Raw genomic sequence first — 72,089 nt, forward strand, 5'->3', positions numbered from 1 at the left:
TAACTGCTCTAAGAACTTCTGTCTTACCTAGCAACATTGGTGGTTATAAATAATTTAAAATATGCTTAACAATACAAAAAAATCTTATATATTGTTATAAAATTTTAAATTATTTGATAATAGGAGTATACATAAAAATTCACGACTTTTCTAGTTGTTCTTACTATTATGAACTTGTTTTCTGCTTGCTTGTGTGTGTTATTATTTCACATCTTAAAATTGAAATGTATTTATAATTTCTAGGTACTGTGTCATAGCAGGGACCCAGGCTCTGTTAATGCTTTACAAAACCTACACTCCCATATTTTTATAAATCAGGCACAGTTTTGTAACTAATAAATGATTCTTCTTCCTAACAGAAGTATCAAAATAATGCTGATTCATCTGTGTTCCAATTAGGAATTTTTAAAATCTGTGGCTCCTAGCTACTTTTCCACCCCTCTAACAATTGTTCAAATTCTTCCTCTGCAGAAGTGTATTTTATTTATTTATTTATTTATTTTAATTTATTTTTGGGACAGAGAGAGACAGAGCATGAACGGGGGAGGGGCAGAGAGAGAGGGAGACACAGAATCAGAAACAGGCTCCAGGCTCCGAGCCATCAGCCCAGAGCCTGACGCGGGGCTCGAACTCGCGGACCACGAGATCGTGACCTGGCTGAAGTCAGACGCTCAACCACTGCGCCACCCAGGCGTCCCTGCAGAAGTGTATTTTAAATGAGACTTCAGTTGTGAGTTCCACTTTTGAAATTGCCCTTAGCTCCTTGGTTCACCATTGAACTTAGTAATAAGGTCTATGCATAATAACCATTCATTTTCCTTTCTGTATGTCCATATTCAAAATGATACTTTAGGTCACCAAGATAATCATTTTGGTAAAGAAAGCAAATGTTACTTTTCGAAACACTAAGCAGTTCACTACAAAAAAAAAATAAATAAATAATAAACTATGTTTCTCTTTGACCTACTTGTCTTAAAAATAAGATTCTGTTTAAGAGATCTTGCTGTCTTTGATGCCCAATTATAGATCAAAATCCTTTTTGAGGGAATGGCAATATAGTACAGTTTACTTCCATTAATATATTAATTCTCAAAGCCATTCATGTTTTTACAAAAGGCATTTCATCTATGGAGAAGTACCCCCCCAATGTTTTTACCTAAGTATTATCTAAGTAAATGATACCTGAGGTTTATAATGTTGAGACAAGTTTTAACAAATCAAACAAGAAGGCACATAACACAGATCACTGAAAGTAAAACAGTGGCTATTTTCAAACACTTCAGTGAAGAATCCAAGGGGGGAAAATATTGAGAAAAAAAAGAAAGAAAACAAAACAAAAAAAACTCCAGTGGACTAAAGCTTGAGTCTGAAAGCAACTTTATATTCAACACAATTGAGTAAGTGTCTGGGAATCTCCAGTCTGGACTGAGGAATATTTGGATGATCTAAGCTTCTATGTTCCATTTTAGAATTGACCAGGAAGAGAGTGGTATGGGAAAACGGTGATGACGAAGCTTCCCACTCACCAAAATTGCAGGCCTGGCCACTGAGGGCCGAGAGCTGCTGTGAATAGGCCCAGTCTTCATCATTAGGGGCAGAGATCACCAGCAACCGCCTCCTCCATCGGAACCTGGAACAGACAGGAGGCCGTGATTACTGCTTCAAACAATAGAGGCTAGTGTAAGAAAGCAGACTCGCTTTGGCTGTCGGGTTTTTCTTGTGCCCAGAATATAAAACACCGACCCTTAGAAGTATCTCCTAGCTCATCAAAGTCATTAAACTGCATTTCCACATTTCTTACTCTCTTTCCGTTGTAACTTCACGGTCTGCTGACTGGCATTTGCACGAAACATCAGGCGTGAGTCTGGCCACCGTGCCTGAAGAAGTCACTTCCAGAGACTCAGAGTTTTAGACGCAATGAGGACTGGCCCAAATCGTTATGTTATGTTGTAGCCACAGAAATAGGGAATCCAAAGAAAACTGAAGAAAACTCACAATCTAATAGAGTTTGCTCAGGCTTGGAGGGGGTTAAGAATCAAACGTATGGACTGGAAACAGAGTAGAAAAAAGAGAACTAAGTTTTAAGGCGGTGACAGTGACAGGAAGAAGGAAAGTGGCAAAGCAGTTCCAAGGGCCAAGGAGAATTCCTGGGAAAACAAAGCCCTGTGTGCCTTTCTCAGTAGCCAGTTGTTCTTCCAGAGGCAAATGCAAGTCCTAAAACACAGCCTACTCTCATTAGTAAGACCCAACATTATAGAGTCCTCTGTGAAGTGGGATGGGGCTACATCTCGAGCCTAGGACCGTAGCATATATAACAAACTTGCTGCTCCAACACAGTAGGGTAGTAGAAAGAGCTTTTGTCTTGTAACCTAGAAACCCGAGTTCATGTTTTGTCACTGCTACTTTTTGGGTTCCTTGAGCACATCGCTGAGTTCATCTGAGTCTCAGTTTTTCCTTATCTCTAGAATGAAAAATAGCATCAGCTTCAAAGAGGTATTATAAGACTTAAGCTAAAATCCGTCAGTGTAAGTTATTCATGTGATTACATGGGTATAGATGGTGGCTTAATCTGTGGGCTTCTTAGATGTAGACGTTTGTCCGTTAATAGACCTTGGACGTTTGTCTCTCATGCCATATGATAACTTAGTCAATCCTCATGTTTGTGTATCATTTCACAGCTCACGTTCATCTATACTGACAACATTAGAGGTCAGTGAAGGCACAGCTTATTGCCTTCATTGTACAGATGACAAAATGGGCCTTAGAGAAGTAACCTGCCTAACTAGTACATCTAAGAGGTGGTACCAAAATAAGATTTCTCTGACTCCCAGGCCAATGGTTTCCCTAGTTTATCCCCCTCAGAGATCCTGAGGCTTGGCTCATACAGTCAGGGTCCCAAAGGAGATACGAAGTAGAGAGGGAATGCATCCCAGGGGCAACTGTATGGAGTTATCTCAAACTCCACCTTCACTGGAGGAGGGGTTTTGCTTTCTGCCTACTGTGCAGACCCCTGTGGGGTGTTAGTACACTCACTGAGCTGGAAGCCACTCGATTTTATTCGTGACTTCTCTCCCTACGCTCATTCTAGCCTCACAGTGAACATGAGAGTTTTCAACCCCGAAGAAAATGGCCTCTTGGGGGAAAAGTGGTTTGGGTGAATGAGAGAAAATGATAGTCTGATGAAATACAACCTCTGAATGGACGCCTGTAGGAAGGCTTGCCAAGAACTGCTTACTGTGACATTACATTTGCTTCCTCTGCTTGTTTCTCTTCAAAGGGAAAGAAAAACTAAAATCTCCACTGAGGATAGGGAGATGAGTGTATCTGGCATGGAGGAGGGGAGAGGAGTGTCTGAGATTGTCCGAGGTCTCCTGGGAAAGGGAACAGTGATCACAAACATGGTCTCCTGTACTCTCCCGGCTTCCTTAGGAGGCATGCCAGCCCAGCTCTGGCCCCCCAGCCAGCATCCAAACCAGGCCAGCCTTCCTGGCCTCACACAGAGCTGTAGGGTATCCTGGAAGGAGCTATTTTGGGTGAGGTATATTTTGGCTTGTTTACCTGTGTGCACCACTGAATGCTGTCCTGATTGGATGGGGACAGGATCTGAGACTCCCTGTCGCAGACAGAACCAGGCAAAGGTCATTCCCCCTAAGTAATGATTCTTTCTCCCACGGATCTTCACATTGAGACACAAGACTCCAGCTCACAACACTGAAGGAAATAACTTCCAAAGGATGTAACAAGAGATGTCAGTGTGGCCCACCCAGATCCTTATTTCGGGCAAATAGATTTTCTGTCACTTTAACTTATCAGTAAATAAAAATTCTAAGAGCTGTGTGTGTGTTTACTTCCCTTAACTGGCATTCCCAGATTAGTGTGCATTTGCCAGTCTTTGGGGCTTCTGTCTCAGAAGAACGTAATTATAGCCTGAACCAGATGAGTGTCACTAAAGACCAGACTGGCTTTAGAGTCTGGTCAGCTGAAACCAGGCTGTATAGACTCACCAACAACTCAGCAAATTTGAAGGAAAATTCCCATTTGGATACTCATTTATTTATAGAACTGCTATTTAAATTTTTTTTCCTTCAGTTCTCTTTGCCTGGGTTTCAATCCTGAGGTGTTTACTAAATTTCCTCCTACCTCTTCCTTCATGACAAAATTCTCTAACTAGCAGCTGATTAACTGGTCCCAATACTAATAGCCAGCATTTATCGATTACTTACTTTGTACTAGGTCATGGGCCATTGTTGTGAATTTACTTTTCACAACTCTTAAGAATAAATACATTTCTTATCTGCCTTTCACAAATGAGAAAACTAAAGCCTGGAGAAGTTAAGTAATCAGCCCAAGGTCACACAGTCAATAAATGAAGAAACCAGGAATCAAACTCAGGGCTGTCTGACTCAAACCTTTAGGTTATACACAACTCCACATTAATTTTTAAGATCAATGATAATCATCAGCACAGTGATTTCATGAGTTGTGACCACAAATCATGCATAGCTACAGGACATCTAAATTATAATCATATCCATCCTGAGTATCCACAACAGATGCATGTTCCGAAAATGGTACAGAATATGAAAGCCCGTAAGGCTCTGACATTAGAAAGGAGATACATTTACACATCACAGTGCCCTAACCAGTACAAAAGACTTTAGAGGCAAAATGTGGGTACAAGTCTTAAAAATCAAAGATATGCCAAATTCAAATCAGTTATCAACTGGAATGAGCACTGCAAGCTTCAGGTGTGAGCAAAATTGAGATAATGTCAAGCTTTCCCTGTCATGTTTTGAAACCCATGACACAGTCATTATAAAAAAGGCAGCCTGCCTGGGGATGGTAAGAAAAATCAGGATGTCTGTAGCTGCAGCTCTCAGAGCTGGCCCAAATCCTTGGTTATAAATAACATCAATGGACTGGGTGGTAACTGCCTGCTGTAGAGGTTGGGCAACCTGAGTTTACGAGGTTGGTTCAGCAGGTATGCATCTTATAGTCCTGGAAGATTTAGAATTAAGAAGAGCAAGTTTTCAAAGAATCAATCATAGTGATAATTTATACTTCTAAGAACGATCCTGGTCTTCTTTATATACACAATATATGTACTTGTGAAACTTAAGAGAATTTGGCTCAATAAAATGACAACCTTGAAACTTTAAATTAGAATTTATAATTGAGTAATTGGTTTAGATGTGTGGTTTTAAGTGATTGGAACTCCTGAGAAACTCTAGATTCACTGTATTTACAAGATTAACTAATTAAACTTATGGATCATTAAAGTACTCAGAAAGATTTTGTTTATTTCAACAACTCAAAAATATATATTAAATATAAAATGACTGTTTGAAATAACAAAATTGTTTAATTATTGAGTTTGTAAGCCAGATCAAACATTATTCAAAGCCCCATAAAAGTGATGGCTAAAATTTGCTAGGTTCTAAATAGAATAATAAGATTAAAAAGCCTAACTTAAAAGTTTAAGAGAGAGCTAAGGAAGAAAGCAAGGGAAGGAAGGGGTAGGGGAGAACGGGGGAAGGAAGGTAAAGGAAGAAAAACACCTCAAGGGCAACAATAAGCTTTGACCATCCATCTTCTAAGTCACTGCCATAGAGAGGGATGACCTTGGATCAGAAGTTGATGTTTCAGTGCCCCCAAGACTAGACAAGGAGCCACCTGTCAGGTGGAGAGTTAGAGCCCTTTCTCAGCTAAGAGAGTGGACTGAAGACTGGGTTGAGCCTCAAGTCCTTATAAAGTCAGGCACCTTCCATCTCCATTCCAGATGCTTGCATTGCACTGAAAATTGGGATGAAGGAAGAACCTCAGGTTCCTTTCAGCTCTGAAATCCTGTGGTTTTAGGGATATCTCTCTTCACTTCAAACTCTGGGATCCTGGGTCCAAGACTAAAAATAATTCAAGTTATATTTTCAAAAGGAGTATTTGAAAAGAATACGGGCCTTGGGTGGCGCCGTGAGTCCCAGAGCTGACACTAGCTGGGTGATGACCGAAAGTTAGTTACTTGATCTCTGTCAGCCTCAGTTGTGCCCTCTACAACTCAACAATAGTTACAGTATTCAGCTCATAGGATTGTTGTAAAGATTAAACTTGGGAAGGTGAAGTGCTTGGGACAGAGGTGAGCATACAAAAAGTGATCCCAGAAACCCTGGGATGGAGTCAGGGCCATAGAGGCAACATAGCTAGTAAACTGCAGACCCCAAACTTGGATGAACAGTAAGTCCTGTGCCCTTTACACATCATGAGGTTATCTTTTAAGAGACCCAAGCCTCCTGAATCTAGAGGAGTTCAGATTACCTACTTACTAAACAGAGAATCCTTGATTCTCTGACTCACACATAAAGAACATGCTTTATAGACACAAGTAAGGAAGTTCACAGCCTCCAAGTTAATGAGCCTCCAAGTAAATTCTTGCTCCATTTCTGGAGCCTCTTGGCCACACAGTACAGCTGGGCGGGGGGGAGGGGGGGGAGGTGTTGGGGAGGGGAGATGTTACATGGCGATCTCTGTGCATTTATTTGCTGTAGGTGGAACTTCTGTAGTTTTGCATCTCCTAGGGCCCCAAAGGCCCTGTAGAATTTCCATCCAGCATGGGGGAAGGGATGGAGAAGGGAGGAAGTGGAGCAATTTTTTTTAACAGTCTTCTCTGTGTATTTACTGAAGTTTCCCTACAATGGTTTTCAATAAACCCTCCTCCCCAGGGAATCAGGGAGCTGGGTAAAAGGCATTTCTCCTTCTGAGGTCCTAGAGGGGCTTTTGTTGTTTTCTGCAGAGCTGGAGGGAAGCAGAAAATCAAGCAGAGTGTTCCAAATCCTGTTTGAAACCAGAAGGGCCTAATAAATAAATATGTAAAATAAAAATGCAGTATATAAAGCCCTCTAAATTCACTGATGGAATAAATTAACCCTCACAGGTCAGAATTATTTATTCTGTGCCAAGAAAGAAGCAGAAAAGAGAGAAAAGGCCTATCCAAAGCCACCAAATCAACATTCAAGCTTGGAGCTGACCCCAGTCAACCTTGTGACCAGAGCCCTTTTGACAGGAAAAGACTAAGTCCAGTGGCCAGAGGACCATGAGGCAGACGGACCTTTCAGCTGGGCAGGTCTGCACACACATCTACTTTGTGTTTCCTTAGCCTTTTCATTAACTCACTCAGAACACATCCCCACCTGCCTCCTCAGGGACTCCAAAGGTGAGGTACCTGGACAGGAAGTTCTCCAATGACTGCTTCTTGTCTTCCTTGCAAACAATGCCCTCCTTCTTCTGCTTTTCCATATCTTTGATTCGGGACTGGAATGTATCGATCAAATCGAACACAGACTTCATTGCTATGGGTACCTCGTAGTATTGCTGTTTAAGAAAGAATAGAAAGCATATAATGTTTAAGGGTGTTTCTTCCCTCTGCTCAGAGGATAGAGGGCCTGGGAAAATTCATGGGAGCGCTGGAGAAATCAGAGTCTCGAGGGTTCATTGATTTACACATCCTCCTCTGCAAAAATACCTCTGCTGATGTTTTGGGGTTCAGAATCCATGAAGCAACTGCCCCTTATGTTTAATGAGAATTTCTTAACTGCGTGCCTTTTATGGGAAAGGGTCCATGACTTCCTTATCACACATATCCTAGGCTCACTTCCCTACCTCTGGGACTACACTGGTTCCTGTTCGCTACACAACTGAGGAGAAGGTGAGAAGTGCTGTAATTGACACGGAAACGGAATAACCTGTTGGAATATCTGACTTGAACTATCAGGGTAATTTTTCACCAGAAGGAGCACCGTTCTCTGGCCATCAGGAATCTAGATAAACTCTTTGTGATTCCCAGAGGCTGTTTTATTGAGCAAGCATCACTTACAATTAGACCATGTTTCTATGTGTATCCTTAGAAAAAAAGTTGGAATCCACCTTAAAGATAATGCAATTCAGTTTCCTGGATCAGAGCTTCCTGCACTTATAACAGCAACCTAAGATGGATTTGATGGCTGGCTGAGCATTGTCAGCATAAACTACAGGGAAGTCTGGACATGGCTTGGAGATATACCCCCTGTGGCAATTCAGTAAGCTAGAGTGTAAAAGCTGGCAGAGACCTTTGGGCCCATCCAGTTCAGCCCCTCATGTTATAGGTGGGGCAACGCAAGTAAGGAATGCATTAAAGAAGGGAACTCTCTCCAGATTCAGAAGAAGACTACAGGTTGAATGACCTATTCTGATGGCCCAGGTGACCTTTCTCCTGATGATCTTCATATAAGCATGGTATGCTATTGGTGCACTAGAATAGTAAAGACAGTGCAATCTGGAGCCAGCCTGTGTGGGTACCAAGCGCAATGCTAAGTGGGTAAACTTGGGCATGTTACTTAACCACGCTGGGCCTATCTTTGTTCTTCTGTGAAATGAAGATAATACTCATTATTTATCTCAGAGATTTGAGATAGGGATTGTAAAGGGTTGAGGTAAGTGCCTGGCGTAAGGAAAATACTTAATAAAGTTAGCTATTTTTGTTAGTATTATTAGTATTAGTATTAGTATTAGTATTAGTATTATTAGTATTACTACATGGCACAATTTTTCATGGTTCAGAACTTCTGTCCCTAAGCATAAGAAGAAAGTAGGTATAAAACCCTACTGTCTTGTCCATGTGGGATTGAGAGGTAAAACTTCCAGGCCCTTCCAGAGTGGGTCCATGTTAAATCTGACCTTCCTGAAGGAAGAAGCCAACTACTTTTCACCTTTTATCCCCAGGGCCTGGGACATCATAGCTACTCAACCAGTGTCTGATGAATGCATGACATTGATGTTACAGAAGAGTTTAGTCTGAGTCAAACAGCTGGGCCATACAAGGTCATCCAACCCAGTTCTTTCCATAGACTACATTTGTAGGCACAAATTCTATAAGATAACGTGGAATATCTGGACCTTTTCAAAACCTTCCCACTTAATAAAATAATTTGTGCTTATTCATACGTCTAATAGATTCATTGACAAAAAATTCAGAGTTGCTATTCTAAGGAATGGAACTGTACTGTCTAAAACAGAAACCCTTACCTTGACTCTCAGGTCCACATCTGTGAGCACCATGAAGAAGTCATTATAGGTCATTCCATACTCTTTCCTCAGCTCACCAATGAGATGCTGGTCTACCAGGTCCTCATCATCCACCACTCGCATGGGTTTTTCATTATCTTCAAGGAAATGAAATGTGAATGAATATGGGTGTGACAAGACCAAAATAAGTGGGAAGCTCTGAGTCTCCGTCCTGAGTTAATTAGAACAGCTTTCATTAGTTGCACACATTCAGCCAACATTTTGTTTGAACACAAGTTCCCCAAGTGAATAAGTAAATGTAGAAATAAATGAATAAACTCATTTTGAAAGTCAGTTCTCTACAAATAATCAAGCCCCATCTGTGCCTACCCTGATGGTAGGTAGTGAATCAGAAGGAGCAAAGTGAGAGTGAAGGCCGCTGACTCACCCCTGGAAGAAGATTGCCAACTCTATCCTGGGAATGAGTCATCACCCCATCTCACCAAGGAGCTTTTAAATTTATTTTAGTTTTTGTTTCTGTTTTTAAAGAAAAACGTTTTTGTTTTTTTTCTTTTAGTTTTTGTTATTTATTTAGTTGAGTCTAAAATCTCTATCTTTTCCTCACTTTTATTACAGAATCACTTTGAGACTCAGTGAACCATGTCATTGCTATAGAGAGAAACATGCTTATGTTCAGGCCTGCCCAACAGGTTCATTTTAGCTCCAAAAATGTAGAGCTCTCCATAATACAATTTTTTAAGTTTATTTATTTATTTTGAGAGAGAGAGAGAGAGAGAGAGAGAGAGAGACACTATGAGCAGGGGAGGGGAGGGGCAGAGAGAGGGAATCCCAAGCAGGCTCCGAGCTGTCAGTGACAAGCCCAATGAGGGGCTTGATCTCACGAACCATGAGATCGTGACCTGAATTGAAATCAGGAGTCGGACACCTCAACCCACTGAGCCACCCAGCTGCCCTCATTATACAAATTTTGTAAGTGAATACAATTTCAAGCAAAGTGTTACTAAATGTACAGAAGTTTTTAACCATTATATATATTTTTTAAACATCAAGCCCTAAAAATAAATTATTATACTTCGAAATGGTTCTTGAACATGTCACTAGGTGGATGGGAAGTTTGAATATGGCAACTCTTAAGTCTGGAAATCAGTTTAACATCTCTGAGATGAAAATGTTACATCCCTCCCAGGTCACAGTGTTTCCCTCAACCCTACAAAAATTTTTATCTGCCAAATGACTCCCTGTATTTAAAAAAAAAAATGTGAAAAAAATAAAGTCAGCAAAGATGTGATCATAGATATATTGGTGAAAAGACTCTATCACTTACTGCCCACATTGCTACCCACTGAATAGTACTACAGTAGAAACAGCCATAGTTTTACAAATACAGAGGTTATAGGGCTTGAGTACCACAGACCATTGCTCTTTTCCTCAAAAGGGGATGATTGCAATTTAACTATTACTTTGGTTTATTTGATTAGGATCACTGAAAGTACACAAACAAGGAACTTGATTTCCTCTAAAGCAGATCAAAATGCAAAGACAAAGAATCTGCTTTCTTCCCCCAAATTGTGACAGTTCTTCACAGAGGCAGTTCAAAGGCATGGGAGCCCATAGCTTATATGAGGACCAAGCGCTCTGCAAAGTGAAAAATTATATGCTTCGTATATATAAACTACTTTTTAAAAATTTTTTAAACATTTATTTATTATTGAAAGACAGAGAGACACAGAGCATGAACAGGGGAGGGGCCGAGAGATGGAGAGACACAGAATCGGAAGCAGGCTCCAGGCTCCGAGCTGTCAGCACAGAGCCTGATGCGGGGCTCGAGCTCACAAACCGCAAGATCATGACCTGAGCCAAAGTCGGATGCTTAACCCACTGACCCACACAGGCACCCCCATATAAACTATTTGTTATGTTTGCTTATTTATTTTGAGAGAGAGAGACAGAGACAGCAGGGAGGGGCAGACAGAGAGAGGGAGAGAGAGAATCCTAAGCGTGGGGGTGGATGCCACAAACCGTGAGATCATGACCTGAGCCGAAATCAAGAGTCAGAAGCTTAACTGACTGAGCCACCCAGGCATCCCTAAACTGTTTTTTTAAATGTACATTTTTGCTGTCATGAATTAATTACAAAGTAATTAAAAAAAATTGCCAGATTCATGTTGTTGGTTTTTGTTTACTATGTCTCATTGAGCTAAAAAAGCAAGTTGCTGAAGAAAATGCATAGTAGACATTATTCTTGCTTAAAAGGAAATAAAAGAAAATACATCTGTACAGGAATAGACACTGGAAAATGTCCAGAAGGACATCTAGTTGGTAACAATGGTTGCCTCTAGGGAATGGAAAAGGTGAGTGGACACTTTCACTATTTACTCTAAGCATGTCTATATTATGTAAAATTTAACAAGGAGCATATTTTACAATTAGTAATAATAATAAAATAAATAATTAAAAACTGATTTAAAAATGTTTTTAATAACTAATGATTCTGAAACTTTACAAGCAAGATTTTCTCTTGAATCTAAGGATTCCTAGTTTTAATTCTCAGCATACTTTTGTTCATTCCACAAAGTATTTGTTAATACACTGGAGTGTAATAACAAAGTATTTGTTAATACACTGTTAATACAAATAATAAAGTATTTGTTATACACTGTTAATACACTGGAAATGCAGCCAGTGTCCTGAGCTAAGTCTATGCTGGGTGCTGGGTTCAGAAATGAGTAATTTGGATAGAGTTCAAATTCCTAATTAGAATCAAAATGAGACCATTATCTCTACCTCACAGAGAAAGTTACAAAAAGCACTAAATGGCTCGGATGGAAGGAAGTTGGAGAATGTAGTAGATTTCAAAAAAATGGCCCCAGTTCTTCACCTTTCTCCATACCTACACTCTTTGTCCAGTGACTGTGGCTCCTCTTTAAAGTGATGAGTTAAACTGTCGTGCCTCTCGATTCTGAGCTCATCTATACCACATGCTCCGGCCAGTGCTAGGTGATGTTAGCAAAAGTGACATAGAGGCTAGAAATGAGCCTGTACATTTGGGATTGCTCTTGCCTCTACCGTCGCCATGAGAACAACATGCACGCTAGACTTCTGAAGAATAAGCTAAACCAAGTTACCCTGGCCTCAGCCCAGACGGGGCGACACCAGTTGATCCCTAAAGTGTGCAAGCCCAGCCAAGATCAGCAGGACCACCCAGCCAACCAGCAGCTGACTGGACATGCATAGGCCAGCCTCACCAAGGCTTGCCCAGCCCAGCCCAGCCCAGGTGAGCTGAACCCTACAGGCTTATGACTGAATGTTTAATAATTACACACCACTGGAGTGTGTGGGTCGTCATTACACAGCCTTGTTGTGGCAACAGAGAAGTGATACGGACATTACCTAGCAGAACCCAGTCACGTTACTGAGAAACAATAATATATGGAGCATTAGATGAAACAGGGACTGAAGCAGACACTTTGGTGTACTGTCCAGATCCTGCCTTCAGAAGCAAGGCTGCTGTGAAGGTTAGCCGCTGACTCCCTCTCTGAAAATCACTGACCTTAGAAAGGAGGTGCCTTTCTGCCAAGTCACACTCTTCCTAGGGGACAGCCCACATTCAGCGGCTGATGCAGTGGGGTAGATCTAAAAAACGTCCCCGTTGCCTCCAAGTGAACTGCTACTCCGAAGGGTTCATTGCATTACAACTAAAACTCCCTCTCTGTTCTCTCGTATCCCTCCCCTCTCATAAGCATTATTCCGAAGATGACTCCCCCATTAACCGCATGTATGCAAATCTCAGTTTCAGAGCCTGCTTCCCAGAGAACAAACCCATCACAGAGCCCACAAAGGAGCAACTGGCTCAAGTTTACCCTACTAGTTAATAACAGAGTGAGGGTTAAGGCTCAGTTAATACGACCTCATTCTTATTGAGTATTCTCTCTACTTGACCAAAACATATCCCACCCAAGGACAGAGAAGACCTAGGACCAAGATTTAAGCCAACCTTCGTTCTAACTGGGATATAGCAAGAAACCGATGTCATGGCCTGTTTTCTCCTTTCAACTAAAAGATCTTCTGAAACGTTTTGACCTGACATTAAAAATAAACATTTTACACTTCCAGACTGCAGAGTATCTACATCCCAAATGAATGTTTGTGCTGAGGTGGAAAATCACAGTGAAAGCACTGATCAACGGTGGCTCCTACAAGGGATGACAGCAGCTCTACCATAAGACAGTGTCCACCTCTGGCCCAATTTGGAGGAAGGGATGTGTGAGGCCAGCTCCCAGCTCCAGCTGCCTGCCCCTGCCCCAGATCTCCACTACGTTCCACGTTCCGTCTCAGTCAGGGCTGGGTGAACACCAGGCTCTCCTCGGTCTGGAAATGCAGCATCAATTTGGCAGCTTCTTGTTACATTTTTGTAACAGTTTTGCCAAAGCTCTCTAGTCCTTTGCAGGGCTTAGAAGCAAACATTCTTGAGGACGCAATCCTATAAACAGTCCGCATGGTCTTGATCCAGCTAAATGGATTCACAGATCCAAACTCATGTGGTGGGATTTGGTTATGCCACACAGCCTGTCCTTGACCTAAGATGACTTAGGAGGGACAGAAGGGAGCTTGAACTCTGTCACACCCTGGTGGGGACTGGTCCTGTAAGTGGGGCATTGGCCTGGGTTTCCATCCTTTAAGGATCTCAATTCCCAAGTTGAGGTGGTAATAGATTTCTTCATGTATTTGTTCTTCCATGTCTGACCATAGACAGCAATGACGTTGCAGAAAAATTCAGCTCCAGCAACAACTTACTAATCACCAACTGTGTGCCAGGCATTACATTTGAAGTTTCCATCTGTGACGGCTCCTTCTCTACGATATCTGTGGTATCTCCTACTCCCACTCTGTCTCACCTGAGTTCAGGCATTCTGCCAATGTTCCTGGACCATTTCAGCCTCTCCCATTGCTTCAGAAGTTCTATATCTCCTCTAACAGTTTTTCAAAGCATGATCCACTGTCTACCCTCACCTGGGTAGACAGGCGGGGCACAATCACCTGGGGCACTTGTTAAAATTACAATCCTTGGGTCCAGACCAATTTGATCAGAATTTCTAGAGGTGAGGCTCAGGAACCTGCATGTTAACAAGTTTTCTGGGTCGCTATGTTGCCATCTAAGGACAGGGAACAAGGACAGGATAAAATCCAAATCCTAGGCATAGCGGCCAAGGCCATTTCTGCCCTGGACTCAGTCTATCTTAGTGAGCTGATCACTTAACTCTTCCATACAATATGCTCCAGCTTCTATTTTCAGTTTCTAGAAATATGCCTTCTCTTCCTGGAATGCTATCCCTACCCGTCTACATGGGAACTCCTAATTACTTCTGTAACCTATCTTTACCTCACCTATGCACTCACAATACTTTTAGCTGCTTCTGCAATAATGCTTATCACCCTGCATTGCAACAGGTTGTTTACACATCTTTCTTTCCACTAGATACGAGCAGTTCATCAACAGGGACTAACCTTTGATTGTCTTCTAAATCCCTGTAGCCTGGCACGCATAGACACTAGGTACAGATTTGGTAACCATGACATCTCTCCCCTAAGAAAGATGCCACGTGAGAAAAAAGAGGGTAGTGAGGGGTAGAGTGAAGGAGGTGAGCAGTTCTGGGTCCACATAGAAAATGCATCATCAAACCCTTACACTTCCTGTATCTTGTGAGCTTATAACACAGCCAGTCTAAGTGTAATTTGAGAAAGCTCATCATATAGATTTATTTTCTAAATTTGGGTTTTCACATATGAGGTCTTATAATTGTATTAACCACATTTAAAAATTTCTATATATTATGATATTTTGACATGTTAAAAACCCTTTCTGACTAGGGAGAGACTGCCTCTCCCAAAACTAGCCAATTCTTAGAGACAGCAAATCTGCAGCCTGCAGTAGCTCTCTGAAATGCAAACCAACCAACCCAATGCCCTGCCTCCTCTCTCTGACACGTGCACGCCAGGAAACAATATTCCTCTTCCTTAATCATCCAGGGTCAGGTACCAGGCAACTAGGGACCAGACCTATAGCCCAAAGCCTGGTGAAATTATTCAAACTAGCCAATCAGAAACTCTGTACTTTGTCCTGCCTCACCTTTCTCTTGGGAACCCCAATAAAGACAGTGACCTAGGCTCTCCCCTCCCTGCTCTTACTGCTGCTTTCTGACCCAACCCTGGCTCCACTTGTGGGCCTAGGGGGCGTGCTGCAATTTCCTCTCTGGCACCCATGAGCAATAAACTCTATTTTCCTTTGGCATTCTGATCTCTTGAGTGTCATCCACTGCGCTGCACCATTCATCACCTACCTTAATAAACCCTTTCCGGGGTAACACACAACATAGATAAAATCTATTTATATGGCATTTAAAATATAACTATCCTGGGGTGCCTGGGTGGTTCAGTAGGTTAAGCACCTGACTTCAGCTCAGGTCATGATCTCGTGCTCTGTGAGTTCGAGCCCCGCATCAGGCTCTGTGCTGACAGCTCAGAGCCTGGAGCCTGCTTTGGATTCTGTGTCTCCCTTCTCTCTCTGCTCCTCCCCCACTTATGCTCTGTCTCACTTTGTCTCTCAAAAATAAATACATGTTAAAAAAATTTGTTTTAATAATAAAATATAACTATCCTATTCAAGAAGTCAGCACAGGCCAAAGCTATGGATAAATCTGAAGGCAAAGACTCCATAAAAAGCTGAATCTTTTATTTTAACGATATTTCTGAGATTGCTGACGATAACCCTGGCCTCCAGCTATGGGATTTACTTTCTTTTGATTGGAAACAGATTAATTTAAATGACTCTGTAGTCGATTCTCTTGCTCCTATTTTACTATATGAATGGGTCAGTCGCCTGCCTACCAACCCATTGTGAAATGAGTGTCTGGATCAAATTGATAGGGGAGACTAACCTGGCCATTCCTGATCACAAAGTTGCTGCTTTCTTGTTCTCTAGAAAGAGCAACTTGTCCTATCTATGAAGAAAGCATCCTGCCAGATTCTTTTCTGTCCTACAGACTGACTCCCCCAAACCTGGGAAGTTATTTAAAATTTATTTGAAAAATATATTTAGAAATCTTTAGTGACTTCACATGGTTTACCAAATAAAATTTGATTTCTCTGTGCTGGTATTTGAAATCCTTTAAAATCTGGTGCCAACCTCTCTTTCACTCTGTCCTACACTTAACCGTCTGCTCTCCACCAAACCTAGCTGCAAATCAGAACCACTTGAGCAACAGTTTAAAAATATAAATTCCTGGACCTTATCCCCAAACTGGGTCAGTATCTTGGAATTGGGAAGAGAACTGGAGTCTCAATTTTCATTCTAATTTAGAAAGAGTACCTATAAATTGATATTAAGAAGAACAATCCAATAGAAAAAAAAAAAAAAGGCAAAGGACACTAAAAACAAAGTATGAATGCTCCTCAAACACATGAAAAAATGTCCAATCATACTCATAGAAAGAAAAATGCAACCCACCAACACACTATGCTAAGATCTCATTTTTCTTTACCACATTGGCTGAAAACATTCACAAGCTTGGTTGTACAGTCTTTTGGAGAGCTTTAGGGAAACAGACACTTACACATTGCTGGTGGGATTGCAGTATGATACAACTTGTGTGGAGAGAAATCTGCTGATATCTAACGAAATTAAATACATTTTCCATTTGGCCCAATAATCCTGATTCTCAGAATCTATTGTAAAGATATACCCACATAGATAGAGTAACATATGTATAAGGTGATTTGCTGTGAAACTGTTTATAATAGCAAAATACTGAAAGCAATCTAAATGTCTATTAACAAGGGTACTAGTTAAACAAACTATGATAGGATCTCACAATGGCTTAATAAAAAATTAGGATGATTTTTGTATACTCATAAGGGAAGATTTCCAGGAAATATTTTTTAGGTGAAAAAAGCAAAGTCCAGAGTATTATATATACTATATTTTGTACTAAAAGTGTGGAGGGAATACAGATGTTTATATTTATTTGTAAATATAAAGAAGCACTAAATTCATAAATAAGGAATCATAAAAATACCTATGGGGCAGAGATCAACAGGGTAAAGGGGTCAGGAATGGGTGTAACATTTGTCTGTGGATACCTTTTTGTGCAGCTTTGACTTTGGAATCCAAAAATCCAATTCTCTTTAAAAAATTAAATAAAAACAAAAAGTACTTTGATAGAATCATCATCTATCAACAAATCTACTCCATTTTCAAGGCCCCTCCAATGAATCAACCCACTTTTTGAAATTTTCTGATATTTACACCTTCTCTAATGACTGCAACTGGAAGAGCTAATTCCTCCACCACATTCTCCACGCACTTGTTTTGTATGGTTGGCTTATCAGGTGCTTTTCACTCCTTGATCATCAGGGGTTGATCTTGACACTGACACACTTGAGAGGCAAGAGGGCAGTGAAATGGGATGATGGACAAGCTGGGGGCAGGCTCCTCCGCCTCGAGGACACAGCGTGATTGATAATCAAAGACGGAATAAACAGAGAGGGACGCCAAGCCAGTGTCTGGAAGTGTGATCACTCCCCCAGCCTTGCCTCCCTGCACAAAGTGGCAGGGTCTGAAGAAGGCAGCTGCCAGGCACTGTCACTACTGACGGAAGAAAGGAGGAGTTGGGGCAAAGGGTCAAATTTTCAGGTGCTCCTGAGGAAAAGTGACACTCTACATTGTTATGGAGCCTATGAGGCTTGTCCATAAAGAACAATTCTCTTCAACAGGATCAAAGACAGAAAGAGAATATTAGGCTGAAATGGAGTCTATCATTTTCACCTATCAAAGGTATTTTAGAAATGCACCCATGAATTCTTTATTCATGGGACTATGGAATCACTTTCTTTCCTGTTGTCATGTTCCATCCATGAGCCCATCAACTTCCCCACCTCCTTTCTCATCAATTACCCTTAGAGTCTTCTTCCTTCAAAGGAGGCCATCAAAGAACTTCCTTTGTCCCATAAAAATGTCCATATGTTCTGGTCCTTAAAATCCGGTGATTGACTATCAGTGTCAAATATTTTTCAGCCCTCTATTCTGCTAAGAAAGAAACATGTTTGCTGTGCTTTCCCCTCAGTTTCTCTTTTCAGTTCTGCAACAAAGTGTCTTAGGCCAGCAACTTCTTCCCATCTGCACACTAAGTCTGTAATTCCTCCTCTTGACATAGATACAAATTTTTCTACCCAATTGATATTTTAAATACCACTAACAATTGGGAATGCTTTAATGTACCATGTCTTTCTAAACTCTCATGTATAATATTATCTTGGATGAGAAAACCAGATGGGCTTATCCTGCATTGCAATTTGCTCAGGCATGAGTGACTTTCATTAGGCTAACGACTGAAATCTTAAGGTAAATTTCCTGGAATTTGTGGGTCCATCATTTATAGTTCAAATACACTTAGCAAGATGGACCGGCTGGTGAGTACAGCCCACAGTGTAGTTGGATGTGGGTCTCTGTTTTTGAGGCCCAGTAAAAGTCTGGAAGAGGAGAGACTACTTGATTTATTTTTAAGGAAAGTAAGGCCATCTGATAGATTTCCAGCTGAAAATTGGTCAAGGCTAGAGTTTGGTTCACTGAGCCCATGATGCATGCCAATTCCTGTTTTCCCATGGCTGGCTCCCAGTCTTGGCTGAAAGTTCTACGGCCTTTCCCATAAGGGTAAGCTGGGACATAACACGAGGAGAGAAAGGCCTTCCAGGAATTAAATGAGGAACAAAATAAAAGCCCCCCCCCCCCCCAGATCAAGTCCAAACTGCCATTCAGTGAGAGGCAAACACCAATGCACAATACCTGATTTCCAATAGGGCAGGGAAAAAACCCTCAGTGCCTCTACTGCTCATATTTAATCCAGATGTCTAAAAAACAGCAGGATTAATGCTAAAAATTTGCCAAGGCAACACCAGATGCTTATAACAGTTGGGACCACATAGAGACTGAAGTAGAACATATAATGATTTTTCCAAACTTCTCTGAAATAAGGAATGAGGTTTCTTTGTGTAAGGGTTGGTGGGCAACACATTTGACACTGGAAACACCTGGTGGAGGAGGCCTTTTATCACCAGCCAGCACCAGCTTCTGCACTAGATTGAATACCTACTTCCTTTCTAGACATCTGGGCTGTAATTAAGCTCACTGGCTCTTGCTACTATTTAAAAATCCAGGAAGCTAATGGTTGAATCTCAGTTAAACACTAAATATGTGGCTTTGTAGTATTAGTCTTTGGGGCTTTGGTTTTATTACCAGGAGTAGTAATGCACCTTGTGACCTCGAAGGGCAGTCATGAGGGTTCACTGTTAACATTCTGTAATTAGCAGAAAGCAATTACAAGTCCCTTTTCATTATAGGTGCTCTAGTCCCTGTGACAGTTCGTTGATTTCCAGATGCCTGCCAGAAAAAATGGTGGTAATGATGACCACACCATAGTACTTATTATATGGCACATATTTATACACATTATCTTACTAAATCCTCACCATAGCCTGTGAAAGAGATATAATTATTTTCAAGGCTGAGGCTTAGGAAGTAACTTGCCCAAAGTCACACAAGAAATAAGTTGGGACTGTTGGTTTGAACTGGTCTGTTTGACTCTAGACCTTCTGTCGTATCTTCTGTTTGTATGTATGAGTATTGTTGTTTTGGTAAAGGACCTTGTTGTTGTTTTCTCTCCCAAACACACACCGCACAGGGATTAATGTCCACAAACCAATCACCAATCCACAATGATTTATGATGGGACATTGGAAAGGATGGAATTTATTTTCCTTTGGAGCTATCTCAGTGGAAGGTGAGTTAATAAAAAGAGAGAAGGCATAACTGAAATTCCATATCTGAATAAATTCTAGAGACCTGCTATACAATATTGTGCCTCTAGTTAAAAACACTATACTGTGCACTTAGAAATTAGTTAGTTATGTTGTGTTTTAACCACAATTTAAAAAATATGATTTAGAAGCCAGACAATATTCAAACCAAATGACATTCTCATGACATAATTATGACTACTATGTGTTCTGTTACATCAAGATCACATGACAGAAAAATCTGTGAGCTAATGTGTTATATATATTGAAGCTAACTGTTAACTAATGGGGAAAATATGTTTTATATTCTTTCAGAGGAAATATATTTTATGAAAAATAGGCAGGATATGCACATGGTAAAATATGAAGGACTTTCATTATAGTTAAAATAAAAACTTTGAGAAGTCGAGAATACATGAAGGGTAAAAGTTTTTTTTTTAAAGATAAAGCCCCAGAGATGTAATAATTATAAAAGAAACTGGGTGGGTCTGATCTGGGGCTTCTGACTTTGTGGCTGAACTACTCACAGTAAGTCTTGCGACATTCCCATGAGAATTGCAAGAAGTTAGCTGCCCAGCGCTGAGCTGTGCACCTCCTGAGCCTCACATGCACCATTAATATGAAAAATTGTGAAAACTCTACATTAAGCCAAATTCTTCTGCTCTCCAAAAGGACTTGGGTGCAGTTCAGTCCACACTTTCAGTGACTTTTCATTTAGCTGAACAGCGTCTCTCAGCCCTCCCCAGTCTTGCCAGAGTCAAGTGCTTCCAAGGGCCTGGCAGGTCCCCATCTGTGAGTGAGTCACCTGCAGCATGAAGGCAGCAGGAAGATCAGATGGTATTAGTCACAGGCAAGAAGACTCCAGATCCAGAAGAAACTGTCTACATACTTTTCTGGCTGTCCCACCACTGTATTACCTCTCACATTTTCCTCTACCTTATTGATCTGCAAACCATAGAATTCTTGCATACTTTTTTTTCATTTTAAAGTGCCAAAAACCTACACCAGAACCATGTGGAACAGTTAACATAAGTAGGTAGGTAAGCTGACCTTTGTTACGACAAGGAAAGAGCCCTCTGAATACCTGAATTTTCCTCTTAATTTCCCACTGACCTCTCCCATAAAGTTTGTCCCACCTTACGTATGAGAAAAACAATAATGTAATTAAAATGTTTAAGAGAACCTAGCTGGAAGTGGTCGATTTTCATGGTGCTGTTGTTGACAGGGCCAAAGATGGTGATCACGGAGATTTTCCTGGTGGCCATCTTGCAGAAGCTTTCCAGATACTCATCTCGCTGTTGCACATACATGTTGTTCTCAACCTTAGGAGCGGTGATCAGCTAAAGGCAGGCGGAGGCAAGCAAATATTAATTCACAGTGATGGTTGTACACAGAGGCAAAATCCAAAGGGAACATTTGGAATAGAGGGCTGGCAGTGACTGGCACTAAAGTCAACTAAAGCGCTCTACTGGACACTTAGCATAGTTAGGGCCAAAACAGGCCATTCGGAAAGGCCCTCTTTATTTCAATGGTTCCAGACACAGAGTTTTCTATTCCCACCAGTTATCTTTATCACCAGTCTCCATGTGCCTTAGTTTTCTCATCTGTGAACTCTGCATAGGAATACTTGTTTTGCAAGGCTGTTACGAGCATTACATGAATGCTTGATATGTCATGATTGTTCAGTAAATGCTATCTCCTTTCCTTCCTTTTGGTCTTCATAATCCTAATTGGCAGCTCACACATTTGTAAGTTCAGTGGTTTTTACTCTTTTGTGTCATGTCCCATAGGGTTGAGAGAGCTTCATAACCAGGCCTGGGGCACTACGGAACATTCAATGACTCAGTATCTTTAGTAGGCAACTTGCAGAAAGTTTTTAGGATGGCCTTTTCGCCTATGTTTTGTCACACTGGGTCTATACAGAGCTTGTGGCAGACTTCTTTGACATTCGAATCCCCCAACAGGATGGATTTTTACTGTTTCATTTCAGCCTTCTTTCTAATTCAGACCTGGTATTTTTCACCTAACTCCTTGTGTCTTTCAAGCTCACTTTGAACCCCTGAGTTCTGGGGAAAAAAGAGGAAAAATAGAGCAAAAGAAAGAGATGCTGTAGTCACTGGAGCCATCTGGGACAACATATTTTGTAATTTTGTAGAAAAAGAGAATATCCTTATTTTTAGGGCTCCTGTTGAATGCTCTAAGAATGTCTCAATGCTCCTATCTAAGTGGATATAAAAGCTTTTCTCCTTCCTTGATTATTTTTGTAGCCTTTTTCTGAGCCTTCTCCAATTCTACCACATTTTTCATGAGCAGAAACCAGAACTGTATACCTCACTCCACAAGTGAGTGGGCATGGTGGTGTTCACCCTGCCCACTGATGTGAAATTTCATTCTGAGGATGATCAGGTCTTTGTTGAGCTCTTTGACCCCACATACCTCACTAGGCTAGTGTCTGCAGTGAAGGCTGTCTATTGATCTTTTGCTAACTCATCACTTACCTTAGAAACCAGCCTCTATACACATTTCTTGAACTTGACCACATTCAAATTTATCAGCCACTTTTCTTTTTTTCTTTCTCTTTCTTTCTTTTTTTTTTTTTTTTTTGGTATTTCCTTTCCTTTCTTTTTCTTTTTTTTCAATATATGAAATTTATTGTCAAATTGGTTTCCATACAACACCCAGTGCTCATCCCAAAAGGTGCCCTCCTCAATACCCATCACCCACCCTCTCCTCCCTCCCACTCCCCATCAACCCTCAGTTTCTTCTCAGTTTTTAAGAGTCTCTTATGCTTTTATCAGCCACTTTGCTACTTGCCCATCTAAACTTACAAAATATTTCTGAAGTTTGTGACTATTAGCTTGGCATTTTTCAGAAAGGAAGTCACCATGTTGCTAAACCTCTTCCTCACACTTTATCAAAATGGTTACTAAATCTGCTCCCAGCTTGATATTGGTATTTATCTTTCTCTGTCACAGATGTGTTAATTGTTGCCTGTAGGCTTTCCCTTTTAAAGATTTCCTGTGCCTGCCAAATTCTATCACTTGTGGATATCAAAATGTGTTCAATAACACTTTTGAGTGGAACATTAACAAAGATTTTTCTGAGATGAAATTTTTTTCCCCTCAGGTTGTTATTTACTTTAAGTAGTCATGATTTTGTTTATTTTTGATTTCATGTTTATATGCCTGTTCAGACGGACAGGGTTGGGTAGAAAATGCTTATTTTAGAAATGTAATTTCCCAAGAGGAAAAATAGTATTTCCCCAAATGTATTCCTTGATTCATACTCAGCTTTAAAAAAGATTTAAAGTGGCTATAAAAAATACACGGTGATGATATTTTTGCTTTGTTTGTTAGTTTTTAATTAGCTTTATGATATTTGAAAGCATTTCTTCAGGTTTGGTGGTGGCCCAAATCTTGGAGTTTTATTTTCAGTTGGTATGTTTTAGGTTTTTCTTTCTGGCCATTCTTTGCTCACAAACACACTATTTTAAAATAAATGAATGTTTACGTGAAAACACAAAACCGTCAAAAACAAGGATAAGTTCTACTGGTAATGATCTTGGATTCCTTTTTCTATATCTAGAATATATTTAGAGGAGTGCCCATGTGCTAGATGACTGATAGTTACCTGCCACTGTAACTTCAAATCCATACATTTCATTCTTGACATATTTTGCCATGAACTATTACAGTCTATGATATGACATGACATGACAGGATTTCCAGATTCCTCAAAACTACTTCTGGTCCCTTTGTCCTTCTTGTGCATAACTGGGGTTTGCAGACAATATAGAATCTCATACAGAACCTCATCCTCCCCTGCCTGGCAGCTTTTCTCGGTACCTCTGAACACCGTAGCCTGAGGCCATTGGATACCCAGTGGGAATCCAACAGAAGTAAATAAAGAGCCCTGATGTTTATTTGCATCTCAGGACCTATGCCCAGGGATGCCTTAACCCACCAGTGAGGTGACATTTATTTTGCATGACTCATTTCCTCCCTCCCTCGGCAACCTGGCCCCAGGCTCTCTCTTGCTAACCTTTCCTCTTATTCCTCCCTTACATGACCACTTCACTCTTCAGCCAGACTGCTCTCAATGGTGAAATGAAAGGAATCTGGGCAGAGTGGCACAGAGAAAGGGTGTCTGCAGCCAAAGCGGGAGGGCCTGAATTTTCTCCTAGTTCAACCGTTGGCTACCTTGCAGCCTCAACAAGACCACTTAAACCTTATGAACCTTAGCTTTTGCATCTTTATAACAGAACAACTCTGCCACTCATCAAGTAGTGAAAATCAAGAAAAAAATTATATCTATCTGTCTATCTATCTATCTATCTATCTATCATCTATCTACAGGCTGTGTGCACACAAACACCATACGTGTATGTTGCCTCTGAAGAGTTCACTCTCATTCCTTCCTCTGCCTTGGCCCCTATCACTCTTTCCACCCAGAAAGCTCTCCCCTCCCCTCCCCCTTATCCACATCAAATGTAGTCTTCAAATGCAAGATCCTTCTTAATGCCTTTACTGGCCCACAATGGTCACTTTCTTCTTTTAATTGCTCTTCAGATGCAGGCCCACATTTCTCGGGTCCCACAGATCACTCCAGCCAGAGGAGAGGAAGTGGTCCCGTGCTGAGGAATGTCTAGATGCAGCCTGCAAACCAGCTGATAAAGACACTCCCCCCCCCCCCCCCGCCCCGCCCATCCTCATTTAATCTGCTCCTCAAGTTTGCATCAGAGGAGGCTGATCATGTGAACATATTTCGGCGACTCTTTCTCTGTATACTGACACCTCCAGCCCATTCACTGTTCAGTTCGGCAGTATTTCCAACGGTATTTAAAACGGTAACCGTGTCCAGTCCCCTCTTCCTAAAAAGAGCATCCTAGAACTTTTTGGTAAACATTATTGTCTGACACTTGCCCTCTTTCCAGTTTGGTGGTGATAAATCAGGGCATGTGTCGTGAATAGAGAATTGTGTCGTGTTCTTTTTTACATTTCTGTTTCCAACTGGTGTGTTGGCACAAGGAGCCTCAGAATGTCATGAAGCCAGTTTGCATAAGTAAAGGGAGCAAACAGGAATGGGAGGATGCCAGAGGGAAGATATTTTAAGTCTCAGCTTCTTCTAAGTGCTGCGTTAGGATCAAAACACTAGATTTTTACAGGATTCTGAAAAATGACGTTCAAGCTAGTCGTCTCAGTAAAGCAGAGCTTTGTATCCCTTTCTAAAATTAAACCAAATAAGTGGCTTGTTGTCCCAATACCCAGATTTCTGAGGTAAGGCTAAAAGTGTGAACCCAGTTGCATTAGAAGAGATTCAGTCTCCAAAGAGTACTTAAACTTGATCTTGAGTCTATGCAGTCCCACATTATGAGGCCTCTTGCTAATTGACAAGTAGGGACATCTCGGGGCACAAAGTGGTGGCTTTACAGCTTGGCTCCACATAGTTCCAATGTTTTCGTGATAAAAGGCTTAACTGTGTTCTTACCTTGTCAATCCCAAACTGACACCAACCGGTCTGAGGGATTAAGTTAACAGGGATTCAGTCTATTGTTCTCCACTGACTGAGGGCCAGGAAAGCCAGAGAGCTGAGGTGCAGAGAATTACCTGGGTATTAAAGGCGGAAACTCTACATTGTTGCTTAGCAAAAAAATGTTGACAATTGATATACCTGGCCGTTTACCTGAGTAATTTAAGGTTGAAAGTGAATTTTAAAACATCTGTATTGATTAACGGGATGAATCCTTAGTTTCCCCCTCACTTTACTGCTTATGCCCACTAGAAGCTCACACCCATAGGAAGGCAGAATAGAGGGAGAGGCTGGAATGTGAGCTTTAAAATCAAACAGGCCTGGGTGCCTGGGTGGCTCAGTCAGTTAAGCATCCAACTTTGGCTCAGGTCACAATCTCACAGTTGGTGGGTTTGAGCCCCGCAACCAGCTCTGTGCTGACAGTGCGGAGCCTGCTTGATTTTTTTTCTCCCTCTCTCTCTCTCTGCCCCTCCCTGACTCATGTTTTTTTCTCTCTCTCTCAAAATAAATAAATAAACTTAAGAAAAATCAAACAGACCCGAGTTCTAACTCTGACTCCGCCACATATTAGCTGCACACCTTGGGAAACTTCTCAACCTCTCTGAGCTTCTTTCCTTGGCTGTACGGTAGAGTTAATCAGTCCTTCCTCATGGGGTTGTTGTGAAAATTAAACCACACAGTTTTGGTGAAGCACCTTACGTTGCCAAAGGATGTGCCCTTTTCTGTTCACAGGCTGACAGGCAGGGGCTTGGAAGGACTGACCTCTGGCCTCAGAGTAGGAAACCTGTTTCTACTTGCAGCTCCTTTGAAGGTCCCTACTATGATGTTCACTCATACCACTGCAGCCACTGTTTCTCTAAAAACTTGGATAAGGAGTGATTACATGATGTTTTCACATCTAAAAAATGATATAAATAAGTGTAAAAGCACTAGGGCTTTATGATAAATTGTACTTGGGCGCCAGGTTACGGAAACACTGGAAAGATGAGCTCAAAGTCCTGTGTGATTTCTGGGAATGACACCTTATTTCAGTCCGAGCACACTGGGTTAGGTTGAGGCCAGTTGGAGGTATATGTTGTCAGCCGTCTTTAACAACTCAGAGCGTGCTGAGCCTTAGTGAATATTAATTGAATCACCGAACCTCCTGAGTAACATCGGCGTGTCGAATGGGAAAAATGAGTAGAAAAAGACAAATGGCACCAACAAGCCCTTTCACCCAGAAACACAAGTCTCCTCTCTGCCTGGTGACATGGAATTTCTTTTCTCTCCATCTTTTGCTATTTTGTCACGTTTATTTCATCTTGTCTTTTCTAACCCATTCCTATTTTAGATATTAGCTCTTCAGAACACACATTTCTGATAGGATCGTCAGCTGGGCACATGTGGGATGGCAAGATTGAACTGCCTCCTCTTGCTACTTTCTTTCTAATAACAAACCTGGTTCGTTCACCAGCCCCAAAGAGCAACACTGCCCTGAGCAATCCCAGCTGGTTTCTGTTTTGCCTCACATGACATCAGCAGAAACTGTCGCTTGATTTTCATTTGCTAGAAATTTATGATCAGGGATACTGTTTAAAGCAGAAAATAGCCAGCTGGACTTTCAAATCCCTGACTAAGGGAGTAGAGAGAAAGGGGGAGAAATGAAAGGCATGACTAATGTCAGGGATAGAGTATGAAAACCTCTTTCTTTTGACTCAGAAACCAGGCGCAATGGCAGTATTTGCCAGCCGGGTGCACAATTACAATCCTGACATTTTACCCAGGATTATTTCTCCCCTGCTTGAACCCTGCCCACGAGGAACACTTCGCCTGCCCTGTGGGCTAAATGGCCAGGGTTGGGTGATGTGCTTTCACAGGCTGGACTAAGTGCTGTGTACTCAGGAGGGGCACACTACCAATGCTTGCCCACACCCCAAAGACAGCAGTTGACTCCCTTGGGTTCTCTAATAAACATTTAAGTACCAGGTAAATTCTTCTCTGAAATAGTGATTCTTTGGTTCTGACTAAAATATTCTCACTTAAATTTATGTCCTCTGAAAATACCCAAGTAGCTGTTAAAGTACTCTAGCAGACAGCATATCCTCTACTAACTAATTTATATACTTTAAGGCTCAGTTAAAAATGAGTAAAATATACCAAAAAACAAAACAAAACACATAACAACACACATACACACACCACACAAACCTGTACAATCAATGAAAACTTACGTTTTGTTCTAATACATAGGTACACTATTGTGGAACAGCTAAGACAATTTTGGGACATGTCTCGCCCATGATAAACACCACCAGGGACTCTGCTCAAATGCATATTTCAGCTTTTTTGAAACCACTAAAGATGAATGGACACCAGAGTCCTGCTGCTCAGATTCTTAATCCATTAATGACCAATTAATCCATCATTAATCTGCAAAAACTAAAAGCCCCTTTGAGAGATGCCTTGAGAGAAGAGTGCCTGTCTCCTTTGGTGGGGATAATGCAAGGTGCAGAGTCACCTTGTGCCTTCGGTAGGACAGATGCTGTCCTCGGTGGCATGAGAGGTCTCCTTCCCACCCACCCATGTATCTGAAAAAACTCATCCCTGACCCACATTGCCCAACATTAATTTCTGATCCTTTTCTCTGAAGTGATTGTATGGTACCTTCTCCTCCTTGACAGCCTGGAGTAAAATGACAGTATTAAGAAGGGGTAGAAATCTTGGAAGGGCCCTAAAAGAAGGGGCAAGGAGACATGGAGAGGGGAAGGAGCCATTCTCACATGGCTGATGACAACTGCCCTTACATTTAGGATAGGATTCATTTCTGTCCAAAGGCTTCCTTGGATTTGACTAGATTCTTTTATCATTCTTTGGATGGAGGCAAGTAATGGCCAAAAGAGAGAGCTCCTGAGATGGACCTATGGCTTGCTCAACATCAGTGGCTTCAGAAACACCCACAAAGTAGGAGAAAGAGCTGCTTGTCTCCTTACACACGCACACACACACACACACACACACACACACTCATTTGACAGGGGCTCAGGAGAAACTGACATCTGTCTCTAGGGTATTGGAAATTGGAACAATCAACCCAGTTCCTCACACTCTACCTTTTTGGCCTCTTACTGGAAGCTGGGCAGTGACGAGGGAGGCAATCTTTAAGGGGAGAAGACTTCAGCTGGTTTTAAAGTATTTGTGAGGGTCACACCAACAAGGACCCTCCCCCACTCCCAGTCACACTCACTCTCCACCCAGGCTGCCTTACTTTCCTTTTTGAGGCTTCCATGTGTTGATACAGACCTAATTAGGGGGAAAAGGAAAAACTTTACCAATTCTCCACACACATGCGTCTAGTTCCTAAGCTCATGAAGAGATAGTTCTTTTCCTAAGTTGTCACCAGAGTCAAAGCATGCCATTTTAGGAACTATACCCAGAACTATCCCTTGGGAGAGAGCTAAGGGTGGGGGATGGGCAATGACAGGTTTGGAAGAAGCTGAGCATAGGTGCCTCCCCAGGCACAAGGTCTGAGGTCCTCTGGCCATTGAGTCTGGACCTTAGGGCCAGGAATCTGTGTGGACAGAGGTTCACAGAGCACCGGCCTGGCTGCCCTCTCTTGGCATACCTCCTGATCTTCTCCACACGGCCTGGGTTCAGCCACAGCCCGCCGTCTAGCAACATGATTTTAGAAAAATAACAAAGCAAACATTAACGTGCCCTGCTTCGGCCCACAGAACACTGCTGGGGAGATTACTTACAAGAAGTCGTCGTTTGCCTTCAAAGGACCCCAGCAGATCGGTCACGGACTTCCTGGGACTCTGAGCGAAGTGTTTTGTGGTGGGTTTCAGGTAGCCATCCTGCTCTGTTTTCCCTACTTTTTTCTTCTTGCTCTTCTCTTTCTCCTGCCGGCTCTTTTTCTCAGCCTTATCCTTCTTCACTTGCTTTTCACTCTTGAGTAACTTGTCTGTTTTCTCGTTTTTCACCTTTTTTTTCTTCTCCTTCTCAGGTTTCTCCAGCTTTTCGTGCTTTTTGGATTCCTTTGCTTTCTGGGGGGGAATATTCCCCACCTGCAACTCGTCCTCCAGCTGAGAGGCAGTTGGCCTGCTGAGGTCGTATTTACTCTCATACTCATTGCTAAGGATTTTGTCCTGGACTTTCTTTTTGGGAGGTTTCCCCTTCGCTGGCTTGTGAGGACCTGGTACCACGTTTGGGTCCCGGTGGCCGTGCTCCCGCCGGTCGGTGCGGTTGTCCCGGAGACGGCCCGCGCCCGCCCGCGTGCTGTGCTCCGAGGCGGTGGTGGGAGGGGCAGCCGTGAAGCTCTCCAAGCTGGTGGCCTTGCTGGGCCTCCTGGTGGCCTGCAGCCTCTCCCTGTGCTGCTCCTTCCTGGGCTGGGGGTAGAGATTCTCCGAGGCCCCGGGCTCCCTGGCCGTGGCCACCTCAGCAGTTGCTGGGGGCCGGTGGGCGTCCGAGGAGGGGTGCGCCCTGGGGGTCCAGGGCCTCTGGGTGGTGGGAAAGGCCGTGGTGGTTGTCGGTCTTGCAGCCGCGGTGACCACCCGAGAGGTGGCCCGGGTCACTGTTGGCACTGCAGCAGGAGACAGGGTGGTGGTGGCCCTTGGGGTTGGAGGAGCGGGGGGAGCAGCGGCCGTGGCGGTGGCCGGCTTCCTGAGCACCTTCCCCCGAGTCTCTCTGGTCGGCGGGACTTGTGCTCGCCTCTGGTCTTCTTTTCTCTTCTCACCGCTCAGTCCTGGCCTTCCGGCTCCTCCACCATGGTTCCCCTCCTCCACCACCTGGCCCTCTACCCCAGACGCCTTACATTTTTGGACAAAACCCTTCTGCCTGATTTTCTCTATCCGGCGGATGGGGCCCTGGTCGATGATCTCATACAGGGCCTCCAGCCTGACCGGATACGGGTAGCGCTCCTCCACCTGCAGCGTCTTCTTCAACAGCACCATGCCGAACTTGCCCTTCTCCAGCTTCAAGAAGCTCATGAGCTTTGGGACGAGGTTGCGGTCCAGGGGCTGCTCCAGGACGCGGCCCTCGCTGGTGATCCTGCGCACCTTGCCTCCTTCCTCGCCGGCCTGGTGGAACAGCACGATCTGCTGGATGTGCCTCTCGGCCAGCTCGCAGTACACATCGTCCTTCAGGAGACTCATCATCAGGCGGTAGTAGCCTTCCGAGGCGTGCGGCGCCGAGATGACCCACACCCTGTTCTTCCCTGCGAAGCTGGCGAGGATGTTGGGAGAGCTGGACCCAGAGGGGAAGCGCAACACTCTGGAACGGGCTGAGGACCCCTCATCTCGGATCATGTCACGGGGAGAGCTCGGGGCTCCTGGTCTCTGCTTCGGTCTCGCCGGGGCTCCACTGCCGCGCGGCCGGGCTGGCGGGGCTGTTGCGGGGGCCACCCTCAACACGGGCACACTCCTCCTTCTTTGGAGAGGCGGAAGCTTTGGTTCTTCCACAGTGGTTCTCTCAAGTCCCTGAGCCTTCCCTGTGTGCCTCAGAAGCCGAGCTGGCCTTCTATGGACGGGGGAGACGAGGGGCACTTTCCGCCCTCCGTGGCTCCCTCTATGCATGGCATGGAGGTGGTGTTCTGATCCGCACACCAGCCACATTGCCAGCAGCATGGTAACACTGAGTCCCATTCTCCATGTCATTGTGCAATCCACTTTGAAAGGCAGCGGGGTCAAAAGACAGAGAGGGGGGAGGGGGAGTAAAAAAAAAAAAAAAGAAAGAAAGAAAGAAAAGAAAATCATTTAATTGCAAACAGAACTGGGCATTTTTCTCTTTCTCTATCTTGGCCAAGGGGTGGGGGAAGGGATGGTGAGAGAAAAAGGAAGGAGGTCAGGGAATGGAAAATAGGATGAGATCCTGTTGCTTTTAAACCCCTGCAATTTGTTAGTGCTTAACAGAGACAGTTCCATTAAGCAGGAAACCCAGCTCAGTTCCCCATTCAGCCTGCGTGCACCGTTTCCACGGGCTCTCTGATGCTCCAGAGAAAAGGCACACTGAGCACGTTAATGATGACAACATTCCTATTTCATTTCTTCAAATAAGCAACAAAGAAACAAACAAACACACCAAAGACAGGAAAGATTACACACTTACATGGTGGCTCATGGAGATGGAATGCAGAGGGTTTAAAAGGCAATCTGAAGTGTGGTCCCAGGACAGTTTTCTAGATGAAATACTTTTCCTCCCAAGCCTCTTTCTCCTTTGCAGGCTGAGCGGTACAAAGTGGGGTGTGCTGCAACTCCAGCTCCCAAAGGCGCGCCACCGACCCACAGCCTGTCCTGACCTGAGGGCTGAGCTGCTTTCTTCTTTCCTCTGGCTGTCTTTTCACCTTCTTGACAAGTAGGATGAGGTGAAAGGAGCTGTCCTTGTAAGTCTTTGCTTCTCCATTTGTCTGTAGTTTCTGCTCGGTCTTGTGTGTCTGTGTGTGCCAGTCCCCTGTGCCGGCAACACAGGGCGCCCCTGGAAGTGGAGTCCCAGCTAGTCCTGAATCTTGCTCCTTCTCTCTTTAGAGTTCCAGGATCCTTCTTATCACCCTTTCCCCCACAGTCTGGCTTACTCCCTTTGTTTCCAAGCGTAAAAGCACTGGTATTAATATGTTTTCCAGGCTGAGGGAAAACACAGGAATGTGATGTTGAAAAAGACTTTTTTCTTTTCCTGCGCTTCTCTCCTCCCTTTATTTCTCCCCACCTTTTTTTTTTTTTCCTCCTCTTTTCCTTCTCCTTTTTCTTCTTCCTCTTGCCTGGACTCGGTCCCAGAAATGCCAGGACAACCTCAGTTTTGATCCAAACCAAACTCAAACAACAGCAGCCGCTGGAAATCAAGGAAACTTCCCTAAGAATTTAACAGATCAGCAAAACACCACCTCCTTCTCACTTCAGCACGTTGAGAGTGGACTCTCGGTGGGGAAGGGGAGGGCTGCTCTTTGGGGTGGGGGAGAGTTTTGAAACACTACCCATCATCATAAATCACTTTAGAATAGGATGGCTGAGGACTTAACCCCTTCCTTGCCAGGAAGGATAGTTTCCCTTCCTGTCTGTACTCACATTGTACTTTGGAAAGGGAAAATTCTCAGATTTCTGCATCTGGCTGCTTGGCTTTCCTAGAGACAGATACTCGTTTGGCTCAGGGTGCTTGGCTGCACATCCACAGACAGTATATATATTTATAGTTCCATGTGTATATTTTTATCTCTTTCTCCCTGTTTCATGTGTTTAGTTTGAGGTTGGAAAAGCCCGTGGAAAACATGACTGGGTTGTTTTTATTTTATGCTAATTGGGGATCATATTACTGAGTTCTTGTTCCTAGTTTTCTCTTTGGCATGGAAGGAAGCTGGTAAAAGGTTAGAAATGCAAGCAATGGCTGCTGTTCTCCTGAGATTGTGATTGGTCATTACATCAGGAGAAGGGCATTATGATCTCTAGTTCTGGGCTCTGGCTAGAGACGCTAGGCTAAGAGAGAGCTTCCTCAGAGAACATGATCGTGTGTCTGGGGGTGTGTGTGGGGGTATAGTGCAGTATTGTGCTCCCAGAGGCTTCTGCTGTCTGGAGGGTTTTAGGCAATCCTTAGAAGTTGTCATATCAGGTTCCAAAGGAGAGACTGAGACAGCTCTGTGCATCCACCTCCTGGACCTGCCAGGGGGATTTAGGCTCTTGGTGGTGAGAGAAGGCGCCTCGGGGTATACAGATATTTAGCCCGGTCTCTGAAAGAGCACCATTCAATCGGGATTAACGGCCATAGACAGTGGTGAACCAGGATTCTCAGAAGCCTCCTTCAAGCTAGGTCGTGTTAATGGTTACCCTCACTGGTTCCTAATTGCCACCCCCTTGATCAGTCCCATCTCCGACTGGTCACATTTACCTTTCCTTCACACAAACTCCCAGCACTGAATTAAAGACCTGTAGGGGATTGAATGTAGGGTTCTCAGCCCACAGCTTCAAGACCAAGGTGTGCCAAGAGGGAAGGCTCTCCTGTGAAGCCCTTTCTGACACTTGTGAGTACAGTAACAAAGGTGAACTTCAGACAGAGACTCTGTATCTACTGGGGTTGGGGAAGACTCCCCCTTTCATGGGATTCACCTGTTAAGTTGATCAAATAAATGCCTCTGCTAAGTTGGAAGTCCTAGATGTTATTTTCTTTCTCACATCATAATGTGTTCCACATCTATCCCTTACTGAGCTTTCTTCTTTCCTTCTCTTTTACTTTTGTCTTTTCCCTACTAATAACGCTACCATTTATTGTGCATTTTCACATGCATCCCTGGGCCTGGTGCTTTTGTATCTTCCTTTATCTAACCCTCATAGCATCCCTACAAGGTAGGGGGGATGACCCCCATTTTACAGATGAACAAATTGAAGCTTAGTAAGTTTAAATAAATTTCTCAACATCGCACGAATGGTAAGTGGTAGCTCTGAAATTTGAACCCAGATTTAGAACTATCTACCCAGCATTATGCTATCCTGTCTCCCTCTTTCATTTTCTCCCCATGCTTTCTCTTTTTTCCTCTTCCTTCCTTTTTGTGTTTCTCATATTCAGAGAGAAGTATTATTTGTTTTCTCAGCCAGAGTACTTATAATTTTAGAGTGCTGCTTTCTGGAATAACTAACAGTACTTCTTGACTTTCTTAATAGGTTCTCAAAGTCTTTTATCCTCTTTCTTAAACATCCCATGCCTTTAAGCAACCTCCTAACGATGTGTACCACATTTGCCCCCTGTGCACTGGTAAAGTTGAAATACAGTCAGTTTTGCCATGGGGAATTGACCCAGAGGGGAAGCCAGCCCAACCCTGAGCTGTGTGTGTCTTCGTGGGGCTTTCTTCCCTTCTGTGAGCTCCACTAGATGGCGCGCAAACCACGTAGGCGGAGGAGGACCGACTCAGTGCCTCCCCAGAGCTATCTGCCCCCCCACCTTCCCGCACACACGCACTGCCAGAGTGGGGCTTCTCCTGCCTGTTAGGAATTTTTCAACCTCAATACCTAAAGCCTTCCCTGAGACCTTAAGAGTCCAGGGAGCACATACTTAATAAAAGCAATTAGGAAACAAGTGAGAATCCACAGTTTTCTGGAGAATCGTGTACTGATACATGGTCTGCAAAGATTCTCAATTTCTAGTCCAAGATTTAAGAGCTCTGTATTAAAAAGTCTTCCACGGAGATATTTCCATTTTTCTATAACCTAAAAAAGAAACAGTGACCCATTAACTGAGAAGAGAGATTTGAAAGAGATGGATGCTGAGGCAGATGGGGGTAAAAGGAATACAAGTTTAAAGTGGACTTTAGAAATGCTAGTTTGGGAATTCACTGTGTTGAAACTGCCTGACACCCGTTGCACAGTAATTTGGAGGGAGGAAAGGAAATGAATGAGCAAAACAGAATGGCTTTGGAGACACAGTGTTGGGAGTAGTTATTTGATGAATGTGGGAGTGAATGTAAGGAGGCATCCAGAAGGAGGTGTGCTAACTGGTCAGACCCACACTGACCTAAAGCTTCAGCAACCTGGGACCAAGACTTGGGAAAATAGCAGAGCTGTTTTATCCACATCTTTGTGGCAGAGGCATGGAATGGTGCGTTGAGGTTACTGCTGGGTGTTTTTCGTTTTTATTTGCAGACCTTAATCAAATGTTCAGTCTTAAGAATGAAGACCACATTTGTGTCTTTCAGAATGCAAAAGAATTCTCCTCTTTCTCAGTATTCAAAGGGTAGGACAATGAAAGAAATAAACAACAGGGTCCAGGGAAAAGCCAGGGATGTGTTAATTCAGGATGCTGCCAGTCCAAAGAGGCTCTGAGACAGGGTAATTCCCAACAAAGAAACACTCTAAAATTGTCCCTGGAATGTCAACAGGGTCACATGTTTGATCCAAAATTGATGAATATGTGTATTTAAAAAAGTAAAATAAAAATAATTATTTGATAAGATAATGTCCCAAACTATTGGGAAACGGTTATTAATATTCTTTTTATTCATTTTTTTTAATTGCTTTAGAGTTTGTCGGGGGAGACTTAAAGGCACTTTTTTCCCCAAGCGGAAGGTTATTTAATTAAGAGAAAGTTGAACTCCTAATAAGAACAAGTAGAAAGATCTTGCTATTAAGGAAGATTAAGGAAGATTAAGGAAATAAGTGAATCACCTAATGGCTCATTTTAAATCTTTGAGGTCAATGATTTGAAATTTAGGTCCATATTGGTTGTCATTCTGTCTGTGCAAGAGGTGTAAATTTGTGGGCATATCAATTTGCTGCTTGGGAAGGGATAGACAGTACCTTGTTAAAAGTCTTAACCATTGGCCATGTAATGCATGCAAAAGATTTCTAGCAATCAGGTTTAAAGAGGCAAATTCTAGTTACTCTGCTCTTCACACCTTTGTATATAGCGAAGAAGAGATCAGTGATCCATTTTTTTTTTCCCTTCTTTCAGCTATTCTCTCAAATATTTGCCAAGAGTGTAGACTTTGTATCAAGAGTGATACAGGACCAGGCAGTCTCTTCCCTTTAGAAACTCACAGCCCATTGGAAAAGATAAACAATTTTCAATTATACTTGCACAGCGATACCACCAACTTCCTCTTTGTGTAAAGATTCAGTGCTGACTATGGCTACAGCCAATATGCACAGAGTCCATTCCTGTTGGAAACTTTGCTCCTTCAGTTCCCCCAGAAAAAGGCTTCCCATGGCAGCCACTGCATGACACTGGAAAATCTTGCTTGGTATGTTCCATTGGCTCTAGAGTCCCCTAGAGTCTACAAGAGTCTAGATACTCTGTGTGGCAGGAGGTGCTGGATTGCCTGACCGCCCTTTCATCCTCGTTTTCCAGTCCCCATCTTAGTTCTGTCTTCTGCACTGGCTCTGCTAAGATTGCCCCATCTTTCACTTGTAATTTCTCTATATTGTGCCTGCACTCTGGGTTTTGATCACATCACTCAGGATACCACCTTACATAAGGAGGGGCTAACCAAGAGGATGGCAATGCACTCATTCAACAGATATTTATTCAATGCCAGGCATTGCTCTAGTCACAAGAGTTATAGCAATGAGCACTCCCTGACCTCATGGAACCTATATGCCAGTGGTAGGAAACAGGCAATAAGGATATGAATAAATAAATGAATAAACAAACCTGTACCCAGATAAGTGCTTGGAAGAGATTTTTTTTTTTTTTTAAAGAGAAGGGAGTAAAAGGTGATGAATGGAGTGTGGCCATTTTTAAATAGGGCTCGAGGATAATGGTCCTAAGGGAAGCTAGGGGAGCTAGTCACTCAAGTGTTGGGGGAGGGGAAGAACATTCTAAGCGGAGGGAACAGCAGGTACACAGGCAATGAAGCAGACTCTTATGCAAGTGTATCCCAGAAGAGCAATGTTTGAAGGCTTTTAAGCAAGGATGTCACAAGAACTGAATATAATATGAAGTGATTACTAGGGGGCTACATGGCAAATAGACAATGGCAGCAGGGAGACCAGTTAGGAAGATACTGCACTAGAGCAAGTAGATGGTGTGGTAACTTAAATTAGGCTGCTAGTAGGAGTACAGGTGCAGAAAAATCATCCTCTCTGGCATATATTTAAAAAAATTTTTTTTAATGTTTATTTATTTTTGAGACAGAGAGAGACAGAGCATGAATGGGGGAGGGGCAGAGAGAGAGGGAGACACAGAATCTGAAACAGGCAGAGCACAATGTTTAAAAGATGAGGGGTCAAGGTCATAGAGGAGGGGCAGCTGTAGGAGGAAGGCATTGTATTTGATAGATCGGTGCTGTTTTCCGCTGCCCCACAGCTTGAATCACATGTTGCCTCTGACCCTTTCTCTACAGGTCCTCACCTCACATGTCCACATTCAGCTCATTTCTCAGTGTCAAGGTGCTGTACTCTGTCTTCTACACCATCCTCTGAGAAGCTCCAACACAAACCACTCTCCTCTCTCTGAGAAGGTATTCCATAGAATGTCACTCTTCTCATTGTTTTTTACTTTAAATATGGGCTCTTGTTCTTGCAAGCACATCTTTAAGCTCCTGAAAACCTGGAGTAGTCCTACACTTATTTTGCATCCTTCTTAGCACCCTGCATGTAGTTATGGCACAAAAATTGTACCAATATAATACAGTGAGAGGCAGAGAGAGCAAGACTCTAGAAGGCAATCCAATGGTAACTTATCCCCTTGAAGTAGGAAAGAACAGAAGAAAATAATCTATACTGCTAATGAACCAGAGGACCACTTTATCTCTATTTATTGAATAATAATAGAAGAAACAGAAAACATTGAACTATATAAGTCATTAATTGAAACCTTATACTTGCATTGACTTATGGAATTGTGAAATTAAAGCAAAATTTTATGTGAAGTAATATAAATCTTCATTTTCTTTGTTCATTCATTCATTCATTCATTCACTTATTCATTCAAAAACTGTTTATGGAGCACCTTTTTATGTGTCAAACATTATTCCAATGTTAGGAATACAGCAACATGCAAAAGTCTCTGCTCTCATGAAACTCACATTCTATTGAGAGATTCTATTCAGTTTTCTCAAGTAGAGAAAAATAATGTAGGGAAAAGTAATAGCATATAAAGGAAGAAAGGTACTCTTTAAGATGGGGTGATCGGATATTACCAACTGCTAGCCTTATCGAAGTGGTTGTATGCTACACATAAAGGAATCTTTAGCATATCTTCAACTTGATCAATTCTTCAGCCTCTGAAGTTGGAATTGACTTTTAGTTATAGCCTGAAGATTCTAGAAGCCAAGTCTATTGAATAGTCTATTTGGTAGATGACCAAATTGTATATTTCCGGTTGGGGTCAAAATAATAGATGACTATAAAGAAGTAAGTTTTGGAGCACCTGGGAGGCTCATTCAGTTAAGTGTTTGACTCTTGACTTTGACTCAGGTCATGATCTCACAGTCTGTGAAATGGAGCCCTGTGTTGGGCTCTGCACTGACAGTGTGGAGCCTGCTTGGGATTCTCTCTCCCTCTCTCTCTGCCCCTCCCCTGCTCTTTGTCTCTCTCTCTCTCACACACACAAAACAAATAAATAAACATTAAAAAAAAAAAAAAAGGAATGTTTTCTTCATGCTTCATTAACTGGATTTGGAAGAAATATAAAAAAGGAATTTTAAAAATTCTCTGAGTGTCTGACATAGAATAAGTATTTCTTATGTGTTTCACTGAATAAATAATTGAAATATCACTATCTATAGTCTCCCAAGATGTTTGCTTTGAAGTCAATAATATGAATTTGGACTCCACTGTTTTCTAAAAAGTCACATTAGTTTCTAGTCACATCTCTGTTTAAAAATTATATTGTTATGGCTTAAATATTTTTAACCAAAGTCTGTTGCAAAAAATTTCAGGATAAAGATCAAATACAATGTGGTCTTCAAAGTGAGTTAAAAAGTTCAAAGCAAAATTCATTCTGAATATGTTAACAGGTAACATTCCAAAGCTTTAAATGTTATTTTTATTTAAAAGTTAAGTATGGAAAATAAAAGCGTGTGGTCCCTTTTCAAGTAATTTGTAATAGTGGATTTTGACAGAAGTCTTGGCATAACTATGGGGAAAATTCAATCAGTGCAAATAAATGTTGGTAAGTAACTGCATCAAAAACAAGAGAAACAACTTCGATTCCTTTTTCCCCCACCAAATTCCTGGTTGGAGAACAGTTCTTAGGTGGAGATATATGAATGTATGAGTGTATGGAGATTTGATACGTTCATTGGATAAGATTTGTTTTGCCTATGAAAAGGTAGGACAAAATTTGAAGCCAAACAAAACTTAGATTCGAATCCCTGGTTCACTGCTCACTAACCATGTGATGTGGACAAGCTGTCAACCTCCCTGAACCCCAGTGTCTTCACCTATAAAAATGTGAAAGCTATTTTTTATATAAATAATAGGGTTAATTTTTTTTTCTAATAATGATTTTATTAGAGTGCTTTGTGGTTCAAATAACAGAAAATCCATAGCTAACTGCTGTAAACCACAGAGAATTTGTTAGCTCACACAAATAAAGTATCTCAAAGTAGGGCAATCTTCTGGGTTGATTTGCCCCAGGAGTTCTCAATTTTTGTTTGTTTGTTCATTATGGTAACATATAGACAACATAACATTTACCATTGCTACGATTTTTAAGTGTACAGTTCAGTGGCATTAAATGCACTCACGGTGTTGGGCAACCATCACCACCGTCTATCTTCAGAACTTTTTCATCTTCCCAAACTGCAACTCTACCCATTAAACAATAGCTTTCCGTTGCCCCTCTTTCCTCAGTCCTTGGAAACCACTATTTTACTTTCTGACTCTATGAATTGAACTGTGGATGGCTTTTAATGTATGAGATGTGCCTACCACAATACTAATACTCAGCTAATCGGGGGGAACAGGGAATGGTGCCCACACAAGAACAGCCATAAACTCGGGCTTCTAGCCTAAGGCAAAGGGCTACTAGAACAATGTGGAAAGGAATTAAAGGGTCAGACGGAAATGCTAAGGACCAAACACAAAGAGAAATGGTTAAACACTGGAAGAGGACTCACTGATTATTTTGTGCGAATCTGTTGTGAAATCAGAAGCCAGAGTAATCTGTACACTTTGTGTCTCCTGTTGGCTTCCACCTCTACAGCAGCAAAAGTCTTCTGATTGGTTTTCTGGCCACCAGGTTCATCCTTCCAATCTATCCCATAAGTGGTTATAACTATAATTTTCCTCAAGCATCAATATTTCATTTCTGCTGCAAATTCCTCCACAGTGAGCAGAGAACTTTAGTGAGAAAACTCAAGCCTCCCCTGGCCTACAAGTGAGCTGAAAAATAGGCACTTATTCTAGCAGTAACCACAGAAATCTGCTGATGGGCACTGATTCTAGCAGTATCAATGGAAATCTGCCAATGGTGTGAAATCGGATCAAGCTGGAAGCAGTCGTGAGACTGTATGGACTGCAGTATGATATCTGAGTGGAGCTTGGGACCCTGAGATTTCCTTTTGCAAATAAGGTTTTGAACTTTAACCAACAGATGAGTATGAAGGTGCCCTACATGGGCAAGAGGAATGCATGACCTCATGGCCATGGTCTTCAGAAGAAAACCACTTGATGGTTTGAATATGAGCTGCACAAAATGCAAGTATTTATGAAACTCCCCAGACACGTCTTACAGAGGACAGTAAATAGTCAATATCCCCATGTACAAGGGACATAAGAGCCCCAGAGCCTCTGCTTCCAATTAAAGACCAGTGCAGTTGCACTGGAAATTGAGCAGTGATTCCGTTACTTAAGGGTTATAATTATAAAAAAGTATTCCTGAGTGTAAACTTGGAATAAGATGGAAATAATTTTATACTATGTTGGACCTAAATTAACCTGGCTATACTTAAAACTTAACAAGAGGAAAAAGGCAGTAAAGAAAATTATGCCTTTAATTTTATTTTTGGAAATAATTTATTTGATTTTTAAAATATTGTAGCTTCAATTTATCTTTAATTTAAACATTGTATCAAAATAGATGGGCATTAAAACATGACACATGTACACCTGTCCATGGTAATATGTCTAAGTTACCAGGATTTCTGTATCAGTGAGTGGTTATAGTGAAAATATAGCAAAAAAATGTTTCAAATCCAGAGGTTATTTTTTTTTGATGTTTATTTATTTTTGAGAGATAGCATGCACAAGTGGGGAAGGGGCAGTGAGAGAGGAAGACAGAGGATCCAAAGTGGGCTCTGTGCTGACAGTAGAGAGCCCAATGAGAGACTTGAACTCATGAATTACGAGATCATGACTTGAGCTGAAGTGGATGCTCATCCAACTGAACCACCCAGGCACCCCTAAATCCGGAGGTTATTTTTAAGAGTTTTTTTGAAAAACAAGTATTTTATTATGTTTAAGTGTTTAATATTCACCCAGTTTATTGAAATGACACGAGTACTTAGAGATTTGAAACTATTTGTTTTGTAGATATTCAGAGCATGACAGTCTAACAGATGCTTAAAAGAACAATTTCTTTTCTGTGTTTTCAACTGTAGTATAGCCAGCTAAATGTTCACCCAACTATTCAATTTACGTCCATGGAAAAAATAACCCAGTTGATGTTTTTTCTTCCCTTTCCCCACTGTGTTTTTCCAGCATCCTGACAGCTGAACTTTCACATGCCCAAATAGTAGATAAGATTTCAGCTTACTATAAGGAAAATGTTCTAAATATAAGAGCTGTTCAATCATGAAGAGAGATGCCTGGGGAAGCAGCACGCTCCCTCCCGCACAAAGTGTTAAAATAAGGGCTCCTTAGCCGAGCATTTAAACATTAGGTAAGTGGCTAACCCAGGTGGATATTTAGCCTTGAAGACTCTGGGAGTCTATGGTTACTATAATGACCATGTATAAATTGAAGCAGTAATTTCCCTGGCTTATTTTTTGGGGAAAAAAATTATGTGAAATACTTATGATCAGAATTGTTATCTAAAGACACGAGGTAGAGAAGCAAGTGTCATAATAACACAAAAGTAGTGGACTGTCCACTTAACAAAGTTAGTTTCCAAACGTTCGTCTCCACATAACAACTTTGCCCATCAATTACCATCTTTATCTAACAAGAAATACTGAAGAACTACTCAAGTTCCATGCAGACATATTAATAAATGAATCTGGCAGAAGACAAAATCAGCAAGCATGAAAAAATGATTGGTACTTCATATGAAAATTATTTGGAAATAGGTCTTTCAGAAAATCAATTAAGCCATTTAAAAGTCATTGAATAGACTTAAAAGTGTGATCCTCATTGGGACTGTGCTATAAAAGTCCACTGTGAAGTGATGGGTACTAGGTCACGTTATGCAGTTTGGTTGGGAAATTTTACTCTCCCCCAAATCAAGGGCTGAGTCATTCATTCAACATCCAAAGAATGTAGCGCACATTTGCAATTATAACTCAATTGAAAACTAAAATGAAATAAACTATATATTTTTTCTCTTAGATTTCAAGATAAGGTTGCAAACAAACTTTGAACTATTTTCTATGACATTTAGTACTTTTTGAGATAGATTAATTTGGGTGGATTAATTTTCTTTCAGGATTAAATTTTTGTTGAGCCATAAGGACTTCTTGTATTTTCAAAGGGAGCTCCTTAAAAGAATCTGAAAACAAACATATACAATGAGAGGCACTGTATTAATAAAATTTAAGAAATTATTTAAACTTTTCCACCTTACACAAATCCATAGTAGAAATAGCAGAGGTATATCAACTTAAAAGGAAAAAGTCTAAGCCTGTTGTGTCATAAGCTTCTGTAGATGTCTAAGATAATTCGACTAATCAATTATACCAAAAAAACCCAGTTTATACAAGGCAGGAAGCATACCCTGGGATCTCTGTCACTGAATGCAATTATGGGTGACATTTTTAGGTGATTCAGCATACCAAGACTCAGGTGTTTGCTTCTAAACGAGGTCTATGCCAGCTCTGCCTGTGATGTCTGCTCCATGAATCATAGCTTGGTCTCTTGAACTACTTCTAGTGTTTTGGGGTCTAGCACATAAGTCTGAGTGCCTATTGGAATTCATTTCCACTCTAAAAGTCCTCACAGGTATTATCTGGTTTTTAAAGTAAAATTAACTCTACCCCAAGTGAAATGCCGGGAAAAGTTGTCCTGGACATGCACAACCTCTCGTTTACTCAAAGCCAGCTTGCTCCTTCCCTCATTACAGAGTATTGCCCCAGGAGAGATCCAGGAGATCAAGTAATCCTGATACTGAGATGGAGGTTCAAGTCTTCTCATAGTTGAGCTAGAAAGACTTTGGAGGCAGTTTCAGACAAGATAAGAGACACAAATATAGACTAGAGCCTAAAGACCAGTCCAAATAACCTGTTAAGACTTTTCTGGCATCTTCCTTGACCTTTATAGAGCTCATAATTTCACACCTTGGCTCTAAACACACTGGCCTTTGGGCCAAAGCAGCAAGGTGAAGCTTTTGAAGAACTGGCCTTCAGGTGGTCTTCTCCATGGTAGGAGATTTCTACTTCCTTGCTCACCATTGGGAGAAAGGCTTAACCTCTGGCTGCCTCCCTTTCTTACATAATCTGTTCATCACAAGGCCCAACCCTAGTTGCTGGTTGCTTATTTGGATGAAGAGAATTTTAAATCTTTTTAAATTCTTTAAAAGCTTATGTAGATGGCTTAGTGTCATTTTCTTCTATGTTGGTAAATTCATACCAGTTATGTCAATTTAATGTGAAAGTTTTTGTATGAAGTAACAGTATTACCCTCTTGCTACCTATCTTGCTCCTACTCAATTAATTCTCCTTGCCTTGGGAATAGGAAGCTCAGCCCCATGTTTGCCCCTGGCTCTGAACAAACCCAGTGCAAGCTCTGAGAGCTCTGTGGGACATACCAAGACAGTGTCTCACACTCTCTGGAGTTCATCATGGAAATGTGATAAAGATTAGAAATATGCAGACCTTTCTCTGTGTCCGCCTTCCAAACACCCTGTGAGGGCTGGCAAAAAATGTTCTTATTCTCCAAATATTCGCTGGCATGTATTTGTGCAGTAAAATTATGTTTGGGGTTTGCAGTTGGACTTTTTAAATGAACATCTGTTATTCTCTTTCAGTCCAGAGGTTCTGAACCCAGCTGGGCAGGGCAGCTTGGCTCCCTCCACCACCTCTGCAGAGCCACACATGGAGCCTGTCATTTGTCAGCTGCTTGTTGATTGGATGACCAGCTGCCACTCATCTCCCACAGCTGTTTTGGCTCTGAAAGGCTCTTGGGTGTGGAGGGAGGGGATCAGGGTCAGCTTGTTCTGTGCTCGTAGCCCCATGGGAGTTCCAGAAGCAGGGATATTTCATTAAGTTGCTCTGATCAGCCATTACTGAATGCTAAATTCACAACCCTGAGTGGGTGTGAAACAGGGTCCGGTGTGTACCTTTTAGAATGGTGAGTCATAGCAGCTTAGTTTTTGGAGCAATTGTTTTTACCTCCTGGTGTCTCTCTCGTCTATTTCGATGACATGAGATCATAGATAATGTGACCCATGCTAAGGCAAATGAGAAATGTGGTTGCAAAGAGTGCTTTGTTTTCAGTAAAGAAAAATGTTCTTTGGATCTATGAGTTCTATATTACTTGGAGAAGGAAGTTTATTTTTTACCTGTCTCAGTACCATGAACTACAAGAATACATCAAGTTCCCTAGACCACTCTGACTCTGATGGCTTCAGGACCCTGGATTTCAAGACAAAATAAAAGACTTCAAAGCTCTCTCTCCAAGCCATTCAGCAAAATTATATCAATAGTCATAACACTCCTTCTGACATGCTGTTACAAGATGATTACTCTTCCTTACTCACAGCTCCAGTCATGTTATGATCTCACTCAAAGTGCTTTCATGGCTTGCAGCTGTCAAAAATACAGGTCATTACTCTATAGCTCGGCATTCAAGGTCCTTTATGATCTGATTTCAAACTACTTGTCAAAACTCTTAATTGCCAACTACCGCCATTAACACTTCCTTCAATCTAGCCAAAATATACCACATAATGTTTCTCTGTTGCCCCTTGTCCACCCACTTCTGTGCTTTTACTTATTCTGTTTCCTGATCTCCTCAAGTCCAGATACTCCCAGTCAAGGCCAGTTCAAATACACCTGCTCCATAAAGTCTTCCCTGAGCCTTCTCAATCAAGCTCACCTCTGCCCTCTCCAAATACCCAATTACTTTCTCCTCCCTCTCTCAAAGCACTTTTTAGGACTTTCTGCCCAGAATAATAGCCCACAGTGCCCAGTTGTCCTACCTTCCCCCAGGACAGGCAGGCAAAACCCGTGTCCAGTTAATGTTTGTACTTGCCGTAGGGCCTTGCAAATATCAGGTGCATGGTCAACTTTTGTTATAAATACAGAAATGGACATTTGTAGAGAGCTTTATAATGTCCAAAGTGGATTCACATTCATTAATTCACTTGATTCTCATAAATGAAAGTACAAAGAACAGGTGTTCTTTTTATTACAAATGAGAAAAGAAAGGGAACTAATTTTTAGTCAGAATTAACTTTTACTTATTTATCAAACCATTATTTGTGTCGTTCTTATGTCTGCCTTTTCTGCCATATTAGAAACCCCATGAGAGCAGGAACCATGTCTGTTTTTTCACTGATGTATTTCCAGTGCTTGCACATTGCCAAACATAGTGTAAGAAAGCATTAAACATTGCTGAATGGAGTGAATACTACAAGATAAGCCGTAGACTGAATGTTTTGTGTATACTCTTTTACTCTCACAGTTGGGGTCATCTCTTTTTTACAAGCAAGGAAATATAATTTCTAGGCTACACAGTACTTGTGTGTGTAGCTGAAATTGAAACCCAGTTTTCTTTTTTTTTTTTTTTTTTAATTTTTTTTTTTCAACGTTTTTTATTTATTTTTGGGACAGAGAGAGACAGAGCATGAACGGGGGAGGGGCAGAGAGAGAGGGAGACACAGAATCGGAAACAGGCTCCAGGCTCCGAGCCATCAGCCCAGAGCCTGACGCGGGGCTCGAACTCACGGACCGTGAGATCGTGACCTGGCTGAAGTCGGACGCTTAAACGACTGCGCCACCCAGGCGCCCCAAAACCCAGTTTTCATGATTACAGATATCATGTCTTTTCCATCACACCATCAACCTTCTATGAAGGGCCTTTGTCTTTCCTTTGTTTGTTTTTCACTTTTAATTGCTTTATAATTCTATAGGAAGAAATTTTCAAGAATTACCTTAACTTTTAAATATTTATCTCTGTTAATTATAGATATCATAGTTACAAAATAGTGAATAAGTTAATAGTCATAGTTACAGAGTCCAACAGTATCATTGTGTGAGGGTAGATGGGGGTGCACTCTTGGAAGGGAGGAAATGATTTTCTAAGGACTTCTGTACCTCTACTGTAGTTCCCTGCTTTCTTTGAAATGAAAGAGCTGTTTTGATCTAAGAGTAAAAAATAATTAAGTGCCCATCACAATTTACTTTGTCCTAAATGATCCAGATGATCATAGTTATATTTATAGTTACATTTTGATCACTGTCTCTGAAGAGAGAAAATGAACATACACAGAGCAATCTCCTCATGTCAGGACTTATGTAGATGAATAATCTGATGAGTAGGTATTATTATCAATTTTTTACAGAGGAAGACATTATTTTTAATAATGTCTTCTTTTTACATCTATTTAATTTGAAGTGAAAAATGTATCTTTGAATTGTCCAAATCTTCTCCTTTTTCTTCATGTGAAATTTGGGGAAAGATTTTCTTATGATTTAACCAAATTCTTCATATCTAAAGTCAAAAGGGGAACCTTTAACTTTGTAATTTTCTGAGTCCTCGTTCATAGTGTTTTCTTACTGTGGTTGGTGGTCAAGTCATTAGGCTTGATATGTCGTGGTTGGTTAACACAAGCATGCCACAATGAAAGTTAAATAATGCCTAATTATTAGTATTATTATTAGTATTATTATATTTTTAAATATGACTTATTGTCAAGTTAGCTAACATACAGTGTATACAGTGTGCTCTTGGTTTTGGGGGTGGATTCCCATGATTCATCGCTTATATACAACACCCAGTGCTCATCCCAACAAGTGCCCTCCTCAATGCCCGTCACTCATTTTCCTCTCTCCCCTGCTCCCTCCCCATCAACCCTCAGTTTGTTCTTTGTATTTAAGAGTCTCTTATGGTTTGCCTCCCTCTCTGAAACTATTTTTTCCCTTCCGTTCCCCCATGGTCTTCTGTTAAGTTTCTCAAGTACCACATATGAGTGAAAACGTATGGTATCTTTCTCTGACTTATTTCACTAGGCATAATACCCTCCATTTCCATCCACGTTGTTGCAAATGGCAGGATTCCATTCTTTCTCATTGCCAAGTAGTAGTCCATTGTATATATAAACTACATCTTCTTTATCCATTCATCAGTTGATGAACATTTGGGCTCTTCCCATAATTTGGTTATTGTTGAAAGCACTGCTATAAACATGGGGGTGTGTGTGCCTCTATGAATCAGCACTCCTTTATCCTTTGGATAAATTCCTAATAGTGTTATTTCTGGGTCATAGGGTAGTTCTATTTTTATTTTTTTGAGGAACCTGCTCACTTTTTTCCAGAGCGACTGCACCAGTTTGCATTCCCACCAAAGTGCAAGAGGGTTTCTGTTTCTTCACATCCTCGCCAACATCTGCTGTTTCCTAAGTTGTTAATTTTAGCCGCTCTGACCGGTGTGAGGTGGTATCTCAATGTGGTTTTGATATGTATTTCCTTGATGAGTGACGTTGAGCATCTTTTCATGTGTCTGTTGGCCATCTGGATGTCTTCTTTGGAAAAGTGTGTATTCATATCTTCTGCCCATTTCTTCACTAGATTATTTGTTTTTTGGGTGTTGAGTTTGGTAAGTTCTTTATAGATTTTGGATACTAACCCTTTATTCAATATGTCATTTGCAAATATCTTCTCCAATTCCATCTGTTGCCATTTAGTTCTGTTGATTGTTTCCTTTGCAGTGTAGAAGCTTTTTATCTTGATGAGGTCCTGATAGTTCATTTTTGTTTTTATTTCCCTTGCGTTTGGAGATGTGTTGAGCAAGAAACTGCTGTAGCCGACGTCGAAGAGGTTGTTGCCTATTTCCTCCTCTAGGGTTTTGATGGTTTCCTATCTCACATTAGGTCATTCATCCATTTTGAGTTTATTTTTGTGTATGGTGTACAGAAGTGGTCCAGTTTCATTCTTCTGCCTGTTGCTGTCCAGTTCTCCCAGGACAATGGCTAAAGAGACTGTCTTTTTTCCATTGGGTACTCTTTCCTGCTTTGTTGAAGATTAGTTGGCCATATGTTTGTGGGTCTACTTCTGGGGTCTCTATTCTATTCTATTGGCCTATGTTTTTGTGCCAGTACCATACTGTCTTGATGATTACAACTTTGTAGTAGAGGCTAGTGTCTGGGATTGTGATGCCTCCCGCTTTAGTTTTCTTTTTCAGCATTAGTTTGTCTATTTGGGGTCTGTCGTGGTTCCATACACATTTTAGGATTGTTTGTTCTAGCTTTGAGAAGAATGCCAGTGCAATTTTGATTGGGATTGCATTGAATGTGTAGATTGCTTTGGGTAGTATTGACATTTTAACAATATTTGTTCTTCTAATCCATGAGCATGGAATGTTTTTCCATTTCTTTGTGTCTTCTTCAATTTCCCTCATAAGCTTTCTATGGTTTTCAGCATACAGATATTTTACATCTTTGGTTGGGTTTATTCCGAAGTATTTTATAGTTCTTAGTGCAGTTGTAAATGAGATCAATTTCTTGATTTATCTTTCTGTTGCTTCATTATTGGTGTATAGAAATGCAACCAATTTCTGTACATTGGTTTTTGTATCCTGCAACTTTGCTGAATTCATGTATTAGTTCTAGCAGTTTTCTTCTTGGAGTCTTTCGGGTTTTACACGTAGAGTATCATGTCATCTGTAAAAAGTGAAAGTTTTACACATAGAGTATCATGTCATCTGTAAAAAGTGAAAGTTTGACCTCTTCTTTGCCAATTTGGATGCATTTTATTTCATTTTGTTGTCTGATTGCTGAGGCTAGGACTTCCAACACTATGTTAAACAACAGTAGTGAGAGTGGACATTCCTGCTGTGTTCCTGATCTCAATTTTCCCCCTAATATCCCCTAATATCCCTGTGTTCCTGATCTCAATTTTTCCCCTAATATCCAAGTTTTCCTAATATCATTGAGGATGATATTAGCTGTGGACTTTTCATATATGGCTTTTATGATGTTAAGGTATGTTCCTTCTATCTCAACTCTGTTGAGGATTTTTATTAAAAAAGGATGCTGTATTTTGTCAAATGCTATTTCTGTATCTATTAACAGGATCATAAAGTTTTTATCCTTTCTTCTGTTAATGTGATGTAACCCATTGTTTGATTTGTGAATATTGAAACAGCCCTGCAGCCCAGGAATGAATCCCACTTGGTCATAGTGAATAATTCTTTTAATATACTATTGAATTTGATTTGCTAGTATCTTCTTGAGAATTTTTGCATCCATGTTCATCAGGGATATTGGTGTGTAATTCTCCTTTTTAGTGGAGTCTTTGTCTGGTTTGGGAATCAAGGTAATACTATCTTCATAGAATGAGTCTGGAAGCTTTCCTTCTATTTCTATTTTTTTTTGAACAGCTTGAGAAGAATAGGTATTAACTCTGCTTTAAATGTCTGCTAGAATTTCCCTGGAAATCCATCTGGCCCAGGATTCTCATTTGTTGGGAGATTTTTGATAACCAATTCAATTTCTTCGCTGGTTATGGGTCTGTTCAAATTTTCTATTTCTTCCCATTTGAGATTTGGTAGTGTGTAAGTGTCTAGGAATTTGTCCATTTCTTCCAGGTTGTCCAGTTTGTTTGCATATAATTTTTCATAGTATTCTCTAATAATTGCTTGTATTTCTGTGGTGTTGGTTATGATCTGTCCATTTTCATTGGTGATTTTATCTATTTGGGTCCTCTCTCTTTTCTTTTTGAGAAGTCTGGCTAGGGGTTTATCAGTTTTGTTTATTCTTTCAAAAAAACCAGCTCTTAGATTCATTGATCTGTTCTACTGTTTTTGTTTGTTTTGGATTCTATATTGTTTATTTCTGCTCTAATTTTTATTATTTTTCTTCTTCTGCTAGCTTTAGGGTTTCTTTGCTGTTCTGCTTCTAGTTCCTTTAGGTATGCTGTTAGATTTTGTGTTTGGGATTTTTCTTGTTTCTTGAGTTAGGCCTGGATTGCAATGTATTTTCCTCTTAGGACTGTCTTTATTGCATTTCAAAGGGTTTGGACTGTCATGTTTTCCTTTTCATTTGCTTACATATATTTTTTAATTACTTCTTTAATTCCCTGGTTGACCCATTCATTATTTAGTAGGATGTTCTTTAACCTCCATGCATTTGGAGGTTTTCCAATTTTTTTCTTGTGGTTGATTCAAGTTTCATAGCATTGTGATCTGAAAATATGCATGGTGTGATCTAAATTATTTTATATTTATTGAGGGCTGTTTTGTGACCCAATATGTGATCTATCTTGGAGAATGTTCTATGTGCACTTGAGAAGAATGTGTATTCTGTTGCTTTGAGATAAAAAGTTCTGAATTTATCTGTTGAGGCCATCTGGTCCCGTATATCATCCAGAGCCATTGTTTCTTTATTGATTTTCTGCCTTGATAATCTGTCCATTGTTGTAAGTGGAGTATTAAAGTCATCTGCAATTACTATATTCTTATCAATAAGATTGCTTATGTTTGCAATTAATTGATTTATATATTTGGATTCTTTCAAATTGGGGGCATAAACATTTATAATTGTTAGCTCTTCCTGATGGATAGACCCTGTAATTATTATATAATGCCCTTCTTCATCTCTTGTTACAGCCTTTAAAGTCTAGTTTGTCTGATATAAGTATGGCTACTACAGCTTTCTTTTGACTTCCAGTAGCATGATAGATGGTTCTCCATCCCCTCATATTCAATCTGAAGGTGTCCTCAGGTCTAAAATGGTCTCTTGTAGACAGAATATAGATGGATCTTGTTTTTTAATCCATCCTGATACCCTATGTCTTTTGATTGGGACATTTAGTCCACTTACATTCAGAGTGATTATTGAAAGATATAGATTTAGTGTCATTGTTATCTGTAGGTTTCATGCTTGTGGTGATGTCTCTGGTTATTTGTAGTCTTTGCAGCATTCAACTCACAGGGTCCCCCTTAGGATCTCTTGCAGAGCTGGTTTAGTGGTCACAAACTCCTTTAGTTTTTGTTTGTCTGGGAAAGACTTTATCTCTCCTTCTATTCTGAATGATAGCCTTGCTGGATAAAGGATTCTTGGCTGCATATTTTCCTACCACTCCCTTCTCATTTGCCAAGTTTCAGTGGACAGGTCTGCTACTACCCTCATGTGTCTACCCTTGTAGGTTAAGGCCTGTTTGTCCCTGGCTGCTTTCAGAATTCTCTCTTTATCTTTGTATTTTGCCAGTTTTACTATGATATGCCATGGAGAAGACATATTCCTATTACACCTGAAGGGAGTTCTCTGTGCCTCCTGGATTTGGATGTCTGCTTCCTTCCCCAAATTAGGGAAGTTCTCAGCTATAATTTAAGTAAACCTTCTGCCTCTTTCTCTCTCTCTTCTTCTTCTGGAACTCCTATGATACGAATATTATTTTTTAATGAATCACTTAGTTTTCTAATTCTCCCCTCGTGGTCTACTATTTTCTTATCTCTCTTTTTCTTGGCTTCATCATTTTCCATAATTTTATCTTCTATTTCACTTATTCCCCCTCCGCTTCTTCCATCCTTGCTGTCACTGCATTAGTTTATTTTGCACCTCATTTACAGTATTTCTTAATTCATAATGACTATTTTTTAGTTCCTTGATCTCTGCAGCAATAGATTCTCTGCTGTCTTCCATGCTTTTTTCAAGCCCAGCAATTGATCTTATGACTATTATTCTAAATTCTTGATCAGATATATTGTTTATATATGTTTTCAGCAATTTTCTAGCTGTCATTTCTTCCTGGAATTTCTTTTGAGGAGAATTCTTCCATTTCATCATTTTGTTAGTTTTCTGTCCCTTATGTGTTTTAATAGCTTGTTATGTGTCCTGCACCTGCGAGCACTATTATATTAAAAAGGGGTCATACACTGTCCAGGGCCTGGCCCTACAGGAGGTATTTTTGGAGCGTGTTATGTTCTGTCTGTTGTTGCGACTCTGGTTGTTTTACCTCCCTCTTCGTACTGGTGGTTTGGACCTTCCACCAGGTGTGCTTTGATTTGTTCATTGAAATAACTCTGGAAAAAATTTTAAAAAGAGGGGTGGTGGTTAAAGAAGCCTTATCCCATACAAAGAGAGAAATGACAGGGATGGGGAAAAATCAAAGAAAATTGACCAGGCAGAGAAACTATATAACTTAATCCGTTGAAAGAGAGAGGAAAATAAAGAAGAAAGAGATATAGAAGAGGTGTAAAAGGAATAGATTAAATATGTCTGCTTAAATGAACCAACAACCAGAATAACCAGGGAAGAAATAAGAGGAAGAGAAAGAAGACAGGAAAAAAAATATGTATATATAAAATATACCATATATATATATGATGTACATATATACATCATATATATATAACACTGGTGATCAGTGTCAGTCTTGCTCTAGTAGATACACAGTTACCAGGCACAGAGGGGCATGCTTTGTATAGGTGGATCCTGCCTCCACTGTGGGCCCCTTGTCCATTCCCTGAAGCCCCACCTTGTTGGTAATGGGGAGAAAAGTTGTGACACCCCAGTATCTCCTCCCCAGACTGGGTGTCCCAAACCACTGCATTCAGTCCATCTTCACAATGCTGCACCGGTGTGAACTGGCCGTTTTTTTCCGCTCCACAGTCTCCTGTGCCTCCCAGGCACTCAACTGGGATTCAAACCCTGATGTCTTAAAGGATTCTGCTCTGAGCACCCCGCTTCTGGGTTAGAGCCACTCCACCCTGCTGACAAAAGGCCTCTGGCTGGTGGTTGCAAGCAGGGTCTTTTGTCCTTGGAACGGTTCTTTGCCTTCTTCCCACAGCACTCAAGAGAGGAGATTGCTTTCTCCCACTGCAGACTGTGCCTCTGAGCTAGTTACCCAGCCCAGGACTGGCTCCCCACCTTCCCAGGTGCACGAACAGGGCAGCCGGCCCCAGTCCAGAGAAAGCCCCACAGTTAGAAATTGGATCTTTCTCCATTTTTTCCAATCCCTGGTCTGTGGGTTTTCTCTTCTTCATATATAATCCTACACTTCCACAGCCTCTCTTTCTCTTTGGTTTGTCTCTCCACAGAAGGGGATCCCTCCCCTCCATTCCTATGCTGCATGTTTTATCTCTTCCAGTTCTCAATCACACACCTATGGCCAGCCAAGTTGTCCCAGTGGTCCCCTGGAGATGTCTCCATCACTCTGCAGCTTGGACTCTTGGAATTCCAAGTCCTCCGGCCTCAACATTGCTGTGTTTGAGAGACGAGAGAACTTCAGGTCCCCCTACTTCTCCACCAAGTTGACCAGCTCTATTATTATTAACTATTTTTTTTATAATAAGATCAATATATTTTTTGACTTCTCTTTCTCAAATGCTTTTGGAAAGCCAAATCTGAAACTACTTACCTCATTTGAAATGTGGCATGTTTCGACATGATTTCTAAGAGGGAGTCCAGTTTTATTAATATTTTATATATCTGTGTAAATCTGTTTTTACTACTCATCATCTAATTTGCATCTTTAATACTTACTGTGCCTTTAATAACAATGTGTTTTTTTGGTGTTGTTTCTGGGAAGACCTCAATACTAAACTACTGGTATGCAGTTAGTCATTTACAAAGTGTATTGGATCAAAACAAAACACCTTAAGGCCAAAGTTTTGTGCTCTAATACCATTCCCATGAGCCCTTCTTGTTACCCACAGCATGTTCCTATCATTGTGATATGGATTTAAAGAAAGCTTTTAAAAACAGCAGATTAGTAACATCTAAAATTCCTTGGATGGAACCATTACTCTCAACGTGATCCAAAACTGACATCACACAGAATCTTTTGTAAAAATTTGTTCTCATGGCTACTCTTGTGGTGCAACATATTTATGTGAACCCAAACTTTTCAAAAGAAAACAACAATTGGAAAGATATCTATTTCTTCTTACTACTGTCTTCATAGTCTCACTTCAAATTTGTTGCCAGGCCCCTTTACAGCCAGGGCCTCCTTGAAAGAGATATCTGCAGAGGGACTAAGGGGCATTGAAATACAAACTTTAAAAAAAATAAAATAAAATGCACCTCCCAAATAGGGTTTTCTAAATAATTGCATCAATTTAAATAGAAACAGAAGTTTGTCTTCTGAAGATAAGGAAGTAGTCTTTTCTTTGATAAACCCCTGTATCCACATATATACTCCAGGGTTCCAGGTCAGTTCTGTAGAGTTCCCAGATCCAGAGAGATCAAAAGTCTTCAAGAACAACAAGGTAAGAGAAGAGAAGGCGTTCTTGCAGATGCCTCAAAAGCTCTTTCCATTTCACCTGCCACTTGTACACAGTTCCCTTTACTTATCATAGTCCTTAGTCCTGACCCCTTTGAGATTTACAACTTTCATACACCTTGGTGTTAACTGTTATTTCTTTCTTTGTCATGAAGTTTAACATTATTTCATTGCAGGGGTCTGACTCTGATCATGGTAGAGCTCCAGCCTACCTTCAGTCCCTACTGCTCACCTGTAAATTCCTCTAGTCCTGTTCTCCCACAGAATAGCTATTTAATGCCTCCTCCAGCTCCAAGCAGGTATATTCCCAGCTGGTTTTCCCGGGGAAGTTCACCCTTCAGGTTTTGGCAAGACATACCCAGTGTGTAATGAATACATAATGCATAATGAATGGAGGTGATGGTTTTAAAGGAATTAGCTGCCTAACCAATATGATATGACAGCCTATACTCCCTGTAACCTCTGTCATTCTCTCTCATTCTTTATATGCCTCAAGCTCTCTTTTATGCTTTACTTTTCTTCTTCATGGGAATATAATCAGAATGAGTTAAAGAGGAGATAGGAACACCTGGGTGGGTGGTTCAGTCGGTTAAGCAGCCAGCTTTGGCTCAGGTCATGATCTTGCAGTTCGTTGGTTCAAGCCCTGCATTGGGCTCTGTGGTGACAGCTCAGAGCCTGGAGCCTGCTTTGGATTTTGTATCTCCCTCTCTCTCTCTGCCCTCCCCTGCTTGCACTTTGTCTCTCTCTCTCTCTCAAAAATAAATAAACATTTAAAAAATTAAGAAAGAGGAGAGATAATACAAAACCACAAGGACAACAGTACAAGCACATACTGATACCTTCAACTGATAAGAAAGAAGCCAGAAAATCCACGAGGACCAGTTGAGAATTATAAACAAATTGTATACAAACATGTAAATTAATTTAACTCCTCTAACTATTTTAACAGAAAATATGTGGGTTTTATTTTTTTAATTTTTTAAAAAATATTTTATTTTCTAATAAACAGAGCATGAGCAGGGGAGGGGCAGAGAGAGGGAGACACAGAATCCAAAACAGGCTCTGGGCTCTCAGCTGTCAGCACAGAGCCTGGAAAATATGTGGGTTTTACAAAACATCTTGCAAAGACCATGCACAGAACGTTGTACTTTTCTTTGATCATTTGGCTACATCAAAAATGTTGTGTACAAATTACAAGTGAGGAAAACATTTGAGTACAGTGTAGGATTGGGATTTCCTAGGAATCCCCATGCTCTTTCCATCTCTCACTGGTACAAAAAAAAAAATCTTCTTGTGGGAATTGAAACAGGAGAAGTATGTTTATTCATGCAAATGTGTTCTCCATTATCAGGAATTCTTCTAGAAATTTTGAGAAGTTTTGAGAAGAAGGCCTATGATTTTAAGAAAATACTAAAAATATTAAGGAGATAAATTAGGAAGTTAGTGATGATAAAGGAGTGGATTTAATAAGTATCAAATGAGAGATAGTAGATATCTTAAATAGGTCACAAAATCCTCATAGAAGAACCTAAAATACCAAAAAGATTATTTTTCGAAATTTGTAATTGGACAAAAAGAAAATACTATTTTTAAAAAAGAGGCCAAAACATCCATATAAAGAGATAAGTGATTGATTTCTCAGTTGCTGGGATCTTACAATGCCTTAATATCTAGAAATTTGGAAATATTGGGATACTTGGCCCTATAATTTCACTCTTTTTTAAAAAAATAATAAATACTTTGAGTAGAACCACTTAGAATTCCAAGACTTCTGAGTACATCTTGTGAATCTGAATATATTTGAGATGCTCTAGTTTCTCTAGCTATTAATAACAAGAGGGGAGAGTGGGATCAATAAACAAAAGGGTTGGGAGAATCACTGAGCTTTGGATTGGAGCAAAAGTGTGAGTTGCATTGAAAGACCACAGCCATATGGAAGTATAGCCTTCTGGAGTTTGGTTGCTGGGCCAATAACTTAAAACTCTTTGGGAAATGGAATAAAAGGAATTCTACTCCATAGTACAAAAGGGTCCCATTTACACAATTGAGAAGGGCTTTGTGGTTTTTATAAAACATGAAATAATTAAAGAAAGGAAAAGAATTATAACAGAGACTGACACTTGTTTTTTGATATTCATTATCCTCCCCCCCTCCTTTTTTAGTATTAAGAAATACACCTTTTAGCTTAGAATGTAGTAAAAAATATGTTTCAATCTCCCTTTCAGCTAGGACTAGCCATGTGATTAATTTGGAGCCATATGACATAAGTGGAAGCATTGTGTGACACTTCAGGACACTTCTAATCTTTAGATTAAAAAGCCCTCCCTTACATTCCCTCCATCCTGCTGATGTGATGGTTCGAACTCCAGCAGCCATGTTGAACCATAAGAACAAGGACCAACTCTTAAGCATGTTGAAGCAGAATCTTGGGGAAAGACTGGTTCTTTGATGACTGTGAGGTTGTCATCATTCCTGGACTTATTATCTCTGAAATTGTTTTACATGAGAGAATGATACCTCTATCTTTTTAAGGCACTTTTTGTGTTTGTGGAGGTTGGATGGGAAGAAAAGTGGTCCATTTTATTCCCAGATGAACCTAATCCTAACTGACAGGTTTTATTTTCCCCTCCCCAGTACTCTGCTGGAATGTGTGTTGGATTTGGGGGACAGCTGGAGGTAAGTGGGGCAGTAATCAGGACAGCGCATAGTTGGAAAGTTTGGCATTCTTTTGAGCTACAACCTATAGGCACAATTCTCCGGAGAAAAACTGAACAAGAAGCAATTTACCTAGAAACTGAAGCAGTTTCTGGATTACCTGCTGAGTTAGCCCCTGTTACCCTATTAAATAAAAGACATAGGGGAGCCTGGTTGGCTCAGTGAGTTAAGCATCCAACTTTGGCTCAAGTCATAATATCATGGTTTGTGAGTTTGAGCCCTGCAATGGGCTCTGTGCTGATGGCTCAGAACCTGGAACCTGCTTCAAATTCTGTGTCTCCCTCTCTCTCTGACCCTCCCACTCATGTTCTGTCTCTCTCTCTCTCTCTCTCTCTCTCTCTCTCTCAAAAATAAAAATAAATAAATAAATAAATAAAAACATAGTTAAATAATATCAGTGTAATTTTTCCTTTTTTCTCTTAATTCCAAACGTGTGTGTGTGTGTATGATTTTGAGCATATCACAGTTCTGATTTTCTCATGAAGATTAAATAAAGTGTCAGTTTTAGTATTTTTCACTTAAATGACTTACCCACAGTAAATCCTAAAACCTGAGTCCCTGGGTCTGTGTTCAATTTTAACTGAATAATGGCCATTTATTTATTTTTGAAGGCAAATTCCCCAGAAACATGGAGTCCCAGAAAGAAAAGTACTTACATAGTTGTGGCTCAAACTTCCGATTTGGGAAAAAACAGGATGACCAGTTGTGGTCATACTTTCTATGTGACTTAATATCTGTCGGGAAAAAATTATTTGATGTAGACACAAAATTATCTTCCACATGGGAGATGGACTCTGTTTTGCCTCATTGAAAGATACCTACTAATGTAAAGATAGTGGAGTGGAATAACACCTCTGTTCACTCTTCTTTGCTGCTAGAATTTGAATAGTTAGGTCATTACAAATTAGGCTAAAACTTTTAATGAAATTAACTAGCAAATTAACATCTGTCCTGATATCAATTATTCTTGTAAGTGAATTGCAAGGTGTTGCACATTTATGTATTTTAAGCAAATGGGTCAAAACTACACTAAATCTTTTTGGAAGATTTGAAAAATAGTTCAGAAAACCCTACTTTCTAATTTTGTTGGTGTACAGAGAAAGAATAATTAATACTTGATAACATAAAATCATTTACAGCAACATTTAATGGAAGCATCATTTTCATAAAGCATTTTTCACAGTATGGGTTTCTTTTGAAAAGCAATTATTGTCTCACTCACTGATCAAATACTTTCTTGACCTTGAAAGAAGATACTGAATTTACTTTCACAAAAAAATACCTATAATGTAGCATACTGTCAGATCTGCTTAGATCATCATTGTTTTAATACAATTTCATGGTTGACAAGTTTATACTATGTTAAAAACAAGACAACAGGCCCCAAAGGGGTTGCTGATGCTTATCCCCCCAACCCCCCCCCCCCCCCCCCCACCCCCACCCCCGCCATCATCACACCAAGACCTAATTACAGTTTCAGCTTTCCCAGAAAGGAATCTAAACCAGTGGATCAGGAACCACTTGATCAACACTAGTTTGGTCATCTGCCTGATAGATTCCTGCCGTTGCCTAAGGGAAAATAACAGCAATAACCAGCCCAGCTTTTTGCCTAGTACAACTTCCTCATTCCTGTTCTCTTCTTCCTACCAAAGTCTTTCATTTTGTACTGCTCCTCAGAGCTCCTTTCAATCTGTTAGATTGGGTGCTGCCTAATTCAAATCAAGTTTTGTTCAAATAAACTCAACATTTTTAATATGCGCCTCAGTTTATCTTTTAACAACTAAAACTAAGAAAAGAGTCAATTTTGACCTGTTTTAGGATTTCCTTGTATTTATGCTGTTAGTGTTATCTTCAGGATGTGGAGCATTGCAGAGATTTGGGGAAATATTTTTTTTTTGCAGAAATATTTTTTGTGCTACTAATCTATTTTATTGGGGTTTGTCTGCGTGAAACCAAACACTATATATTGTAAGTACACTTATATATTTTTATACATATAGTAAAAATTACAAATAGAAGATCTAATATTTTCCTCCCACACTTCAGTGAACTGTCTTGCACAGCCTGTGGTGTATCCAACCCATTTTGGACACAGCGACGGAACTCAAAATCAACTCCACCTTATAGAGTCCATTCATTTAATAACTAATGGTGATATCATAATGTGAGAGTCCCCAAGCCCTTTCTAAGTTTCCTTATGCAAATAATATGATCCAGTTTCAATCCAGATACCTGATGAACAAGCCCATTCTTCTACCTATCAGTAATGGGAACCAATCTAAAATCGTGGACTCTGTTTTGTTCCAGTTTAAGAGTATCTTGGGCTGGGAGGTGGATTCCAGCCCAGGGGCATTCCACTTCGGGTGCTACCTCTGGGTGGTAAGCCACTGAGAGCTAAGGAGAAACTTGCTGTGAGACCTGAGCCCAGCACTCTGTGGCAGGGCCAGTTCTCAATTCCAGCATTTTTATATCAGTGTTTCTTCCTTGTACAGACACACCCCACTCTACCTGCATGTCAGACCTAGAGCACAGAGTTAGGTTTGGCTCAGAAGTCTGCCAGTGCAGGCACCCAGAACCCCACCCTCCTCTTCTCCCTTCTAGCCCAGGGTTTGGGTCTCAAAACAGTCTTATGCCATCCCTTTCCCCCAGATAATGAAGCAATAACCTTCTAAGGATAGCCATCTAGAGTGATTTTAAAGAACATCCCTCATCTCAACCTCCTTCTAGGAAAGGTTAGCCTCGGTGAGTTCAAACTGCTTTTCTAGCTCCTTTCTTGCTGGAAGCAGGGAACACAAAAATAAATTTTATCTTCATCTGTGTCTGCATGACAATATTGAATACACACTGTGTTCAAGGCATTGTGCTGGGACATTGGCCGTCAACATTTCATTTAATACTCACATGAAGCTAAGGGGTGAATATGATTATTATCTTGGTTTCATAGATGGAGAAATTGAGGCTTAAAGAAGTTACAAACTAGCCCAATTCAAAAAATGGGGGCTCTGTAATGGAAACTCAGGCAATATTAACTTCAATGTCCATAATATCACCATTATACTAAATTATAATTTCATAATTATACTTATGGACAACAATCACTCTCTACCTAAATTATGCTCACGTGTATGATGGAATACTTTTCGTTGATTAGGTGTGTTGGGAGAAAAGAAAGTATGTTACAATGGAAATTGGCAAAAGTTGCTGGGATAATATGAGAAGAGAGCCCCTAATCTACCTAGAAAGAGATCAGAGAAAGATTCATCCAGGAGGAAAGTCTTGAGTTAATCCTTGGGGGATGAATAGATATTAGCCGGGGAATAAAAGCTGATGGGCATGGCTGGCAGAGGAGCCATTTATGCAAAGGTGAGGAGGCTTGAGAGTGTCTTGCATATTGGAGGACAACAAATAGCTTTCCACAGTCAAAGGACGAGAAATGGAACTTTACTGAATTGAAGAACAATAGATAAGATGAGAAAAGAAAAGAAAAAAGGTAGAGGGGAAAACATGGAATGCTTTGCATGATATGCCCAAGGACTTTGGATGTTTTCTGAGTGTGGCAAAAAGCTATTGAAGGAGTGAGCGTAACGTGATCACGTTTGCATCGTAGGCAGCTCTAGAAATAGATTAGAGGATGACATAAGGCTTAGAGCTCCAGATGGAAAGATTGGGTAAGTTTATGATGCCATTTTATTCTAAAACTCGGGGGGACATTAAAGATGTGGCCTGAGCCACTATGATTGACACGCAGACCATTTTTCACATTTTCAATTTGAGGGCTTGAACCAACCTCGGTTTTCTTAAGGCCATTCCCTCCCTCACTGACTCATTTCTTTATTCAACAGATATTCATTTGGCATGAGTTTCCAAGAGCTGAGTTCAGAACTAGAGCAAACTTTTCCCATCAAGTTCACCTCAGGACAAACCCACATCCTTTAAGCTAAGCCAGACTAGACAGACTCTTCCACCTGAGGCTGAGAGAAGCTGGGGCTGCATTCATGCATCTCTCTCTCTGCCCTCCCTCTGCACTTACCTTCCTGCAACCATCTCACTACCAGGATCCAAGCAGGAATGCCAACCACAGGAACGCTGGCCCACGTAGAGTGCCCGCCTTCCAGATAAGCCATGTGTGGCGATGAGGTGATGAGGCGCTGGGCAACCCTCATGCCAAAACCCTGCAGAACTTTCTGCAGAAGGGTTTGCAGATGATTGTGGGAGAAAAACTTCCTTGGAACTGCATTGGCAAATACATGTCAGCATCTTTTCCTTATCAGATAAATTGGAAGAGAAGTGAAAATTTCTATGTGGTTTCCAGAGATAACATTTCAAAGAAAAGCCACATGGTAGCAACAAAAAGCACTGTGATCATCCCAGCTTTCCAACCAAGAAAGGATGAAAATTCTGCCTTCCTCAGGGTCAGAGTAGGAGCCAACATAGCCCAAATAGGATTTCTCTACTTTTACATCATGCTCTTTCCAAATTCTTCTTGGTGACTGTTTTCATAGCCCCAGTAACAAAAATTACTTGAGGAACTATGTGCACAAAACACTGAACAAGACACAGAAGACACAAGAATTCATACAAGAGCATTGCTGTCCTTAAGGACTTCAGTCTAACTGAGGCAGACAAAAGGTACATAAGGAAAAACTAATACACAATAAAGTAGAGCTTGCTATGGATTAAGTGCATGGTACACATAATGGTTTCATTGGTTTCATAAAACAGAGGAGATTTTTTGAGATTAAAAGGAACAGGAAGAGTTCAGATTATCACAGAGAGGAATGGGCCAGGAGGGGCTCACCGAAAGAAAATGTGAAGTCTAGGATTAAAGAGTAACTATAGCTAACATTCACAGATTGCCAGGTACCATTCTCAGCACTTTATACATATAAAATGATTTTATTCCTTACAATATCCTTCCGAGATACATACACGTATGTCAACCCAAATTCTAATAACAAAACAATCATGAGTGTTCTTCATGTTCTTTATGTTTGGCCTCTTAATTTATCCCTCTCTCTGACACCGTGTTTCTTGCTCCTTCTTCCCTCTGCCACAGGTCAGAGACAGAGGGCGATGCCAAGGACCATCCCGAACGGGGTCATTCTGGGTCATTCCGTGCTGTCCTGCTGAGGTAAGAACGCTGGGCCAGTTACTTCCTCCCCAGTGTGGCCACAGCACCCTGTTTCTCCTAAAAAGGAAAGGAGAAAAGAGGGGTGAGCAGAATGGGGAAGTTGGTTTTGTTTCAGGTGGAAGATAAACACTAACCAATGAGTGAGCCTCAGTTAAACGGACAATATTCTGGAATAAATCCACAGGACTCTTTTCCACCCCAAAACTTGTTAGCAAAACAATGATCTCACTCCAAGGGGCAGAGAGCAGTTAGATGAGGACTCCAGCAGACAAGCTTCCTGAAAAGAAAAAAAATAATTAGTCAACATCTGAGATCCCGAAATCTGCCTTCTTCCCCTAAAAGAATCTCTTGGGGGAAAGGCCAGGGACTAGGTCTCCACTCCAACTCCAGCTCTCTTTCAAAGGACATCAGACAAAATCTTCACACATGTATTGAGATTTTTTTTCCTTCTATTTTTGTTCCTCTTTCCCACCCTGAGCTGTTAGTATTTTGAAAAGTTTTCAATCCTATGGCACTCATTGGCACCCTTCTGACAGCTCGTATGTGTCCGAGTGCACTTTAGTGCACTTGGCTCTCCCAGAGGTCAGCCTCGCTTCTTTCAGATAATGTGCAGAGGGACTCATGCCAGGAGTGGGAGAAAACTTCTCTTTTTCTCTTATAGTTCAGACAAGGCTTCCTTCCATAGCCCCACACTGCTAGAGAGCCCAGAAGAGGCATCATCAAGGGCAGGATTGCTACAAGCTATCTTCAAACTGCCTAGAAGAGACCCTTTTCCGTAGCCTACCCTCCCTTGCCTGGGACAAAAGCAGGGATATGGACAGTGCCCCTCTCCCATCCTCTACTGTCTCTGAATAGGTCATGTTTATTTAAGGCACTCACACTGAGGTCTCCATTTAAAATGGTTCAGAGTTCTTTGGAAATAAGAAAAGAAAACCAAACAATTGTTCAGATTTCTCTGGAAATAAAGGCAATACTAAGTCCTTATTGCTCAACATAAATATTGTTGACGAATGAATGAAAGTCTTCGCTGCTGGCATGCCACATAGAAATGGAAACTGATTCTCCAGAGAAGAGAAAGGGTCAACAGGAACTAACCTTAACCCTAACCCTGATCCCAGAGACTAGAGAGGAAGGAGAAGGATGGAGGGGGGATAGGGTAGCTGGGCATGTGGCATAATTTGCCACTTGGAGATTCTGGGGAGCTTTGTGATGCAAGGCCCAGACATGGGCACATGGAGTGAGGGCCCTCTGCTTCCTGGGTGGCTACCGGGTCGGACAAGACAGTTCAGCCTGGATTAGCAGAAGAAGCAGAGTGGAAGTTACAGCAAAAACTTTTCAATAGCCAGGGGTAGTGACAAGCTGGCCTTGGATGCTCAGACAGAATATCTAGAATGATAGTTTAGTAAATCCTAAACCAGACAGTGCTGATCCATATCTAGTTTATAACTTTAGGTGTCCTCATGATTTTCTAGAAAAAAATTATCACATGTTTTAATTGCCTTTTTGAGTTCTCAGTCTTTCTCCAATGCTCCTTGTTAAATTTTTATTTGAATCTCTTCTTTAGCCATCTTGCAATTGAATCCTCATTTTGAGATAATTGTCTTTTTCTTCCATTTCTTTCCTAAATTCAATCAATACTCATTTCATTTCCTCTGAACTGGCTCCCCCCTCCCCCTTCTATTTTTGGTCCATTTTTTGTTAAAATTTGATTCCTCTCAAATACTGGTAAGTAAGGCTTGAAGCTGGTGAAGGGGCAAATCCCATGGGTACCTGTGGAAGCAGGGCCATGCAGAGAAAGCAGCATTAGCAAAGGCACTCAGGCAGGTACAAACGGGGCTCATTTGAGGAAAATCGAGGAAGCCAGCACGGCTAGAGCAGAGGAGCAACAGTTCTCACTATGTGTCAGGCTGTTGTGAGGGCTTTTTAAATATTAACTTATTTTGTCCTCACAACACTCCTGTGAGCAAGCTGTGATCATTAGCTTCACTTACAGATGAGGAACTGAGACACAGACCAGTTACATTATTTGCCCAAAGACACACAGAAAATAGAGTCAGGACTTGAATCTGTGTACTCTGTGGGGAGAGGAGGAGGAGGAGGAGAAAGAGGAAGAGGAGAGAACAAAGGAAATGGGGTGCCACACCCTGCAGGGTCTTGCAGAGCATTTCGGGGGTTCTGGTTTTTACTCTGAGTGAGATGGGACATCATGGGCAGATTTGATCAATGGAGTGACATGATTTGATTCACACTGTAAAAGGATCCCTCTGGCTGCTGGGTTTAAAACAGGCTGTAAGCAGGGAGACCTGCTAGGAAGCTGTTAAAGTGATATGGTGAGGTTGCCCAGATGAGCTGATGTTCATGAATTCAGATTTTTTTTTTAATGTTTGTTTATTTATTTTGAGACAGAGAGCGTGCGCGAGCAGGGAAGGGGCATAGAGAGAGAGGGATAGAGCGAGAATCCCAAGAAGGCTCTGCACTGTCAGCATGGAGCCTGACATGGGACTTGAACTCACGACCCATGAAATCATAACCTGAGCCGAAATCAAGAGTCAGTTGCTCAACTATCTGAGCCACCCGGGTGCTCCAAATTCTGACTTTTCATATAAAATAGCCCCCACCCCGTTATAGCACATTGGCAACTAGTTCAGGCCTTTGTAAAACATTGTGATCGCTAATCAAAAGACATGTGTACAGGTCCGTCTGCCCTGCACACACATCTCTGCTCTTACAGGACAGAACCTTGCAGCCTGTGCCTCTCTCCTTCTTCCCCAAGCCCTAACTGTTCCTCTCCATTTGAAAATGGATGTGCCCTGAATGAATCAGCTTAGTCATCGCTGGAGTGAGGGGGCGACACAGCAAAGAAGAGGCATAGCATGACTGTCCCATCGGGGATTTCACTTCCTTTCACAGTGTTTATTCTGCTCCCACACCTCACTCTGCACACACTGTTGGAGAGAGGCCCTATCTGCTTTCTCTTCCTCCCTCTCCACCCCTTACTCTCCCACATGCAATCACGGAGGGGGGGTGGCAGGGCAGTCCAAATTGGTGGAGTGGCTGAGATCCTCCTCATTCTGTTTTTCCCACCCTTGGAGACCTGAGATTCGGAGTTATAAATGCCTCCTCTTTCAATGCTGCCTTCACATTGCAGACTGTTTTGTAAGCCCAAGAAGGGCAGCCATCCAAAGCTTATGGAGAGGGGAGGACTATCCAAGCCTTTTTATCTCCTCTTTAACAGAACCATGCAAACTGAAGCCCACTAGCCACCAGGAGATATTCAGTATCAGTCTGAGAAAATCTCAGCGAGATTCCTGAGGGTTGCATTGAGCTTGGGCCTTTGCTGCAGTACCCAAGAGCTGAGGTTTTATCTGGGAGAAGGTCCTTGCCTGTGCTCCATGCATTTCTTTTAGATATGGTCACAGCAGCAGCACATAGTCACGTCAGCCTCGGGAAGTTGGCCAAGAGTTCCTATCAGGATACAGGTACAACGCTATCTTCTTAGCAACTGACATGAGAACGACTTTGGTAGGCTTGGGAGGAGGGTAAGAGCCATGGATTAAGTTTTAAGTGGAGAAGTAAAATAAACGGAAAGCTGGGACCAAGCGTTGCAGAACAGAGATGAGGAAGGACAGGAGACTGGCTAGGGAAGGAAGGAGAGGCTTAGAAGTTGGGTAGTTGGGGGATGTGAGGAACTGAAGAAATGCTATGTGTCGGGAGGTGTCACTCTTTCCCACGAATCCCCAGATCTTCCTGAAAACAAAACAAAACAAAATTCTGGATTTTCTCAGTGTGATTGAATTTCTTGTGAAAGCTGGTGAGGGACTTTGATTATCAAGGTTGGCCTGGGACAGAAACAGTCAACCTGCACAAATGAGGAGGAGTCAAGGTCTTGGCTAAACCCTTTGGTGGTATATCATGCACAGAGCCAGGTGGACCCTCTCAGGACAGGCACACAGCCAGATCTGGATGTCTTGGGCCCCTCTTTCCAGACCTCATGCAGCCCTTCCCCTTGGGTCCCTGGAGGTCTCCCCTCTTGTCCTAATAGTTCTACTTCTAGCTAGTTAGCTCAGTTCACAACCATTTGAGAATTTTGTCTGAGAGGTCACACAGTGCAGTGGTCAAGAGTAAACATACTAGGACCAGATAGTCTGAATTTAAATCCTGGCTTGGCTAGTTTTGGCAGTGAGCCTTTGATTAAGGCTAACACTACCTCAGTTTTCCCAACTATAGAATGTTATCATGTGTTCTATAGCTTACAGGAATGTTGTGAGTATTAAACAAGTGAATATATGTGAAGTACTTAAAATTATACCTACTTTGTGGGAAGCTTTCACTAAGTATACTTGTTTATTACTACTTAATACTGGGAGGAATAAGGACGTTTAGCCATAATACAAAAACTTTCATGTTTTTGATCACTGAATTTCTTTTTAAAATTTCAATCTATAGTCATAATTCTCTTTTATTTAAAAAAAAATCTGTTTCTGAGGTATAATGGACATATAATAAACTACACATATTTAAAATAGGCAATTTGATAAATTTTGAGAATTTATATAATATACACCCCTAAGACAACCAGCAAAATTAAGAAAGTGAACATATACATCACCCCAAAAAGTTTCCTTGTGGTCCTTGGTAGTCTCTCCTTCCCAGTCCTTCACACTCCCTTCCACTTCCTGTTACCAGCAAACTACTGATTTCCTTTCTGCACTACAGTTTAGTTTGCATTTTCTAGAATTTTATATAAATAGAATCATACACTAGGAGCTCTTTTTTGTGTCTTCTTTCACTCAGAATGATTATTTTGATGTCTATCCATGTTGCTGCTTGTATCAGTAGTTCATTCCTTTGTATTACGGAGTAAGTAGCATTCCATTGTGTGGAGGTACCGTGATTTCTCTATTCCCCTGTGGATAGACATTTGGATTGTTTCTACGTTTGGGCTACTACAAGTATACCTACTCGAGTATGTGGGTACAAATCTATGTGCGGACATAGGTTTTTGTTTCTCTAATGTAAATACCTAAGAGACAAATGGCTAGATCATAAAGTACAGATATGTTTAACTTTTTAAGAAACTGCCAAACTCTTCCAAAGAGCTGTGTCACTTTTACATTCTATACCTTCATCAATACTTGATATAGTCAGTCTTTTTAACTTTAGCCACTCTATTAGGTATGTAGTATTATCTCATTATGATTTTATTTACATTCTCCTAATGAGTAAAAATGTCAACTTAATCTTGCCAGTTACTTACTTGTCACCTATATTCTTTGGTGAAGTGAAGGGTTTATTCAAGTATTTTTCCCACTTTTTATTTTTATGTTATTTTATTTTATTTAAATTTTTCATGTTTATTTTAGAGAGAGAGGGATCACAAATGGGGTACAGAGGCAGAGGGAAAAAAAAATCTAAAGCAGGCTCCATGCTCAGTGCAGAGCCTGACATGGGGCTCAATCCCAAGACACTGGGATCATGACCTGAGCTGAAATCAAGAGTCAGAGGCTCAACTGACTGAGCCACCCAGGCACCCTACCCAAAAATTGGGTAGTCGGCTTTCATATGCTTAGCTTGAGAATTCTTTATGTATTCCAAATGCAAGTTTGTTGTTATTGTTGTTTTTTTCAGATATGTGCTTTGCAAATATTTTATCCAAATGTGCGGCTTGAACTTTCATTCTCTGAGCAGTGTTTTACAAAGAACAAAACGCTTAATTTTTATTAAAGCCAATTTTTGTTTTTTTAATCCTCCATGGGTTATGGTTTTGGTGTTGGATAAAAGAAAATTTTACCTAATCTAAGGTAGCAAAGATTTTCTTCTATGTTTTATTGAGAAGTTCTATAGCCTTGGTTTTACATTTGGGTCTATGATCCATCTTCAGTTAATTTTTTATATGGTACGAGATATGAATCAAACTTCATTTTCTGTTTGTTTTGCATAAAAGTATCCAATTGCTATGGCATGGTTTGTTTTTCTTTTTTTAATTTGTTAATATGGTTAATACATTAATTTTTAAATATTAAGCCACCACTACATTCATGGGATAAACACAACCTGGTTATAATATATTATATTATTTCTTTTTCTATTATTTCTTTTATTATTTCTATTATTGTTGGATTTGTATTGCTAAAATTTTGTTTAGAATTTTTGCATCTATATTCATGAGGGATATTGTTCTGTGGTTTTCTTTTTTATGTAATGTCTTTGTCTGGTTTTTGAATCAGGATAATAGAAGTCCTTCCTCTTCTATTTTTTGAAAGAGTTTGAGAAGGATTGGTGTTAATTTTTCTTTGAATATTTGGTAGGCTTCACCTGTGAAGCCATCTGATCCTGAGCTTTTCTTTACTGGAAAGCTTTTAATTACTGACTCAATCTCTTTACTTGTTATAGATTTATTCAGACTTTGTTTCTTCTTGAGTCAGATTTGCTAGTTTTTGATCCTTTGGTTAATTAGGAGTATGTTTTTTAATTTTCACGTATTTATGAATTTCCAGAATTTCTTACTGTTATTGATTTCTAATTTTATTCCACTGTAGTCAGAGACTATATTTTTCATGACATAAATTATTAAAAATTTTTTTGATCTGGGTGTATTAGTGGGTGTACCCACTAAGGCAGGTCTAAATTAAAGTTACTGCAATAACCCTATGGACTTTGTCAAGTTTTGCTCTTGGCTGTTTGGAATTTCTTTCGAAGCAAAGTCAGCTTTTGCAGGCAGCATGTAGCCTATGAGGGCTGGGCTCAGCTTTCCTATCTGGGTTTCCTCTTGGCTTAGACCACAAATCATTTGGCTGGGATAAAGTTAGGAATGTCCTTTTTTCTCTGGTTGGTGGAGCTAAAAGGCATCCCAATTCCAGACATATTGAGCACTAGGTGGATATGAATGCCATAGTTAAACTTACCAGGTTACTTTGTAAGAGTGTTTTACAAAATTTAAATGTGTGTCAAGATAGATATGGTTGTATTTCTGATGTTGAATTTTTTTTTCATTACAGGTTTTGTTTCTATACCTGGCAGCCAGCCAACATCCTCTTCACTGACTGTGTTGAAATTAGAACAATAAAACATTCCTTTCCCTTAGAAGTATCAATGAGATTTCCCTTCATAACAAGGCTGTATTTCCTGGACTTTGCCAACTCATTGGCATGTTTGGGGGTGTTTTTTTTCCTTATTCTTTGATGACCTTAGATGTAGGAGTTCATAGAATAGTGCACTCAAATATGCTGAGGCAAGTACAATTCAGAGTCTACTTTGGGGTTTTTTATCTGGGGAAATAATCTAAGCCAATGAAGTTGAGATCAAATTGAGTTTGGCAAATAGAAGGGAAGTAAACTAGGTAAGGAGAACACATTGGTACCTAGAATAGTCTGCAGGTTCCTCCTTTGGCATGCCACATGATCATAGTCAGGTTAAAGGAACTCTTAGAGGCTCTGTTTTCACTACTTGGAAACAGGAAAATTCAACCCAGCTTCTAAGGGTCGTATAACATTTGCCACAGATAAAAAGACCGTATTCTTTTTTCACTGTGTTTCCTTAGCAGCTGTCACCCAGCAAATGGGAATACCATAGTTATGATTATGTTTGACCCATAGTACTTCCCTGAATTCATGAACCAAGAACATAAATTAAATATTTCCTGAAAAGCTAACTTTCTATTAAATATAAAGTTAAGGAATTAATACCTAGTTACACACTGCATCAGAAAGGTTTGTATAAAGTAGAAACACAAATGACTACTACATGTAGACTGTTGCTTACCAGTAAATTCAACTGTTGCAATAAGCATTTAACTCAATCCAACTCTAGTTCAAACTCTGAGGCCTAAAAATCAATCTCACCTATTTCCTTCCTAGATTCAGAAACTGATATCCTAGATTCAGTTATATAAATACAAGTAAACAAATGTGCACACACATGCACACATGGTGGCTGTGTCCTATGGTAAGAACAAGAAAATTACAGAATATATGCAATTATAGATGCCATTTCTATCCTTTAACTGCTTCTGAGTAAAAACTAGCTGCCCTTAACCAAAATGATAAGGAAAAGAGTAAAAATCTGTTGTGCCTGTGAACAAGACTGTGAAGGTTTTATTGTAAGCCTTTACCCCATCTCTTGCCCTTGAGGAAGATATAGTGTAGGTATCTCAACAGCAAAAAGCATTAGGTAAAAAATGACCTGACGTAAAGAACTGAAAACCATGAGCAGGCAGAAAACATCTGGAGGTAGTCACTCTACAATGAATAGACCATATACAACCGTGTCTCACCCTTGTACATCTAAAGTCATCATTATGGCTCCTGGTATTCATAACAGAGAAACTTACCACAGGGTCTGGAGAAGGGATAAAGCCAGGGTCAAATAGCTGCTGTTCTCCTCTGTCTCTGCCCCAACACCAATTTTGGTTGGAGGAAGCTGAGCTCCAACCACCACGAGAGCTCTCAGGCATCTCCCATCATCTCACTCACTACACTTGAAAAGTCCCTTAACTGATTTGGTCTCAGCCCTTTCATTCACAAAACAAGATGATTGGCCCAGGGGGTCCTAATGTTGGTTCAAGCTCTTAGACCCAAAGATCTTAGAACTAGAGACAATCACCATGAATCAATGATGCAAAATGTTAAATAATGAATACAAAACAAAAACTATTAAAATAGTAAGAAAAAGAGTCATAAAGTGAAACAGAAAATAAACAAGTTAATGACAAGGATTTGTTTTGCAACCTGGATGAGCTCAGCTAGCTAGTATCTCTTCCTGTTATAGTCTATTCTCTTCACTCTGCAGCACTATCATCTAGTTGAGTTGCTCAACTCCGTTATTAGTCCGTAATCTCAGATCGAAAATTTGCCTGAAGTTTATTATTCTATTCTTTTTTTAAAGTTCACTTATTTATTTGGAAAGAGAGAGAGAGAGAGAGAGAGAGAGAGAGAGAGAGAGAACTTGAGTGGGGGAGGGGCAGAGAAAGAGGGAGAAAGAGAATCCCAAGCAGGCTCCAACCTGTCAGTGCAGAGTCTGACTCGAGGCTCAATCTCACAAACTGTGAGATCATGACCTGAGCTGAAACCAAGAGTCAGACGCTTACCCAACTCAGCCACCCAGGTACCCCTATTATTCTATTCTTATGGATCCATAAGATTTTTATGCTTAACTTTAATCAGACAAAAGAGCATCTGATTTTTCATACAATGTCGCCTTTGCATAGAAATTTGGCAATCACGAGCTGAGTTGTGGAAAATGACATACTGCCTCACCAGAGTCTATGTGTGGGTTCCCCTTACAGATCTAAAAAGAAAGTGACTTGTTCCAACCCATCTAGAAACCCCCGCTGAGGGCTCCACTCTGATGGAGTGGCTTTCTTATGACTGGACCTATGCCACACTCTTCAGCATCATTTCAAATATAATCAGCCCATAGACACCAGCAGGCATATGGAGCAGACTGTCAGGTGAGGAGACCATGGTAAGAATAAAGGGAAGGAGAAGTGGATTCCAGAGCCACAGATTTTTAGTGCTGGTTGGAACACTGGATTCATTTTTGTCACTGAGACATGAAGTGTGGTCACCTAAACCATTGGGCAAAAATGACTGATCCTTCTTTATCTGCCTTTAAATTCTCTCTTTTTTCTGATGAAAGTGAAGTATCTTAAGCCTCGAAGCTAGACTGTTTGAATTCAACTCCTGACTCTGCCTTTACTCACTGTGAAAACTTAGGTGAGTTACTGATTCTCTCTGTGCCTTAGTTGCCTCATTTTTAAAATAGGAGTAAATAGGGGCGCCTGGGTGGCACAGTCGGTTGAGCGTCCGACTTTGGCTCAGGTCATGATCT

At 40.9% G+C, this 72,089-nt stretch overlaps 1 protein-coding gene across 1 annotated transcript; it reads right to left on the reverse strand.

Moving 5' to 3' along the window:
- Positions 1–1,338: 1,338 nt before the first annotated feature.
- On the reverse strand, positions 1,339–32,553 carry CCDC80 (coiled-coil domain containing 80). Its single transcript, XM_049628181.1, has 6 exons — positions 31,510–32,553; positions 29,163–31,069; positions 21,083–21,239; positions 9,052–9,188; positions 7,214–7,362; positions 1,339–1,630 (listed from the first exon to the last, which is right to left on the reverse strand). Exons 2-6 carry the CDS (start codon positions 31,056–31,058, stop codon positions 1,354–1,356), a joined length of 2,616 nt encoding a protein of 871 aa, XP_049484138.1. The 5' UTR covers positions 31,059–31,069; positions 31,510–32,553; the 3' UTR covers positions 1,339–1,353.
- Positions 32,554–72,089: the final 39,536 nt, after the last annotated feature.

Source organism: Panthera uncia, chromosome C2 (assembly GCF_023721935.1).
Source record: "Panthera uncia isolate 11264 chromosome C2, Puncia_PCG_1.0, whole genome shotgun sequence".
NCBI classification, from domain to species: domain Eukaryota; kingdom Metazoa; phylum Chordata; class Mammalia; order Carnivora; family Felidae; genus Panthera; species Panthera uncia.

What these genes read in the sequence shown, in the direction of transcription:
- CCDC80 (XM_049628181.1), bottom strand. Translation starts at nt 31,058, where the DNA reads ATGACATGGAGAATGGGACTCAGTGTTACCATGCTGCTGGCAATGTGG. An exon ending in ATGTGGACCTGAGAGTCAAG is followed by an intron (nt 7,363 to 9,051) that starts GTAAGGGTTTCT and finishes TTTCTTAAACAG; the next exon opens with CAATACTACGAGGTACCCAT. An exon ending in TTGGAGAACTTCCTGTCCAG is followed by an intron (nt 1,631 to 7,213) that starts GTACCTCACCTT and finishes TGTCTGTTCCAG; the next exon opens with GTTCCGATGGAGGAGGCGGT.